The sequence below is a fragment of the Periplaneta americana genome, chromosome 7 (genome assembly GCF_040183065.1).
Source record: "Periplaneta americana isolate PAMFEO1 chromosome 7, P.americana_PAMFEO1_priV1, whole genome shotgun sequence".
NCBI classification, from domain to species: Eukaryota; Metazoa; Arthropoda; class Insecta; order Blattodea; family Blattidae; genus Periplaneta; species Periplaneta americana.
In genome coordinates, this window is record NC_091123.1 from 178299416 (window position 1) to 178371504 (window position 72089).

The 72089-nt window shown below is 35.2% G+C and overlaps 1 protein-coding gene across 1 annotated transcript; it reads right to left on the reverse strand.

Moving 5' to 3' along the window:
* Window positions 1–10102: 10102 nt before the first annotated feature.
* Window positions 10103–51353, reverse strand: LOC138703803 (beta-1,3-glucan-binding protein-like). The gene is made up of 9 exons (XM_069831992.1): window positions 51183–51353; window positions 36413–36640; window positions 34525–34757; window positions 30566–30702; window positions 27489–27655; window positions 21722–21973; window positions 17639–17781; window positions 15508–15624; window positions 10103–10444 (listed from the first exon to the last, which is right to left on the reverse strand). Exons 1-9 carry the CDS (start codon window positions 51304–51306, stop codon window positions 10343–10345), a joined length of 1503 nt encoding a protein of 500 aa, XP_069688093.1. The 5' UTR covers window positions 51307–51353; the 3' UTR covers window positions 10103–10342.
* Window positions 51354–72089: the final 20736 nt, after the last annotated feature.

The following is a 72089-nucleotide window of genomic DNA, read 5'->3' on the forward strand; positions in this document are numbered from 1 at the left end:
ATTAATTTCTAGCGCCTACGTCGACATTAACCAATGATTTGGTATGATGGTATGGGAGGTGGTAAAAGTCCAGGCTTTTCTTTATCTCAGGAGTTTTCTTATGTGGAATTCAGATCAGAAATACGTTCTATCTACAATTGGGCCAGATTTCACAATGTAACATAAACCATCTCACTGATAACCTTATTGTTGAGATAAAAAAACTTTTAGTTTTTCACAGAAAAGATAAGATATAACGTGAAATAACTTTTTATTTATGTGAAATTTAATATCGCTGTCAATTGTTTAAGGATATTTATTTCACTATATTATGCAAGTTTTTAATGAGTAGAACATAATTGGCGGTAGTAGCCTAAATATTAGCCTATAAGTCACAAAACAATTTGGAGAACCGACAAAACGAAATATGACCTTCAATGGGTGCGTGACACAAGATTTTAGCCACTGCGCTATGTATAAGCAGGGGAATCCCAGGATCAGACTGTTCGTGAGAATGTCTTTGCAAATTGACGTGTGCGTACCTGACTGGAAACTGGCTTAACGAGGACAAAAACATTTGAAACGCCAGTTCCAGTTTATATCGCATCTTTTCCTGTTATGCAACGTGATTCTATAAGGAAGCTTGAATTGCAGTGTGGAAAGCAGCCAGGGGAATTACTAGGAAGGTGAGTGTCAGCCTTCCGGCGAGTGCACGTTGCGTGTTTGCTATGTTCACTGTGTGAAGGAACTCTCACTGTGACTAACCACAGACAGCAACAACTTGCGTGATCCGTTCTATCAAGCCAGATGTGTCATTACATCAGAAGATGTTTATATTTATCTTGGGAGTTTACGTTAATTAAAATGTTAACCATTTACTTTCTCTATCCCAATCGGAAGGCGCTTACCAGTCGATTCAGAGTCGAACTCGGACGCGGGTTCGATTCCAGCTTGGACTGATTACTTTGTTGGGATTTTTTCCTTGGTTTTCTCCAACTGTAAGACGAATATTAGCTAATCTATGGCGAATCCTCGGCCTCATCTCGTCAAAATATCACCTCCCTATCACCAATCTCTAGTAGTTGATACAGGGTTGTCAAACAACCAAATAAAAAAAGTCTTCTCCTTTCTTGGTGTTAGAGACCTTGATGACTGATTGCATACATGAAGATACGTCATAAAAGTGAAGTTTGCTTTTAGTTGAGACTCTAAATGCTATCTAAATCTAAATACTGATGTTGCTCATAGACTACAGCGTGTTCACAATATCTGCGTTCGTTTCGTTTGTAACAATAGAAAATTCGATCATGTAACACCGTCACTAGAATTGTTGTCTTGGAGTCCACTTAAAGACAGAAGATTCTTCATCTCTATCTTATTACTATTTAAAATCATCCACACCTCCACACCCTCTTACCTAGCATCTCGTTTTGTTTACCTTTCACTACCTCGAACCCGGAACATGGACGTTCTATCTATTCCTCTGCACAGAACATCCTTCTACTCATCATATTTCAGCATATCTATTCCACGCCTCTGGAACTCTCTCCCTGACCATGTCAGAGACTGTCGGACAATATCAAAATTTAAATTTAAATTAAAAAATCACATTCTAGTTCATGGAATTGCTTGTTGAACACATGTCAGGTTGCGCAACTTCGGCTTAACCCATGACATATAGTAAATATTGTAACTAGTCTATACTGTTGTAAAATTGACAATTAATATTGTGATGGTATGTGAGGATTTATGCCCTCACAACTAGATGGCACTTTGTATATTGTTTTGTATGCTTCCCGCTCGTCTCAAAACAGAACTTAATGTAGTTAATCTCGGACCCGGTAGAGCAAGAACAAATATGCCAGCTGGCGGGTATGCACAGACAACAATATGGAAACCGCCATCTAGCGGGACGCATACAAAACAATATACAGAGTGTCATCTAGTTGTGAGGGCATAAATCCTCACATACCATCACAATATGTAATGCATTTATTATTATTATTATTATTATTATTATTATTATTATTATTATTATTATTATTATTATTATTATTACTACTATTATTATTAGTATCATCATTGCTATCTCTGTTTTTCTTTCTTTTTTTTCTTATATTAGCTCGATGAGAGCTCTATAGTGTCCTTTTGATTTAATTTGTATCATTTTCATCAGCGTCTGTATTTATTTTTTTGTATTTATATGTGCTATCTGGGAGGATGGGAGAGAAGGCCTTATGGCCTTATGGCCGTCATTAAATAAATAAATTATAACGGGCCATATTCACAGACATTCTTAGCGCGGGCTTCCGGTGGATGAAGGAACGTTTTTCGTATTCATAAACCAGTGTTAGCGATATGATATTATATGAATCCTGTACAAGTAATCAGTCGATAGCCGGGGCTAGTTTAGCACGCTCGTAGTGCGGGCTAGCCAAATGTCTATGAATAGCACCCTAAATTATTAATTATTAAATACATGAGAATCGAACAAATAAATTTTAAAGAATGTATTGTTGTTGTGTAGTTCATGAAAATAAGACACATTTTGAAAATTACTCTACTTCTAAAATCCTCCTGTTCAGAAGCCAATGTCTATTTCTGAGAAGATATTTGCATTGTTACGATTTTAACTAATTCCATTATCTAATCTTTTCTTTCCTACAACACATACGGGCATTTTTCTGTCGCTCACTTTCCTGTTTGTGCAAGCTCCTCCACATGGCGTTCTGCGATGCTTATCACTAGAATTTTCGTGCAACCGTGGAAGGTGACAAGCAGTGTACTGCTGATAGTGTCACTAGGAGCCGTGTGACGTCATTGCATCGTGCAACATTAAGCTATACCACATTTACGCTCGAATACAAGGCTGTACGAACAAAAAATTGTAAACAAAAGTCAATTCCCGGAAAGCTTCCCAACTGAGAAGTCTCATGTGCGTAATACACTGCACTGCAAGTCCGCTGAAATAATTTAGTAAGTCATATTTCCGCTACTGTTAAAATAGGTTTTGTTGGGTCAGTCAACTCATGTTTTGCTTTTTCCAGCATTCATGTAATGTTTTTCTACATCATTCTTTTGTAATTTATCCGAAACCCGAATAGACTCTCACAATAGATGAACAGCACTTGGGTTTCAACCTTAGATAAGTATCACTTGTTTAAGCGGGGTTCCAAATGACTAACATTCAGAAAAGAATTAACCAAATTTCTACATACTCATACCTTCTACACAATTGATGAATTGTTTATGCTTGTGAATTGAATTATTCTACTTAAATGACATGTACAATTTTATATAGCTCAACAAAAATATGTTTTTATATTGACTTAATCTGTTTACTATGTATTGTATTTTTTGTTTAGCATAACTGATGAATTGTATGTACTGTATACTGTATAGGTCAACTGATGAATTGTTTAAGCTTATAAATTGAATTGATCTACTTCATATGAATTGTATAGCTTAACGAAAATAAGTTTGTAAATGGAACTAATTTGATTGTATATGTTTGTATAGTTTGGCTGATGAATTGTATATGTTCTTAAAATGATTACTAGTCTGTGTAGCTCTACTGATGAATTGTATATAGACCTACTGTAAATTGAATGGTAATATGTATAGCTCAACTGATGAATTGTTTATGATTATAAATTGAATTAATCTACTTGATATTAATTGCACAAATTTGTATAGCTTAATGAAAGTATGCTACTTTGTATTGTATATATTTGTATAGTTTTGGCCGATGAATTGTATATGCTTTAAATTGAATAGTAATCTATATAGCTCTACTGATAAATTGTTTGTGTTTGTAATTTGAAGTAGTTTGCATGATATGTATTATCAATTTCTGTATATCACAACTGGTTGAATTGTTTATGCCTTAAATTTAATTAAATTGTTTTGTATTATAATATAGCTCAACTGATGAATGATCGCTTGCGTTTGTAAATTTAATAATCTGATTGGCTATGTATTGTATACTTTTAGTAGAGCCATCGATGTAGCTCAGTCGGCAGACTCGCTGGGCTGCTGATCCGGAGCTGCGTTCGGGCTTGGGTTGGATCCCCCTTTGGACTTTGGTTTCTTCCGAGGTTTTCCACAGCCGTGGGACTGAAGCCGGATGGTGTATGGCGAGTCCTTGGCATCAACACCTTTGATTTGATTACCCCCTTTGATTTGATTACCTGGTTGGGTTTTTCCGAGGTTTCCCCCACCGAAAAGGCAAATGCCGGGTAATATTTTGGCGAATCCTCGGACCTCATTTCATCTCACTACATCTCGCCAAAATGTAAAAAAAAAAAAAAAAAAAAAAAAAAAAAAAAAAAAAAAAAAAAAAAAAAAAAAAAAAAAAAAAATTGTACAACATTGTAAAAATTGTAGAAAATTACTAAATTGTAAAACTATAAAAATTTGTAAAAATTGTAATTGTAATATTGTAAAATGTTGACATGTTCCACATCTTAAAGCTTCATTGCTCATGTAAGATCTATGGAATAAAATAAATGAATGAATGAATGAACTTAATGCAGCTCAAAACGCCTGCGATTGTATATATTGTTGCGGAAATTTTTACTTGGAAACTCAAGGGAGAAGTTTCGATACTGAATTCGTACACCTTTAGATTAACTATAAGAGTGCTGATATTTGACCGTAATGATGGTTATCAGATTATCACTAATGATAGAAAATGACAATAATTTATCAAGATTGGTAACAAATAACAATTGATAATAATCGACATTGACGACGATTGATGGTTACAGAAAAATGGATTCGATATATTGTTTGACAAGCTTGTGAAAATTGAGGAATTTTCTTAAAGATGATTGATTTTTAAAATGTAACTAAAGCTGTTATAAGGACTTAGGTTGGCGGTGATGTTGGCAATGATGAGTACTAATTAATTCATAGTGTTCTGTCCAACGGCAGAGAAATTCGGTTTTTACTTTTTTTTTTCTTTATTTTAATTTGATCTTAATTTTTTTGGTTGACTCGTTTTTTTTTAATTGTTGATTATTTAAAGAGTTTTATTGTTACTTATGGTCTTTCACTACAAACCCGGCATTCTCCAATCTATTTTCATATTCCTCTTAGTCTCTGCACATGATCCATATATCTTAATGTCGTCCATCATCTGATATCTTAAAATTATAAATAATTCCATCTAGCGGTCATTACCAAAAATGTCTTTTCGACAGTGGAGGCTCTGGTGGTTGTTCTCTTTTCATGTTGTCATTTCATATCAATCTGATATACAGAGAATAACCAATCTGATACACAGAATGATTCCCGAGGATTTACCGTCCCTTGCGGAGCTTATTTCCGAAGACATTTTAAGTAAAAAATGTCATATAAACTTTTGTCCTAATCTGAATATTTTCAAAGTTACATTAAGTTGAAGTTGTTAGTAAAATACCTTTTTTTCTTTAGTTTTAAGGGTAAAAAAATTACAAATAGAGAATGAACTATTCAGAAGTATCAGGCTAGTCTTCTGAAGCTAAAAATGAGTTGTTAATTGTTTTGCACAGATTTTATTTTTCAATTTTTAACAAAAAAATGGCATCATTCTCACGCACGTATCAAAAAAATTGTTACAAATCATACGACTTTAGGAACTTCATTCTTTACAGTTTAATTATGCATCCTAATGTACAGTCTTGAAGAATTTACAAGAGTGGCATGATTTGTAACAATTGTTGTGATAAATGCGTAAGAAAATGTAATTTTGTAGTTAAAAATCGAAAAAAAAAATTCTGTACGAAACAACTATGGAATTCACAACACATTTTTAGCTTCAGAATACTAGCTAATTAAAGAAATGAAACTCCTGAATACTTCATTCTTTATCTGTAATATTCTTTTACCATTAAAACTCAAGAATAATGGTAGGTATTTTACATACAACTTCAAATTAATGTAATTCTGAAAATATTGAGATTAGGACAAATCTTTATATGACATTTTTTGCTCAGAATGTCTTCAGAAATAAGCTCCGTAAGGGACGATAAATCCTAGTGAATCACAGTGTATATGTGATCAGGGTAAATACTGTACTCGATTAATAATGTAGAACTTCCATGTTATCATAAGCTACATTCAACAGAGTAACATGTTCTAATATTATCGCTGTAAAATAGAATAATCATGTATCAATCTTTGGACTTATGTTTGAAGACGCAAGTCTGCCGAGTTAGCTCTGTGTTAGCGCGTCTGCCTCCAGACTAGCCGGCCCAGGTTCGATTCCTTGCGGGATCAGAAATTTTCGTGTAGCCTCGGGACTAGGAGTGATGGCAGTGCACATCTTCTAATTACTAGATTGTGCACCAATATGCCTGGGTTAAACCCCAAATCTCTCCGCAGTGCATATGAACAGAAGGCATATGTCACTGTCGATAGTGATTCGTCCGTCGGACGGGGACGTTAAGCCTGGCGGCCCCTTTGGTGCTATCGGACAGGAACAGGCTACGTGCCGGCACCGGGTTTCACCTTCTCCCTTCCTTACCTTCATCATCTTCCTCACCCATTCCCTACAGTTACACATACACCACGACGTAACTCTGTTGCTGTAATTATTGTATTATTGTATTTTATATATCACTGCCACCGGGTGTATACCAAATTGTAGTGTTAATACATACATACATACATACATACATACATACATACATACATACATAATACATACATACATACATAATACATACATACGTAACATGGGAATGACCGATCTGATTATATGTGATCTGGGTTTATACTGTACTCAATTAATAATGTAGAACGTCCACATTATCATAAATTTCCCCATAAAGCTACATTCAACAAAGAAAGGACATGTTCGAATATGTCGCTGTAAAATAGTATAAATATGTATCAATCTTTGGACTTATATTTGAAAACGAAGATCTGCCGAGTTAGTTCTGTGGTAACGCGTCTACCTCCAGACTAACCGGCCTAGGTTCGATTCCCAGCGGAATCAGAAATTGTCATGTAAAATTTCTACCTCGGGACTAGGAGAGATGGCGGTGTACAACTTCTAATCACTAGATTGTGCACCGATATGCCTGGGTTAAATCCCAAATATCTCCTCAGTGCATATGAAGGGAAGGCATATGTCACTGTTGATAGTGATTCGTCCATCGGATGAGGACGTTAAGTCTGGTGGCCCCCTTGGTGCTATTCGATAGGAGTAGGCTACGTGCCGGCACCGGATTTCATCTTCTCCCTTCCATACTTTCATCATCTTCCTCACCCATTCTCTACACTTACACGAACACTCCACGACGTAATTCTCCACAGATATACATCATGCATAGCGTGGCTCGTCGAAGTGGTGTGCAACTTTAAAATGGGCCACAGTCCTGCCATATAACCGCAATATGCGGAATCCAAATCACGCAAGTGAAGTGATTAGCCATTAGATACACACATACACATATTATAATAATAATAATGAGAAAAATGCGCTCGAGTTGAGCATTAATGTCCAAGTTTAGTCTTTGCCATAGTCTGTTATTGGTTTAACTCTCTTCGCACACGTTATGATGTGGTATTTCCTACATCTTTGCCCGCACAGCACACATTTGCAGTCTTCGGTCGGTTCATGGAACTTGTTGTTCACACATATTTTATGATGAAACCCGTGTATTGCGAGTCTTGTTGTCACGTGTCTCTGGCTCCTACACTCTCTGGTCCAGCTGTCGTCTAGCATGGCTGATGTGGTGTAGAACTCTAGGGGCCGATTGTATAAACCATTTAATCTTAGATCAGAGGTTAAATTGATCCTTGTTTCAGCTGAACTTGGAATTTTGTGTTGTATAAAGTCTAATCTGAGATTAATTTGTCTCAAACTAAAGTCAACTTTGACTGAAGAAATTTCTCCGATTAAATTAGATGATCCAAGTTCAGTTATTTCTTTTCTGTTTGAAATATACGAGTGACAGATTGTGCAAATAAAATATCCATTATTATTAATATTAATAGATATGTGAGGTACATTTATTTATATTTCTTTCAATTTCTTGCCTTAATACACAAACATTCTTATATTTTATAAGGCTCTATCGTGTTCAGCAGTATCAAATAACATAACCTATAATTATATTATGTTTATAACAACCATTAATTATTAATGGATATGATAGGTACATTCATAAATGTTCAATTAACTGTATTACTAAACGAAAATTGTCGTTTTATAAAGCTTTATTATGTTTAGCAGTATCAAACACCATAACATGACAACAACTTGAGTCAACCTTCTTCTTATTGTCCGCCATTATTTGCATTGTACAACAAAACCAGTGTCTCCAACAGAGTGTAATACGGAAAGTCGCCAAAAAGTAGTTGTAAAGTCGCTAGATTTCTCATTATCAACAAAGAGAGATTAAATTTTGTCACTATGGGGCGCTAAAAAGGTCACTAAGTCCCTATTTAAGCAATATAAAAGTTAAAAGAAATTGTTGTTGAAAAAGAGTTAAAGTCACTAGATTGGCAACACTGAACAAACCTGTATAACATGGTTCGCGCATCACGCATTTCACCTGTTTATGCGATGTTGCCAAATCCTTTTCACGTGAACTTAGATTGCATTTGAACCAAGGAAATTTGATCGCAGAAAAGTTTTATACAATAGAATAAGTGTCTGAACTCGGTTCACTTTTCGATCTTCGATCAAAGTTGATCTTTAGTCAGGGAGTTTTATACAATCGGGCCTAGGTCTATCTCCTTCTTCTTCCGGTCTCTTATGCTTACCAGTTCCTGGTAGGGTCCTGTGGATGTTAGCCAGTGCTGCGATCTGATATCATCTACGAAATATGTCTCTCTCATGAGCTCATATACAAGGCGGGATGGCGCTGCTTTTCCGACTCCTAGTATCCGTTTCATAAACATAGTCTTGACTTTTTCTATTCTAATCATGTCACCAATCTTGAGTTTTTCCCAAATGAACTCTATTCCGTACATTATAACTGGCGCCACTACCGTTTTGAATAGTGTCATCGCTGTGCTTGTCGACAGATCGGTTATGTTCGGAATGTTGTATGAGGCTTTGATGGCTGCTGCAGCTCTTTCCTGGACGTGCATACCGAAAACACATACACATATTTGAAGACGGAAAGGAATGTGAAAATCTGAAATTTGTATTATTATAGTAGGCCTAGCCATGATCGTATTTTAAAAACAAATGTAGACTACAATTTATGTGATTTATTAAAATAAAATGTTTTAAAATATGATAAAATATTGTATTTACATAACTTAATTTTAATCAGCAGCAATTTGCATGTGATGTTGTAGGCCTAACATATTGAACTATTTTGCGTTAAGATTAGAATATGGTTACTTAGTATTCACAAATCCATGAATTAAAAAATCATTATTTCTAGAATTAGAAAGGAGACTCAAAAAATGTATCCTCAAGTCGCAAATGAAAGGCATTGAAATCCAGTCACTCTACCTCAAATTCCTTTTCATGCCATTTTTTTTTTTCAGTTTTATTAAAAATACTTGAAAATTCTGTTTAAAATGCCATCAATTTTCGGTTTCCTTTCAGTGGCAGACAAGAATTTGAAAACAAAATTAAAATAACGTGTAACTGGATATTTTTTAGAACTGAATAATGGAAACTTCAATTCCCATAGTGTAGCTTCCAATAAATTGGTACTGCAAAATATTCCTGTAGAAATTTGTTATGGAATTCGCTCCATATGATTAAAGGTATTTACAAATTTATCTTTGGATTTTTTTAAATTTGTAGTAGAGACTGGATTAATCTTACTCAGGACAGGGACCGATGACAGGCTTATGTGAGGGCGGCAATAAAACTCCGGATTCCTTAAAAGTCATTTATAAGTAAGTAGTGGGAAATCTTAGTAGTTGATGAATTGCAGCTTGGATTACACCCAGTTTACTTTTAATCCAGATTTGTGCCTGCTGTTCGCTTTTGAGCACATTTCTTCTAAAGTCAAGTAGTTTAGAAATTTAGACTTAATAACTTATTTGTAGATTTTAACGAATTCAAATAATGGTGGTATCAACAATATTGTAACTTTTGAATCAGACAATGTTTAATAATACTGTGGGTATACTGTTACATGTATATGAGGGATATACACTTAAATTCATAATTTAAAATTTATTAAATGAGACAAAATAATTTTTCCCCTTTTTAGAATATCTTTAATAAACAAGTTGATAATTTGAGCAATTTGAATTCCGTACATTCACACGTTCAATTCACTGACACTTTTAAACCTTGGCACAATAATTAAGAAGGCAAGACATTTGGCATCAGGTTAACCTGAAGAACTTTTCTATCAGGACATTGGACTGATAAGATGAATTCGAACTCTTGTGCTGTTTACAGTGCCCATACTTTAACGTAATCCACTTGCAGGGCTGAGTTGTCCCCGGACCACGTGGGATACCAGTTGTCCTTGTCCCTCCAGAACTGGAGCATAGCCTGTGCAGAAAATAGACAACACAAAATTGAATCTTAATATTAGAGGAATAGAATTACAGACAGAACTGAGGAAGTAACATTATCTTCAATTTTGAACATTATTTCTTAGTTATAAAGTGTGCTAGTAACTTGGGATTGAGATGCTAAAAATAAGAAAATTGAGGCCCGATTGTATAAACCATTTAATCTTAGATCAGAGGTTAAATTGATCCTTGTTTCAGCTGAACTTGGAATTTTGTGTTGTATAAAGCCTAATCTGAGATTAATTTGTCTCAAACTAAAGTCAACTTTGACTGAAGAAATTTCTCCGATTAAGTTAGATGATCCAAGTTCAGTTATTTCTTTTCTGTTTGAAATATACGAGTGACAGATTGTGCAAATAAAATATCCATTATTATTAATATTAATAGATATGATAGGTACATTTATATATATTTCTTTCAATTTCTTGCCTTAATACACAAACATTCTTATATTTTATAAGGCTCTATCGTGTTCAGCAGTATCAAATAACATAACCTATAATTATATTATGTTTATAACAACCATTAATTATTAATGGATATGATAGCTACATTCATAAATTTTCAATTAACTGTATTACTAAACGAAAATTGTCGTTTTATAAAGCTTTATTATGTTTAGCAGTATCAAACACCATAACATGATAACAACTCGGAGAACAGTCAACCTTCTTCTTATTATCCGCCATTATTTACATTGCACAAAAAACCAGTGTCTCCAACAGAGTGTACGGAAAGTCACGAAAAAGTAGTTGTAAAGTTGCTAGATTTCTCATTATCAACAAAGAAAGATTAAATTTTGTCACTATGGGGTGCTAAAAAGGTCACTAAATCCCTATTTAAGCAATATAAAAGTTAAAAGAAATTGTTGTTGAAAAAGAATTAAAGTCGCTAGATTGGCAACACTGAACAAACCTGTCCGCGCATCACGTATTTCACCTGTTTATGCGATGTTGCCAAATCCTTTTCACGTGAACTTAGATTGCATTTGAACCAAGGTAATTTGATCGCAGAAAATTTTTATACAATAGAAGAAGTGTCTGAACTCGGTTTACTTTTCGATCTTTGGTCAAAGTTGATCTTTAGTCAGGGAGTTTTATACAATTGGGCCTAAGACTACAGAAAATTGAAAATGAGCTTTCAAATTTGAATGACTCTTACACAGAATAGCATGTACGAGTATTGCATAGTGAGCGAGAATCTCAATCTAGCTAGGAAAAAATATATTTTTTTTTCAAAATCACTGAAGTTGGTGTTTCTACTCTGTAAACACAAACCAGATGTCTCCACTTCAGAAATCCGCAACGCAGAAAGGGATTCGGAAAGACTAATTCAACAGTATAGGTCATTCGTTTTCTCGTGAAACCAAATGTAGCATATATAGTCCCGACGCTGTTATTTCCGGCGTGACTCCTCCTCTTCGCTTACATCATAGGAAGTCAAGGCTCTATAAAGGCTAGGTAGGTAATATCGTTCGCCATTTTTGTTCTTTCGTTGCCGAGCTACCAGACGAGGGATCTATTTGCCACACCGTTAAACATTATCATGTCGTAGCTCCTATGATAATAAATCAAACGCACTGTAATTCAGCAAATAATTGGGCGACAAATAACGTCCTCGTGTGCTTTCTGCGAACGCCAACGAAAGAGCCAAAATGGCGGGCGATTATATTAAGTATTTATCCAGCCCTTACCAAAAAATTGTTGTTATAATGAAAAAAAAAAGAAAACAATGGAGAAGAAAAAGAATAAGAAATAGCACAATTAGAAATAATTGGAAAAGACTAAACAAAACATCATTAATTCCAGAAGAAACATAGAATTTCCTCGTATCTGTTTGCTATTGGGTGATCACAGTCGTCTATTTAGCACTGGTTGCAAGACCCAGCTTAAGTGAGCAGATCGCCATAGCAAAGAGATCAATCTATATAACTGTAGAGATGGTTTCTTAGGATTTTTATAGATCCCTTCACTGCAGACAGACATACTTCAGTGACAAGAGTTTGTCCTAGACCAAACTGCTTGCAAAAATGCGCGAATCTTTTTGTGATGGTTCCTCTAGCCTCTATTTGTTTTAGGTGACGGCCAGCAAAAACGATCTTACGTGATTCGTAAACAGTTAATTAATGCTCGAGAAGAAAATCTCTGCTATACGTACATGTTTTGACTATAATATAAAGAAGAGAGTTTTCATAGAGCGTTTTTAAGGGAATTGGAAAATCTATTTATTTTATGAATTATTTAAAGAAATGATGGAAGTTGTGCGGGACGTAAAAAGATACAGGTTTCTGGATAAATATTCGGAATGGTTGAAGATTGAAGTGCAGTTCTTTCAATAAGAACCCAATGATGTAACATTACGAGATCCATTGCCATTAGTTTCAGGTGTTTGGTGGTCCAAAAATTCTTTCATGAGTCAGGACTCAAAACAAAATAAATTATAGTTCCTTTACTTACAAATGAATTTTCTGTAGTAATTGCACGAGTGGTGTATCAGGCTTGTGAAATTATGCTAATAAGATGAAACCATGAGTGAAATTTAATAAGATTATCAACGAATGAAATTAAATAACATTGAAAACCTATTTACTTACGTAAATGATAATAATTATTATAAAACATAGCAATAAAACATTATTATGTTTCCCTACAATGAAGTTAGAAAACAAGCTGCTGTCTAGGCTATCACGGCATACTGAATACTACTGCTAATTACTCAGAGCGGAAATGCTAAACAATACTTAACCTCAAACGTAAGATAAGCTGAATTGTTACATTAACAGAATAGAAACACGAAAGGTTTTTACAGACATTTATTTATTACTTGAAGTTACAGTTATTAATACAGTTTGAGAATAAGGTGCTTAGGAAAATATTTGGGGCTAAGCGGGATGAAGTTACAGGAGAATGGAGAAAGTTACACAACACAGAACTGCACGCATTGTATTCTTCACCTGACATAATTAGGAACTTAAAATCCAGACGTTTGAGATGGGCAGGGCATGTAGCACGTATGGGCGAATCCAGAAATGCATATAGAGTGTTAGTTGGGAGACCGGAGGGAAAAAGACCTTTAGGGAGGCCGAGACGTAGATGGGAGGATAATATTAAATTGGATTTGAGGGAGGTGGGGTATGATGATAGAGACTGGATTAATCTTGCACAGGATAGGGACCGATGGCGGGCTTATGTGAGGGCGGCAATGAACCTTCGGGTTCCTTAAAAGCCATTTGTAAGTAAGTAAGTAAGTAAGTTACAGTTATTAAAAACGCAATTTTCAGAGTTAAATTTTGTTGGCATTTTTTTTTTTTTTTTTTTGATTTTCTGTAATTGACACCGAAGTGAACAGGACTAAGCCAGAGGTACAAAGCATCTTACCAAGAAACACAACTGTAATTGGTTGATTTTAAGGAGGTTCTGAAACGTTATTGGGGAATATCACAAATTCATCCTATAAGTTGAATAGTCTGAAAAAGAACTTTCGGTCACGACTGAAGTATTTCTGTGTTACTCTGGTAAGCAAGATGTAAAGTTCTTCAGCTATACCATTGGCACTGTACCACAGTCTAGTATATACAGTCATGAAGCTTGAGTTGTGAGGGTACTAGGAACAATAGACTGTGCCGGTACTATTTCGCATTGTCTGTGATGAGGCGATAGTAGCGATCCTAGTGGTTAGCAACTGTTTATGGATGCATATTCCCTACGTATTGAGCTTCGTGACTGTATATACTAGACTGTGACTGTACCCCTTTTCATGAGACTAAGGGTCGAATTCATAGTCGTCACTTATAAAATGAGGAAACACTTAAGTAATGAGCATTTCCTTAGCACTTATTTCAGATCGTATTGCAGAGACGCTACTCATTCATATGCACTGAGCATTCCCTTGACATCGAAAGAAATATGGCAACATGGCTAGACGTGAGCGCTTTCCTACATTCAATTGGTTTCCAGCGCCTTCAAATTGTTAAATCAGCATTATTGTCATACAAAAATACAGAAGTAAATATTATAGAGCTAAAAATTATACAAGATGTCCAGAAAGCATTTTACAGAAAAGAAAGAAGTGAGCTAAGATAACTAGTTATGAAATATGGAGATATCGTCAAAGGAAAAAAAAAAACTGATAATTGTTCTCTCCAAAAGAAGAAATTGACATGGAATAAAATTGCAGTTGAGTTTAATGCAAACTCCGGAAATATTCCTGTCAGTAAATCATTTTCATTTATTTTTCAGTTATTTTTATGCTAAACAAAGTGGAAGTAGTATAATTACGCAAATTTTAACAGCTTATTCCTTGGGTAGAACACAAACAAGAATACAAATAACACTTTTTTTGGGACGTGAATACTTTTCGAAAAAAAAATGCCACTTAAATCTACCTGAAATGCTGCTGTATCATAAAATCTCAAAGCAAGCAGTACTTTCAGCAGTGGCGAAATCAGTAAGCCTGATGGTTGTATTGTGAATTGAAATGAGAGGCACCAGAATATCCACAACAGTGTTCTTGTCGAAACGGTATCTCCTCTTAAATTGTTGATCATTATACATCTCTAAAGGGTTTTCCATATCTCTGATATATCTTTTGCTTGCCGAAACTCATTTCCATTTTAATTACAGAACTCAATAAATTAAATTAAATCATAATCATCATCTATTGTATACCGAATCAGCTGATTACAATGCATATGAGGAAACACTTGAGTAAGCTGACAAGCTACCTTATTTGAATAAGTGTTCACTTCAGTGGGATTTATGAATTGGAAATTATTATAAGCAACTGCTTAAGTGTTTCCTTACGATAAGTATTGACTATGAATTCTGTCCTAAGTTCATAGAGGTCGCGGCCTTTTAGTCTCAAGAACAACACGAATCTTTCACGCTTCAACAACGTTGCCAAGTTGTATTGTTAAGACTCAGACGCTGTTAGAGGTGTCAATTTAAACATTACATGCGCCTAGACAAAATATTGTAGTGACGAAGAAGAAAAGACGTATGAAGAAAGTCCCGTGAAAAGCATTATAGTTGAGTAACTGACCTTAGGATCGGTGTTCTTCCATGGCTTGGGGTGAAGCCCTCCTTGTGGAAGGCCAGTAGTGCAGTTGTCAGGGAAGTCCTGAACGCCCCCAACGCCAAGTCCCAGACTCAAGTAAAACTGTGGAGGACAAATAATACAACACAATCACTCCATTCTTCTCACATCAAGTACAAAATACAGGGATATCATTTTATTTTTACTTCAATTTTTATTGTACCTGAGTTTTTTAATGTACTTCACTCCCACCCCTTCTACTAATGAATTTCAACCGTCCTCCACACAGATCCAAGACCACATATACAGTCATAGTAGCCTTACGGTCATAGTAAACAGTACGTTCCAAAAATATGTTCGCGTTTTCCAGTGATGAAAGAGCTTTCAATATTGAATCATTTTCGCACAGGTACTGTCGTCCATTTTCCTACGTCGTATCCCGGTTTCCCTACCAGCTTTTATTCGCTAGGAAGTGGCTGGGCTGTTTTAGCTCTTTTCTGAGAACATTAATTTCTGTTAGGAATTGGACGTCTACGTAATATTATACAACTGTTTAAAATAACTTAAATAAAACGGCCTCGTTAAGTAATTAACTGTCACGTGATTTCCTCCCTTTCTACGATCCTGCGACATAAACACTTGGACGGACAGTAGATATCATTTCTGAGTAATTTTATCTTTTCGGATCGGGCAGAAGTGAAGATTGAATTTACAGTACGTAAGATAGTCTACTGTATATAGAGTAGGTACAGAATTATTTCAACATGAGTTATAAGTACGAAGGACGAAACTGGTAATTGGAATTAGATGCAATAGTCTATAATGCGATAATATGCACAAAAGAACTGAAGCCTGTATCGAAATGAAAGGCCACCATTTTAAAAAATGTGTTTAAATTTCCATATTATGATTATTTTTCAGTTTCACTTCATTCTCCATATTGTACGCTGATGTGTTGTAGACAGTATAATATACACTGCATAATGAATACGTCCACATGGACAGCTCAGTTCGTGAGTAAAAACACTCATTGTTAATACTGTACTGTATTTTGATTAAACAAAAACCTAATGAAAATGATCAAACTCAAAGCGCGATATTTCCTAGTAACTACTTTCCTTCCCTCCTATACCTAGCAAAGTGATCTGTTTGTTTATTACGCCAGTATCGTCGAACTCCAGTCGTGCAAGGGGGTAGCAAACGGCGTTGATCCAGAGTTATAGGCAAGTTAATATTAAAAATGTTAGTAAAAATAAAATGATGTCCCTGTATATGTATAACGCATCGTTCTGTGAAGATCAGTTTATGCTCTTGCTGAAGTTAACAGTCATATCGAAGGCACGGCGGTCTATGCAACTTGAATGTAGTATCGCATCGAAATAACGGACAAATACACTCTGAAAACAATTGAAGGGCCCTCTGCAAAAAGGGGGTAGCTCCACTTTTACAAAGTTATGGAAAACAACAAAAACATTCTAAAAAATTCAAATTATAACTGAATTTCTTTCCTTTCTCAGAGTATGTCCTAGGTACCTAGGAGCTTCAGTTTATCACTCATTCATTTATTACAATCAGCAATTTAGGGGAGTAAAATATAAACAAATAATGGAGCTACTCCCTTTTTGCAATAAAATTCGATATAATTAGCCACAGTTTGCATTGGAGACACACATATTGTGCGAATATCATAAATTGTTATACAAAGTGAACCGTAAGTAATGTCATTAATTTCAGGAGGTTACTCTTTGAGATATTTCAAACAAAAAAACTTAATAAAATTTCGTTCGTTTTTGCTTCCTTTACGAGATAAAAATTATTTTATATGAAACACTACATAGCAGTGAATTGAAAAAGTAACAGACAGAATCAGGCCTATACGGACTCTGCTGTACGTTTCACTGAGACACATTTTAATTAATCGAACTAGTTCGACGGAGATGGAGGTAGTGTGTCAATTTATGATTAGAGTCTAATTTTGAAGCTTTTTTTATACCCGAAATTCGACTTTTTTTAGTCTATCCCAGAGCATGAAATGATGAAATTATAAGCTAATTGAAATCCATGAAATCGTGGCGTCTGTATTATGCCCCACATACATGATGAGACACTAAAGGTCTAACGCAACTAGATTACGTACCTCTTTGTCGAAAGGCGCCAATTTTGTACCTCTTCCCCATGGAATGTCAGAGCTTCCAGAAAATGCTGGTAGATTTCTATAACCTCCTGGAGGTGGACTTAAGACTCCAATAGTTTGCCCGTCGACTTTGAAGGTCATGTCATCTGCAAAAGGTGAATAACAGAATATGATCACGTCTATGAATAAGCTCTATTCGCAATCGAGAATGAAATATTCTTAACATTTCTGTCGTAAGAAGCAGTGAATTAAGAGAGGCTTGGCGTACGGTAGAAAAACATAGCAATACTGCTTTGTCAAAATCGCTTTTGCTTGAAGCAAGCAAGTTTGTATTTTTTTTTCTCAATATGTAGTATTTTAACATCGTTGTCTATATTACTGTAGTTGTGATTGGAGTTCGTTACGTGTTCTGCGTGGGCTGAATTGTTATATAATTTGGTTATGACTGTGATATGTTGCTTGTAACGTGTTTGAAATGATCGTCCAGTCTGTCCTATGTAGAAGTTATGGAACAGATGCATTATAGGGGCCATCGATCACACATTATACGGAAAAAAGGTCAGCGGAAGTAATGGTTCGATTATCGTTTTTAGTAGTCGATATTCGATAAGCATTAAATGCTACCAAATTAAAAAAAAATGAATAAAGATGACTTAAATAGTTCGTTACTAGACGTGATTTTACTCAGTTTGTATTATATTTTTGGTCCAGGGAAAATATATTTTACTCTTCCTCCGTTATTTCCATTTTGAAGTAGGTTACAAGTCAACAATATAAAACTGACTGTTAATTTAGAAGTTGGCAACGTATTTTATATCGATTATAACAACAATACATATCGATAGCAACATTCATACCATTCAACCAATAAGGAGATGTTGTTGTTATCTAATGGCGGGCTTTGGCAACGAAGCCATTAGCGTTCTTGCTCTCCAATATTTCTCTGTGGTGGATCCATCAGGTAGAACTTCACAGGTTTGTAGATGATCTCCAGTCATTTCTTCTTTGTTGCATAAAGGGCAATTTAGATTTGTGTAAATTCCTATTTTATTCAAGTGTTTGGCCAAAATAATCGTGTTCTGTTAGCAGTCTGAATTTTGCTACTGCAGATTTACGTAGTATTTCTGGAATAATTTCTGTTTTTTTTATTAAAATCCTCCATTTTTTATCTTTTACTTTGGTACATAGTGATTAGTTTTGCTTGATTTTATATTTATTTTTAATTAGTCTTTTGATGGATGTAAAAGGTAGGCTTGTATTTGTATTCTGAATTAAATTGGATCCTTTTTTGACAAGAAAGTCAGCAGTTTCATTTCCAGCAATTCCGCAATGTGCAGGTATCCATTGCAATTGAATTCTTTTCTGTAGTTTTTGAAGTTTTTGGATCATTTTGTGACATTCTTTAATTTGGATTGACATCATTTTATATGAATTTATTGCATATAATGCTGCTTTAGAATCAGAGAGAATGACAGCATTTTGAAATTTATCTATTCTGTACAGCAGGTGTTGGAGTGAGATATGAATAGCCATTATTTCCGCATCAAAATTTGTTGTATGATATCCTGCTGGTTGATAAAATGAGAATAACGCACATGTAATTCCTGATCCTGAGTTGTTATCGATAGTAGACCCAACTGTGTAGATATGTAACCATTCTTCTGGTGTGTATCTATTGTTCACAGCTTGTAACGCCAATAAGGAGATTGGCCCCTATAATGCATCTGTAACAAAGTTATTTCAACTGTTACATGATACAATTTAACAGGAATATACAAACTACCATGCAGTAGTTGCAACGACTTCTACATTAGACAGGCTAGAAGATCATTTCAAACACGATTAATTGTAAAGCTTGGGCACGCCAAGATGGAGTATATTACTGGCCACTGAACGAATATTGCAGACTGTTCTTCTTCCTGGCAGTACGATCTGCTTCCACTAGATGGCTCCCCGACACGAGTAGCTGGGTTGCCAATACATGCAAACGAAATGATACTAAACGTGAAGAATGTTACTACAGGTGGAAGGTTAGGTTAGGTTTTATTAGGTGTGTAGTATTATTACCAGGCTTCGAGACTTCGGACCCAATAGAGCAGTTCACTGGGAAATCCGCATAACGGTGTACTGAGTATAGTGGTAAAGCATACAGTGGGTGGGGGTACTGTAGAATGAATGCCAACAAATAGCCTACGCAAACAAAAACGTTCTGGAATTGAAGGTTCTGACGAATAATTTGGTTTCCATACAAACCTATTTTCAAACTGTGTCTGAAACTATCACACGGTTAGAAAAATAAGAGCAAGACATGCCGGAAGCCCTCAAATCAATTGAGGAAATGACACAGAGAATTAATGAGACACCAAGTACACCGGTTACTGAACGTGTAAATACAAGTGGAAATCAGTTTTATGTGAAAATGACGGATATGGAACATTGTGTAATATAAACAGCAAATTAGTGGACATAGAGTCACCCGAGAATGAAGGACTGTCGCTTAAGACTGCAATGTTAGGTTTTTTCGTTTTGCTCCTATCACGTCATGCGACGTAGAGCGCAGCTTTCTACAGTACAAACTATGTTTGACAGATAACCGAAAAAGATTTACGTTTGAGACACTGGAAATGTGTCTTGTAGTACATTGCAATTCGGTACTGTAACTGCACTTCCTAAAGACGACCAATAGGATAAATGAAATTAAAGTTGCTACATGTTTATTTCCATCATTAACACTGTGTATAAATAAATACAATTGCTTATAAAAACAGGAGAATAAATGCTTTTCACATTCTTTTGACATTGTCATTGTCTAATGTATATTTACTTTCAGAATGTACATATGTGTGTGTTTCCCCATACTACCGTACTCTACTCTAAGTAGCAACGTTGTTACCTAAACACATCTCTACCTTTCACTACCTGCAGCCAGTCAACAACCTAAAGTACATGCACAGTAAACTTATTGTATCGGGTCCCAAGTCTCGAAGCCTAATTATTACTATGTTGGCGACACTGAAACCCACTATGAAATTAACGAAAAAAATACAATTGCTTATAAAAACAGGAGAATAAATGCTTTTCACATTCTTTTGACATTGTCATTGTGTAATGTATATTTACTTTCAAAATGTACATATGTGTGTGTTTCCCCATACTACCGTACTCTACTCTAAGTAGCAACGTTGTTACCTAAACACATCTCTACCTACCTGCAGCCAGTCAACAACCTAAAGTACATGCACAGTAAACTTATTGTATCGGGTCCCAAGTCTCGAAGCCTAATTATTACTATGTTGGCGACACTGAAACCCACTATGAAATTAACGAAAAAAATACAATTGCTTATAAAAACAGGAGAATAAATGCTTTTCACATTCTTTTGACATTGTCATTGTGTAATGTATATTTACTTTCAAAATGTACATATGTGTGTGTTTCCCCATACTACCGTACTCTACTCTAAGTAGCAACGTTGTTACCTAAACACATCTCTACCTACCTGCAGCCAGTCAACAACCTAAAGTACATGCACAGTAAACTTATTGTATCGGGTCCCAAGTCTCGAAGCCTAATTATTACTATGTTGGCGACACTGAAACCCACTACGAAATTAACGAAATATGGCCGCATTCTTCATTCACAGAGGACGATTTTCGTATATAAGTACCTATTTAGGGCGAGTAGGGTGGGCCCACAGCTCTCCAAGTGATCACATCTATTTGTACTAATGAATACTTTCATTTTATAGTTTATTTCAGCGATTTTGAAAAAGGTAAGAAGTGGCGTTCCTGTAATTCACAATTACCCAAACACGTTACAAGGAACTTATCACAATTTCGGTTGTGTAGTACAGATTTTGCATCTATGACGACTTTTGTCTTTATGACTTATGTAACACACTCACTACTATTGTATTGAAAGTTACGAAACATGGAAGCTCTTCCAAACTCCTCCCACATATTCATGATACGTAATTGGGACACTTTAACCTTTAACACACTTTGATTCCAAATGCAGGCTGCTGATGATACATCGTTGGTGGTCGATTAGCCTGAGGTAAACCACGTTTACATAATGTCTCCTCACCTGGAGTCCACGTGAGGGTGTAGATGTGGAAGTTGTTGCACCATCCGAAGCCGCCCTCCCAACTCTTCATCTCTTTCTTGACTTTGTTGTCGACGCCCAGGAAGCAGCCCGCCTCGAGGCGGCGCTCCCCGATGTGGCTCTGACGCTGGTCAGCCATGAACAACTCCCTGTTGCCCCGCGCCATGGCCAGTTGGAATCTGCCTGACATGTACTCTCTGCCGTACCAGTTGTCTTTGGGCTCCAGCCACAACTCTGTTCAGAAACAAATTAACACAACATCTGCAATAATTGGATTTCAAACGTGAAACAATCATGTACTCCCTGCCGTACCAGCTGTCTTTGGGCTCCAGCCACAACTCTGTTCAGAAACAAATTAACACAACATCTGCAATAATTGGATTTCAAACGTGAAACAATCATGTACTCCCTGCCGTACCAGCTGTCTTTGGGCTCCAGCCACAACTCTGTTCAGAAACAAATTAACACAACATCTGCAATAATTAGATTTCAAACGTGAAACAATCATGTACTCCCTGCCGTACCAGCTGTCTTTGGGCTCCAGCCACAACTCTGTTCAGAAACAAATTAACATAACATCTGCAATAATTGGATTTCAAAAGTGAAACAACCATGTGGTCACTGCCGTACCAGCTGTCTTTGAGCTCCAGCCACAATTCTGTTCAGAAACATATAAACACAACATCTGTAATAATTGGATTTCAAACGTGAAACAATCATGTGCTCACTGCCGTACCAGCTGTCTTTGAGCTCCAGTCACAACTCTCTTCGAAACGAATTAAAATAACATCTGTAATAATTGGATTTCAAACGTGAAACAATCATGTGCTCACTGCCGTACCAGCTGTCTTTGAGCTCCAGTCACAACTCTCTTCGAAACGAATTAAAATAACATCTGTAATAATTGGATTTCAAACGTGAAACAATCATGTGCTCACTGCCGTACCAGCTGTCTTTGAGCTCCAGTCACAACTCTCTTCGAAACGAATTAAAATAACATCTGTAATAATTGGATTTCAAACGTGAAACAAGCATGTAGTCACTCAGTGCCAGATTTAATTTAAAATCAATTTATAACAAATTATCACTAATCGTTGCTTCTGTTATGACTATTCGAAGCACTGTTGCAGTATTCCATGTCAGATGACAGTCGTGTGTTATGCCCAAATACAACAAATTCTTCACAAATGTGCAGTATATAGAACGTGAACTTAAAATCTGGGGACGAACTTCAGGAGGTGATTTCTGACATAAGGAACAAAAAGGTCACATGAACTTTTGTCCCAAAACAAAAGATTTCCACGATAAATGTCAATATTTTTATTCATGTCTGTAGTTTCTCGTAACACCAATGATATTAGTTATAGTGTTGGGGTTTATTTTCAGTTGCAGACCAGCTCCTTCGTGTGCGACGTAACAGAGTACTGTTAGAATGGCCCAGTTCCTGATATTAATAAAGGGTCTTTCTAATAACACTATAGAGCCGATCTGCAACTAAAAATAAACGCACGCACATTGTAACTGATACCATTACTATTGCGAGGGAATGACATCATGAATAACAGTGTTGCCGTCTATCATGAAAAATGTTCGCTTTCGGACTTAAGTTCATCTGACCTATTTTGTTCCGTTTCCTCTGAGGAATTACCCCCTGAAGTTTTTCCCCACATTTTAAGTTCACTCTGTATAGCAGGGCCGGGCATGAGAGCGGCTCCATTTAGTCGGCCAGAGCTGCTCTCGCTCCGCAAGGCACTTAATTCCAAGCCAGAGCAGAATGCTCACGCAGTGGCGGACTCACATTACAGCTACCTTCCCTGCATTAATATAACAAGAGCCACGGTTGTTCTAGTCATTCAGTCTGTCAGTACATAATAGTTTATAAGGATATTACATCAATCCATTGTACAGTACAGAATTTATAACACTATTATTAATTTAATGAAATAAACTTCGCTCTATGCACACACACAAATCATTAGGCTTATTTACATAACCCATACGCACATACTGCAATATCCTCACCACGGTTCTACGAGACAGGCGTATGGCTTCCACTTCCCCTACTTCATCTGCCAATATAATTAAACATCGCTTGATGAATTCACCTTCGTTGAATGTTTTCAATTCCTTTGCAATTCCGTGGCAAATTTTAGTAGCTAATTCTCATAACCAATTCACTAAGTGCATTATTGTCATCCTGTTAATACATAATATAATATAATATAATATAATATAATATAATATAATATAATATAATATAATATAATATAATATAATATAATATAATATAATATAATATGGTATGGTATGATATATGATATGATATATAATATAATATATAATATATGACCATAAATTAATACAACTTAAAGAAAATGTTTCTCAGGTACACAATAGCCCTGCCAAGACTCTGGAATTCGTTACCTGCCAGCTTCAGGGACTGTCGAAATAAAATTCAATTCAAACGCAAACTTACTAGGCACTTGGTCAGTAATTGAGACTCGTTCAGACATGGTTTCTTGTAAATAGTTCTTTTAATCTACCACAAAATATCTCAATATCCGGTAATTTCATCACTATAGAATTTTGTTATTGTAGGTTTAATTTGTAATTTAGTAAATACAAAAATATTCTTTGTTCTTAACTTCTATGATAAAATGTCTAGCTTTCATTAATCAGGTATTCTTGTCGTACTTTAATTTTTATTGTAATTGTAATTGTAAATTTAATATTAATTGTAATCTTATTGTTCATGTTATAGTTGTAATCCCCTGGTAGAGGGGCAGAGAAGGCCTGACGGCCTTATCTCTACCAGGTTAAATAAATAAATCTAATCTAATCTAATCTAAATCTAATTATATTAGAGTATCTATTCGATATTTATATTGCATTATAAGTTATTATAGTACATTTAGTAATATATATATACATATATATATCGCATTATATATCATAAACTGTAATATGCTATACTATTTTATATCATAATATTTGTATAATTTAAAATTATATATTACTAAATGTATAATAACTTATAACGCAATGTAAATATCAAATAGCTACTCTAATATAATGTACCTGAGAAACATTTTCTTTAAGTTGTATTAATTTATGGCGTTCATTACCAACATATTTGTCATATTCAGTACCATGTTGTAAAGAATGTGGTTGGATATTGAACTTCTTAATCAGTTGGAGTGTTTTATGCCAAATTAAACACTTTGCTAATCCACTGCTCTCTACCAAAAAGAACCCCTCCTCCCATGATACATTAAAAGCATTGGGAGTAGCGGGCCGCTTTAGTGTATGAGCGGAAGCTCCGTCTTCAAAGTTCGCCAGAGTCACCACTGCACCGACACTGAATGACGTACAGTATGCATACGTCACACCGCTCGCGAGACCCGCTCTTTAAAGCACACAGCGCTCATTTCTCAGAATCACGTGATGTGCCCAGCCCTGCTGTATATGTATGTGTATACGTGCGCGTGTGTACGTTTGTGTGTGTATGTGTGTGTGTGTATGTAGAAAACGTAATTCATACATATTTTCCTGAGACTACTACTATACATAATCAGGAATAGAGCAACGACACCACGTATCTTTAACTCTTGTCGGTACATATGTAAATGATGCAATATGTAAATGGGAAGATAAGGCAAACACGGGAAATATGATAACATTTATATATACTGTTTTTCAGATTACCGAACAACAACATTACAATTACAAAATACAAATTAATTCGAAGAACGAAATAAGAATTTATAAAATTATACAACAGCATAAAATTTATTTTTATTCTTTATCGTTATCCGCATTTGTATTATGATTGTGAGGATGTATTTCGGGGTCCTCCCGTTTTCCTTTCGTTATTCCACAAAACATTATCCGCAATTCCCCTTTCATTACGAGCTTTGTCTCGAACAGTAGGGCACCACTTGTGTTTGCGTGACACCGAATGGATTGTCCGCCATGATGCGTGTTCCTCGCGGTTTGATTTGTAGACATTGGTCGTAGATTCTAGACGACTCATAGATTTGTATAAAAGACACCGGAGCCTTTCAGTTTATGCTTTGTCTGACGGGACGTGCCCGCTCTCATAGATCTGTGAGGTAAGCCAGAATGCTACTAGAGGTATGGTATACAGATTTGATGGCTGGAAGGGAATATGTGATGGATAGGGGGAGAGGATGGTATTTTTTGGTGAAAAATTAGTAAATTAAAAAAAAAAAATTCTTTAAAATACCCTGTGATGGAAATTAAACGCAGAATAAATATTGGAAATGCCTGTTACTATTCGGTTGAGAAGCTTTTGTCATCTAGTCTTCTGTCAAAAATCTGAAAGTTAGAATTTATAAAACAGTTATATTACCGGTTGTTCTGTATGTTTGTGAAACTTGGACTCTCACTCTGAGAGAGGAACATAGGTTCAGGGTATTTGAGAATAAGGTGCTTAGGAAAATATTTGGGGCTAAGCGGGATGAAGTTACAGGAGAATGGAGAAAGTTACACAACACAGAACTGCACGCATTGTATTCTTCACCTGACATAATTAGGAACATTAAATCCAGACGTTTGAGATGGGCAGGGCATGTAGCACGTATGGGCGAATCCAGAAATGCATATAGAGTGTTAGTTGGGAGGCCGGAGGGCAAAAGACCTTTGGGGAGACCGGAGGGCAAAAGATCTTTGGGGAGGCCGAGACGTAGATGGGAGGATAATATTAAAATGGATTTGAGGGAGGTAGGATATGATGGTAGAGACTGGATTAATCTTGCTCAGGATAGGGACCAATGGCGGGCTTATGTGAGGGCGGCAATGAACCTCCTGGTTCCTTAAAAGCCAGTAAGTAAGTAAGTACTCTGTGATAAGTGTGGAATGCATTGCATAACATTTTGTGGGTATTTGTGCCCTTATCGGATGTTGAGACGTCATTTTTAAACTTCCTGCGCTATGGATTTTTAAATCACACGCCCGCTTTTATCGGTTTCCAGTAACTTCATTTTTTTTGCTACATTGCCAGACAAAAGTGGATATAATTTCTGAACTATTAAAGATACATGCATGAAATTTAGAGCACACATTCTTTAGACTATTAGGAAACGTTTCTCTGTAACAGAATTTTGTTAATTGATTTCATTTTTAAAATACGTCCGTTTGTTTGTAAGAAAGGAAATCAGAAAATTGTTATTACATTTTTATTGTTTATTTTACAAACGTACAGACTAATATCAAAATTCTGTTACAGACAGTTTGTAGAACATGCTTTTGCAAATACATTGCAAAAAAAACTGTTTGAATCTATCTTTAAAAACGGTTTAGATATATCGGATTCAGTACACTCCTGCATTGGATTTATATTTTTTTTCAAATCTGGGTCCCCAAATAATTTTTTTTTTCAAAATATTTTTATTTGGTTGAGTTGCCAACAGCTATGAGCTCTCTACATACAAAAAATTAATATTTTACATGAAATAGGAAAAAAGTTTTAAAAATATCATCCTCTCCCCTTAGCTGGGTAGTGAACTCGGCACGAAACTCATTCTTCCACGGGTGCAGGAAAATCCTACTGGGAATGAAATGCTTAGGGATGTTCCATAGCTCACGTTTAAGCACCGCTGTTTTATTTCTGCGAGTGTGGTAAGGCAGACTAATGCTTAAATTTGTCATGTTTTAAGTAAAACTAAATATTATCATCATTGGCATGCATTATGCTTCTAAATTTGTTTATTTCGTTTGTTTGTGTAACCTGGGAATATCCAGTCGCCGGACGGCAGCTTGGCTCTAATTTCGACTTGGCCGTAGCAGAAGCTGAAATGTTGACGCGTGCGCAGTCTCGCAGAGAAGACAGGGGGAATAATATCCCAGCCAATCGCCTCCTTCGTACAATCCGTCGACCCTGCGATACCGGTACACCTGTACACAAAACACACTGTATAATACTGACGTGTTCACCGATTTCTTGCAACTAATAATATTACTGGAATAAATAGGAAATTTACTTACACTGAAATGGTACGTTTATGAATTAGTCATGGAATGTAGCTACCTGTTACTGAGTGTGCGTGTGTGTATCTACAATAAACAGCACCACTCAGTGGTAACTTTTTTATTATAGTCCCGTCGCTCTAATTTCCGGCAGCCAATCGCGTTTCAGGTCGGCTACATTTAAACGTGTGCGTCTTGTGATTCGCTTATGAAGACGTTATTCATTTCTTAAGGCTCGATAAATACTTAATATAATCGCCCGCCATTTTGGCTCTTTCGTTGGCGTTCGCAGAAAGCACACGAAGGCGTCATTTGCCGCTCAATTATTTACTGAATTACAGTGCGTTTGATTTATTATTATAGGAGCTACGACATGATAATGTTTAACGGTGTGGCAAATAGATTCCTCGTATGGTAGCTCGGCAACGAAAGAACAAAAATGGCGAACGATACTACCTACCTAGACTTTATAGAGCCTTCACTTCCTAAGACGTAAGCAAAGAGGAGGAGTCACGCCGGAAATAACAGCGTCGGGACTATAGTAGGTCCACCACAACCTCTTATTCAGAGTTTAACTGCTTTATACAGTAAATAGCTCGTGTATAAGTCGTGTGTAAATTCCTAACTAATAATCACTACATACGTCGTGTATAACAATACAACTGTTACACAGCTACGTCAAAGTTTCGTCCTTATTTTATCACCAAAGATAACAGAATAACTGATATTATTAAATGTATTGCATCCGATAGTATGGGATAGTATCGATAGTTCAACTGGGCCTGATTGATTACCACGCTAAGTTTTGATCAAAGAGTACAGCTACGGGCAATATTATTCTAATTATTCTGTTCTCTTTGATTTATTGTTGTGTGGTTACAGAACAACCATCATAAAATGACAATCGAAACGATCAGCTATTAGAGAGGCTGCTGTTTTTGTCTCTGTATACAAAGCTTAAACAATCGGTTTCGTGTGTAGGCCTATAACGGCAACAAAGCAATTCCGATGTATTGTTACACATTGCTTATGCATCCATCGCTTATGCATGGTTTATTAATAATGCTTTCTGCCTCAACTCTGCAAAAGTCCGTATAAAAATAATACACGGTTTATTAATAAATAATATTAATGAAGGTGTAAAACAAGGGTACTTGCTTAGTCTTCCTCTTTTTAATATACTGATAGACAATGCGATTAAAAATTAACAGAAAATTATATTTAATAATTTCAGATTAAATAATTAGCGCAACTACTTCATAGTTTGTCCATTTGTTTGTTTGTTTTGACTTCTCCCGTGCTTAAAACGTTCGCTTACACGATCATAAAATTGTAGGTCAGATATATTTTAACGCCAGTATGCTATCGATACTCAGAACGGCACACTAGCGCACACTATCGGATGAAATAAATAATTTAAGTTATTCTGTTACCTTTCGTAATAAAATAGTGTCGAAACTGTGACGTATTTCTATAATAGTTGTATTGTTATACACGACGTACGCAGTGATTATTGGTAAGGAATTTGTATGCGCCTTTTAAACGAGTTATTCACTGTAAAAGTGTAAGGCAGCTAAACCCTGTATAAGAGTTTTTATTAGTAAGATAGAAAAACAAGAAATAAAGGAGAAATGCGCTCTGAGCGCTGCTCTTTTCAATATTATAGATATTAATTAATATTATTCAAATAATTTCCATATAGAATTCAACTATGACGTGAATATGTTAGGAGAAAATCCACAAACAATTAGGGAAAACACGGAAATTTTACTGGAAGCAAGTAAAGAGATAGGTTTGGAAGTAAATCCCGAAATGACAAAGTATATGATTATGTCTCGTGACGAGAATATTGTACGAAATGGGAATATAAAAATTGGAAATTTATCTTTTGAAAAGGTGGAGAAGTTCAAATATCTTGGAGCAACAGTAACAAATATAAATGATACTCGGGAGGAAATTAAACGCAGAATAAATATGGGAAATGCGTGTTATTATTCGGTTGAGAAGCTTTTGTCATCCAGTCTGTTGTCAAAAAATCTGAAAGTTAGAATTTATAAAACAGTTATATTACCGGTTGTTCTTTATGGTTGTGAAACTTAGACTCTCACTCTGAGAGAGGAACATAGGTTAAGGGTGTTTGAGAATAAGATGCTTAGGAAAATATTTGGGGCTAAGAGGGATGAAGTTACAGGAGAATGGAGAAAGTTACACAACACAGAACTGCACGCATTGTATTCTTCACCTGACATAATTAGGAACATTAAATCCAGACGTTTGAGATGAGCAGGGCATGTAGCAAGTATGGGCGAATCCAGAAATGCATATAGAGTGTTAGTTGGGAGGCCGGAGGGAAAAAGACCTTTGGGGAGGCCGAGACGTAGATGGGAAGATAATATTAAAATGGATTTGAGGGAGGTGGGATATGATGATAGAGAATGGATTAATCTTGCTCAGAATAGAGACCGATGGCGGGCTTATGTGAGGGCGGCAATGAACCTCCAGGTTCCTTAAAAGACAGTAAGTAAGCATAGAATTCAACTAAAATAGTGAATTCGGCTTGCTGTTTATATTATAAGATATAGGAATGAATGACAAAATGCGTTTGTAAATTTATTTGCAGAGATAAATAAAGTAAACAAAATTAATCTGTATAAAATATAGCAAAGCATGTGAATATCACTTGAAGTATGAAAACTGCCACTACTAAATCCAAAATCAAATCCCTCTGCACACGCTCTTAAGAGCTGCTCGGAATGTAATGAATCCTGCCCGTCCCTTGCACTAGAGGGTGTAAAACCTGATGTATAATTAATCTTTAATAACCATCTAAAGTCTTACCCTTTCATATCAAGTTTCCCCTGAGTGACGAAATCTTCTCCTTGCGACTCCGAAACTAGCTTTGGCTTGACATGAAGAATTCCGTTGTTGACGAAACAGTTGTCACTGTCGGAAGTATATGCCACAAATTCATAGTCCTGGAGGAAAGAAATTATACATTAATTACGTACCGATATTTGTCAAACCAGAAATGTGGATAGAGTAATACAAAAGTCCTAAATTTTCAATTATTTCATCCTACAACTTTGATCAAATTTTCAATTCTTTGCTGTATACTCTAACGAAGGAATAAGCTGTTAAAATCTACACAGTTACATTACTACCACCCTGTATATAAAATAAAACTGATAAGGAATTATTTATCCCTTTGCAAAATTTCAATAAAACGCATGATTTTGTTGCAAATTAATAATATTAACACGTATCTTTATATTTCCTGCCATTAGGAATTGTGGCAACCCTACTGGAGTGACAAGGGAACGGAATTCAGCTGTTCAGAGTGTGTGAAAACGTTTAATAGGTTTTGATTTATTTTAATACTAGCCGTACCCGTGCGCTCCGCTGCACCCGTTAGAAATAAATATAAAGTAATTACATAATTAAAATAGGACATTTGATCCAGGGAACATTCGTGTTTGATAGAAGGATAAATCGTTTAATATGTTACTTAATTTAAATTGCATCCAAATAATTAAAATGCGATCATTTTGGTCCAGAGACACTCATTTGGTGCAATGACAATTCCTTTAACATGTTTCTTAATTTTTATTACATGCAACCACAGTTTAATGAAGATTGGCATCATTTAGATTTAATGCGTATATATTATTTTACTTGTTGTAGGTTTCCATTGACTTATGGTAATAACTTAATTTTAACCCTTGTTTTCTACGTATTCAGTAAATGGCGCTTGGCCCACTATGGTACTGAATCCTTCAAATAACTTAAATTATATTATATAATATTATATTATATTATATTATATTATATTATATTATATCAGAAGTTACTGTAATAACATTATCGCATTATGTCCGTCTAGAGAAACTACACTTTCCAGTGGTGAAATAATAATTAATTATACAAATCGGTAAATTTAGCTTCCGATATTACTTCATACAAACACAGAAACATTCTCTGTAGGCTATCTTTCATAGCTTTCGATTGTTGCTGTCCAAGGCCTTTTATAGACGAAGTCATTTGTTTTTTAATTCATTACACGGCCTTAGATGGCAGTTATTTCAATTTTAAAAATCATTTATCTCATTAAATATCAGTCCTATCAAAATTTTTCATGGAATAAAACTTATCGCAAATTATTTTTAAAGAAACTTTGTTATGTAATATTTTTCACAAAAATCAATAATAAGCGAGATATTTTGATTTATTTAATTCAGGCCCCCTTATAACCCCCCTTTTAAATAATGTATTTTGAATGCCATATAGCCTAAAATCTAAGTTATAACGAAATTAATTTATATTACAATTTTCATCGAAATTCGTTCATCCATTATCGCGTGAAAAGGTACCAAACATACAGACAGACAGACAGACATACAAACAAAACTTTCAAAAAAGCGATTTTCGGTTTCAGGTTGGTTAATTATATGTGTTAGGACCAATTATTTTTGGAAAATCGAAAATTACCAGAAAATTTCGGCTACAGATTTATTATTAGTATAGATATTCTATTGCTCCCTTCAATCTGCCCATTTATACCACTTCCACCCTGTGTAAGTTTATATACAGGGTGATTCACGGGGAGTTACCGCTACTTACGGTGCATATTTACAAAGGCATTTTCAGAAAAAAATGTCATATAAACATGGGTCTTATTCTCAATATTTTCAGAGATAAACTAATTTGAAATTGTTTGTAAAATACCATTAAAAGAATATTACAGCTAAAGAATGAACTATTCAGGAGTATAATTTCTTTAATTGGTTAGTATTACGAAGCTACAAATGTGTTGTGAATTCCATAGTGCTTCGTACAATTTTTTTTTTTTTTTCGATTTTTAACTAAAAACTTATAAATGATTGATTAAATGGCAAACTTACTCGTTTTAATTACATAAGCACAGTGGCTTACAGCTGTTTCGGTGTTATCTGTACACCATCATCAGAGCCTACTAGATCTCGGCGTCATCTCGACATCGCTGCCTGTTGTGTGAGAGGCTCTGATGATGGTGTACAGATAACACCGAAACAGCTGTAAGCCACTGTGCTTATACTGGGTGTTCAGTTCAAAGTGTGTCATGGCTCGCTGTATGCCGTCATGTGGCTAGCCGATCAGCCTAGAGAATTCAATCTTCCTACACTTCCGCAGAGGCGTATTACCTATGAGGTAGAGAAGTTGCCTAGCAAGTACGGCGTTCATTCTGAAGAGTACCTACCGATACGTACGGTAACGCCGGTAGTGGCAGGAATGTGAACTGTTTGGAAATACGTACTGTCGGGATATGGGGAGAGGGTTAAGACGATTACTTACGTATTTGTTGACATTAACTTCGACGGTCAACATGGACACGGAGCATTTGATTTGTGTTGTGGAATGTTACCGTACGCAACCGATGATAACAAATACCCTGCGTACGACTTGCCGGCGCAAAACACAGTTCGAAAGAGGTTATGTAGCACACAGACCGTACAGACTGACATCTGTTGCTACGACGTTCAAGTTATACCGTACACGTTCTCAAGTTCAGATTGAAGAACGCCTTAAATAATAGGCAACTTCTCTAACATATAAGCTGAAACTCGCTTCAAATCGGTGACCCAACAACAGTGACGTCATGACACACTTTGAAATGAACACCCAGTATAATTAACACGAGTAAGTTTGCCATTCAATCAATCATTTATATTTTAGTGTTAAAAGTAGTGTACGCAAGATTCAAGATGGATTAAAAATTATATTATTCTTACGCATTTATCACAACAATTGTTACAAATCACGCTACTCTTGTAAATTATTTAAAACTGTACATTAGGATGAAAAAATAAACTGTAAATAAATAAGTTCCTAAAGTCGTATGACTTGTAACAATTGTGATAAGTGTGTGAGAATGATGTCATTTTTAGTTAAACATTGAGAAACGGAATCTGTACAAAGCAATTAACAACACATTTTTAGCTTCAGAACACTAGCCAATTAAAGAAATGATACTTCTGAATATTTCATTCTCTAATTGTAATATTCTAAAGAAAAAATATATTTTACTAACAACTTCAAATTAGTGTAACTCTGAAAATATTGCAATTAGGACAAATGTTTATATGACACTTTTTTGCTCAGAATATCTTCGGAAATAAGCTCCCTAAGTGACGGTAAATCCTCGTGAATCACCCTTTATAAGAATCATATATTATTGCAGGAATTAATAAAATTTTGTTGCTACTTGTATGAATTGCAAAGCTGTCAATCTGGCACCACGGCGAAAGAGAATATTCTGTTCGAAAAAAATACGAAAGCACTTAACTATAATTGAATTGGAGTCCGGCTTCATAAAATATCAGTTTACTGCTTGCTCAGAACAATAATTATTATTTCTGAAGAGAGAATTCCGATAATCTTTTCATTTCCGGAAATACTCCGCTTTTGAAATGGTTTCAAAATTGTCTAGAGTTATATTTTGATGACTTCAGTGAATAATGATGGAGTATTGATTTCTAATACCAGTTGGAGAGCGTTACGATTTCGCCTATTACTTGAAATATTGGTTCGATAATTCATTTATGAACAAATAGACAAATAAATTTTGGTAAATTATGTTGATGAGAGATGATGATGATGATGATACGATGACGATAATAATAATGTTGATAATAATAATAATAATAATAATAATAATAATGGTGATAATGATAATGATAATGATGATGAGGATGAGGATGAGGATGAGGATAAGGACGACGATAATGGTGATTATTGTCGTGGTAACGAATGTCATCTGTTACCGGACTGCCCGCGATCCGGATGTCGTGTTCCCATTTAGTGTTGTCCAGGGAGTCGAAATTGTCCTCGAAGAGGAGCTGCCCCTGGCAGGCAGGCTTCCCGTTAACTAACGTACGCGTTCTTTCGCATGTCTGTTGTGGTGGTGGTGGTGGAGGAGGTGCTGGTGTTTGGATTGGGGTGCCGGGCGTCGCAGGAGTGTTGCTGGGTACTCCACCTTCATTTGGATCCACAAGCTCTGTAGTAGAAACATGTTATGTACACAATAAGTTAATAAGAATGAATCAGTATTTTATAAACTGCGCTTAAAAAAAATAAAATGAATAGCTGTTAGAAAATGACGTCATGTTTACTTCAGTCTCTGAACATTAATTAAATACGTACTTAAAAAAAAGCGAACTAAAATTTGAACGCCATATCAATTTTGTAAAAACATTATTTTTAGTGTTTGGATTTTCTCTAAATAAATCAAAACCTCTAGTAAGATTACTGTTGACTATTACACTCTTACTACGTCATACTACTTTTGACCAATAAAACGATACGAAAGGACGTATTTCAAACAATCTTGGCTGCTTATCGCACAATTTTATCGCGTCCCTAGCATTTGTTTCTTTGTTTGCCAACATTTGAAACTGCGCTGGTCTGGACGTCAAAAAAAAAAAATATATATAAAATTACAAACCACTCCAGTTGATGCACAGCACTTTCAAATATGACTCGCATTGGCATTCAAGAACAAGAATTAATAAAAATCACTGATCATACCTATGCTTCTTCTGAAATCCGATTTACAAATAAATGAAGAGCACCATTCGGAAATCCTGAATAAGCTGAATACACCATGCAGGCCTAAATCAACGAGTTCCACTTCTATTACGCACACGTCCAATATAACATCAATAGAACCACCAACCACATTCAAATTTGAAAATTGTACATTCAATAATTATTCCTTTTAAAATTATTCATTCGGAAATCCTGAATAAGTTGAATACACCATGTAGGCCTAAATCAACGAGTTCCACTTCTATTACGCACACGTCCAATATAACATCAATTGAACCACCAACCACATTCAAATTTGAAAATTGTACATTCAATAATTATTCCTTTTAAAATTATTCATGTTTATTTTTTATGTCATCGTCGTTAATTAAAACTTTTCTAACACTTGCGTATATTAGTTAGGTTATGTTATAGCTTCTGCTATATGATATTATGGATAGTCACGTATCAGAGATTATTTAATATTAAGATTTATTGAAAATCATCTGTCAAGTGACGTTGATTACTGGGATTCGGATAATTGAAGTGGAACGTTGCATTTTAATAAAAATGAAACTGAATCAACAAAGCCTTCTTGACTAGTAACATTGCCATCGTGTATAATAGATCGAGAATTTCTTGACGAGAAGGCATTGCTCACTACTGCCATCTGGCATGCATCTAGCGTAATATTTATAATGTTGAGATGGTACAATAATACATTTGAAGACAGTTGTATTTTCGTAAGTCAATTAATATTTTATTGTATTGGAGTACTTCGTTACTTCTAATCTTTATATACTTTCTTCTAATCGTGTAATAATCAATTAAATCCCACTCGAGTTTTGATTTTCTCTAGGTAAATTAAAACCTCTAGTGAGATTACTGTTGATAAAACGCGAAACGATGTTTCTAAGAACGTGTAACATGGCACTGGTGCTCCTCCGGTTATGGATTCATTGCAAAACTTCTTCTTTTTAATACCTCATGTTACATCAAAAAGTTGTAAAAAATTCTACCGAACACTCTGTATAAAACAACCCGAATATTATTATTGTCATAATTTTAGAGAAATCATAATCAAGCCCAAATAATAGCCTATTTAGAAATAATGACGATACTTACCTCTGACTGTCCATGTCTGATCAAGCTTCTGGTAGCCCAGACCTTCGTACTGCACGTACAGCCAATAGTAGATGACATCACCGGGCTTCAGTCTGATGCGATCATCTTGGAACACCCACCGACCATTCTTGGCTTTGATGATGTCTCTAGCCATCTGCCCAGCCTCCAAGCCATTCATTTCCTTGTTGACGTTTCCATGGAAAGCAAACAATTGAACGCCAGGCTCGTCTGGAATAAGGAGCGCAGAGAAATCTGTATCACTACCTCGGCACTAGATTTGCAAGTCAAACGATTCAACGAGGTGACTTAAGACTCATTCACAATTAAAATTAAACATAACGTAAACGTTAATTTAAGAATGTAAACGTTACGGTAAAATCACATCATTCATGATAGAGATATAAACATAACCGCAAAGATACTTGGTAACCATGGAAACATAACAACGACGCCATTTCCTCATATTCTGTCGTATACTTCAGCGCTTCACGATTGTGTTCTGTTTGCAAATCACGTAAGCATAAGCATGAAAGTTTGGAGTTCGCAAACTTTCATGTTAACGTCTAACGGCAATGTTAATGTCAGTGTTTATGTGAATCATTGTGAATGATCCCATTTGGTAACCTGGCCGCAAACTTCTGTGTTTATGTTACGTTTATGTTAAATTTTCATTGTAATGGGCCTTTATAGAGTTACAACATTTATGAGACCGAACAAGCATAAAAAATTACAAGAAATAGTACATTATGTAACGAGCCTATAATGGTAGTAATTAAGACGCGAATATGTTTGTTTATGAAACGAGTGCAAGCGAGTTTCATAATTTTCATACGAGCGTCTTAATTACAATTATAGTCAAGTTTCATACGACTTTTTATGCTCGACCATATTTCTAACTTGAAATTATTCATAAGTATTCTTGTTATTCTTATCTGACTGAGGAGCGGAACTGACCTTGTGCAATACCTCGTAAATTGTGAGATGTGCGCAGACGCGAAAGTATTGATTTTTTCCGAGAAACAAATGTATCGCGCTAGTTGTCTTTCGAGTGCATATCCGAGAATAATCGATATTTGCGCTTTCATATTACTACAATGGTATTTTCTGATTGGTGGAACACCTGAAATTTAGTGAATAGGTGTACTTTAATGAGGTCCATTAAAAGGCTGCTACCAGGTGTACAATTACTACATTTCGGCATGGTCGAGCATAAAGAATTTTATTGAACGTGTATTTTCTTGTAATTAAAAATAAAGCATATAAAATCAATCGGACCAAATTAGTAAGGAAGGTAAATATTGAACTTCTACCATTTGCTCTACTTTATATCGACCGAAAAGAAAGACTGGGAAAGGCGAAGGAAACTTGGCAAATTTATTATGCCGTAACTGGCTAAAGATTACTGGACCGTGAAGCTAGTATAAGAAGAAGAAGAAGAAGAAGAAGAAGAAGAAGCTGAAGAAAGAGAAAAGGTGATGGTAGCCATGGTAGATAGGGTTGGTATGTTCAGTTTCGAGCCACTACTTCTAAGGTTACGAAATGTTATAAATTATAGACTTTGAATACAGTATCGAAGTGAAAATGAAGGATGTCTCTTCTGTGATATCAGTGATATCCCCGGAGGCTACAAAAAACCCTATTGAATACAAATAAGGAGCATCGTTTCAAAACGCGTTTTCTCCAATCTTACAAAAATTGAACATGCAGCATTTTTTTTACAGAGAGTTTGGAATTGAACGGGTTACATCAGCTTCTTGTCTATGAGGATGACGAAAATATGTTAGCAGAAAATCCACAAACTATTAGGGAAAACACGGGAATTTTACTTGAAGCAAGTAAAGAGATAGGTTTGAAAGTAAATCCCGAAAAGACAAAGTATATGATTATGTCTCGTGATCACAACATTGTACGAAATGGAAATATAAAAATTTGAAATTTATTCTTTGAAGAGGTGGAAAAATTCAAATATTTTTTAGCAGCAGTAATAAATATAAATGACAATCGGGAGGAAATTAAACATGAGAAATGCCTGTTATTATTCGGTTGAGAAGCTTTTGTCATCCAGTCTGCTCTCAAAAAACCTGAAAGTTAGAATTTATAAAACAGTTACATTACCGGTCGCCTTATGAAGAATGCACTGGAAGGAATGGTGAACGGGAGAAGAGTTCGGGGCAGAAGAAGATATCAGATGATAAACGATATTAAGATGTGTGGATCGTATGAGGAGACAAAGAGGAAGGCAGAAAATAGGAAAGACTGGAGAATACTGGGTTTGCAGTGAAAGACCTGCCCTTGGGCAGAACACAAAATGAATGAATTACCGGTTGTTCTGTATTGTTGTGAAACTTAGACTCTCACTTTGAGAGAGGAACATAGGTTAAGGGTGTTTGAGAATAAGGTGCTTAGGAAAATATTTGGGGCTAAGAGGGCTGAAGTTACAGGAGAATGGAGAAAGTTACACAACACAGAACTGCATGCATTGCATTCTTCACATGACATAATTAGGAACATTAAATCCAGACATTTGAGATGGGCAGGGTATGTAGCATGTATGGGTGAATCCAGAAATGCATATATTGTGTTAGTTGGGAAGTCGAAGGGAAAAAGACTTTTAGGGAGGCCGAGATATAGATGGGAGGATAATATTAAAATTGATTTGAAGGAGGTGGGATATGATGATAGGGACTGGATTAATCTTGCTCAGGATAGGGACCGATGGCGGGCTTATGTGAGGGCGGCAATGAACCTCTGGGTTCCTTAAAAACCACAAGTAAGTAAGTAAGCGTTTTTTACAATCTGTGAACGCTTAATTCAATAATCTGTAACGATAAGAAACAAGATGAGTTTTCTCCAATCTTAATATGATATTATAAAGAAAATGTTCGTCGGAGCAGATCTGAAATTTTGAGTTAACGAAAAAAAAAAAAATACTAGGAAGATGGAAAAAAAACTCATGTGATAAATTATTAACACTTTATTGTCTGCTGCGTGGAAATGTACTCCAAACGTATTAACAATAAAAAGATGGGGAAAAAAAACTTTATTTAGTTATGAGATTGAATTTCTACCTATTGTTTTTACCGACAATAGGCTAACTTCCACTGTCAGTGGATCAAATTATCACTAGCATAACCCCTCATCATTGAGTGGGGTTGCTTATCACTGCAAATGAGATTGTCACTGACAGTGGGGGATAATTTTCACACGTAGTGGGTCAATTTACAAGTGGAAACCTATCAAACCTTGTCACAAACAGCTGATATTGAGGCCATATTTTCATGGTTAACTTTATTTGCTTAGCATACACCTATCTCCATTTGCAGCTTTTCCTGACGTCACAAACGACAAGTCTCATCGTCTGCCGACGAATTGTTTCAGACCGATGTTTGTAAAATTGAGAATTTCATAGGGACTTCCCCTCTCTTCCGGCAACCAGGTTAAGTCGAGCTGTTGACCTTGGAGTTCCAGTTAATAGACGTCAGAACGTTTCAAGAACCTAACATTGCTACAATTAAGGAATGAACTCGCTGGATCATTAAACGCAATTAACTAAGAATTGATTTCTTGTTTCGTAAAATTCTGAAGAGAGTTGGAATATTTGTCGCTTGTAGCTTATTGAATCTATAATTATTAGGGAAAGATTGCTGGCTGGAATTCGTCATCAGGTAATCGTAGCAGTTACATAATAGCTTCAAGGTGTTTGTGTTCAGCTGTTCTTGGTAACTGATTTCAATGACAAGGAAATTCCTTAGTTTTATTAGTCATAAGGTGTTATTCACTGTTCATTATTAACAGTGATCTTTGCTGTGCCTGTTAATTCTGATGTGAGATTTTGTAAACGTTAGCAGGTTAACTTACTTACTTACTTACAAATGGCTTTTAAGGAACCCGAAGGTTCATTGCCGCCCTCACATAAGCCCCGCCAGCGGTCCCTATCCTGTGCAAGATTAATCCAGTCTCTATCATCATACCCCACCTCCCTCAAATCCATTTTAATATTATCCTCCCATCTACGTCTCGGCCTCCCCAAAGGTCTTTTTCCCTCCGGTCTCCCAACTAACACTCTATATGCATTTCTGGATTCGCCCATACGTGCTACATGCCCTGCCCATCTCAAACGCCTGGATTTAATGTTCCTAATTATGTCAGGTGAAGAATACAATGCGTGCAGTTCTGTGTTGTGTAACTTTCTCCATTCTCCTGTAACTTCATCCCGCTTGGCCCCAAATATTTTCCTAAGCACTTTATTCTCAAACACCCTTAACCTATGTTCCTCTCTCAGAGTGAGAGTCCAAGTTTCACTATCGTATGAAAACTAATAAGTGAATTAAAGATTAATTGATTAAATGGCGATCTTACTCGTGTTAATTTTGTAAGCATGTGCGGCTTACAGCTGTTTCGGTGTTTCTTCACACCATCCTCAGAGCCTACTAGATCGCGGCGTCATCTCGAACTTCGCTGCCTGTTGTGTGGGTGCGTTCTATTGTTGAAAAGTGTTGAAATGTGGTGTCAAATAGTGTGTGTGTTCTGAAATTGATCTGTGTGTTGAGAATTTGATCAGGATGTGTTTTGGTGTGTCTGTATATTTCATATTGTTCTGTTGTGTTGATTTTTTGGTTTTTGGGTTGTATGTGTAGGATTTCCATGTCTGTATTTATGTTATTGTATGTGTGGTTGGCATTAGTTATGTGTTCGGCATATGTAGATGTATTGTGTCCTCTGGTTATTGCTTTAATGTGTTCTTTGTATCGAGTTTGTAATGATCTGGCTGTCTGTCCAATGTAGAAACTGTCGCAACTATTGCATGTGAGTTTGTATATGCCTGTATGGCTGTATTTATTTGTTTGTGTTGTTTGTGTGTTGAGATGTCTTTATAGTGTGTTTTCTGTTCTGTATGCTATGTTGCATTTCTGTTTTCTGAATGAGGATGCGATCTTGTGTGTGTGTTTTTGTTTTCGTATGTTAGTGAGATATGATTATTTGGAAGTGTACGTCAGATTTACGTATCAATAGTATTAATAGAAAATTGTCTGTTAGTGCAGTTTATTTATTCCCTTAAGTGTGTTTTATCTAACAAAGTAACACTGGATGAAAACTTACGTGATGATCGACACTACTCTGCAGATCATAGATGAAAGTTCAGATGATGACGGTGATGATGATGACGCTGAAGGCAATGTAGAGATTGAATATGAAACTTGTGACAATGATAAGGATCTGAGATACAGTAGATACGTAGAAAGCAAGCGAATGGAGAAAGAAGGCAAAAAACAAGAAAACATGAAGAGAAGAGAAGAGAAGAGAAGAGAAGAGAAGAGAAGAGAAGAGAAGAGAAGAGAAGAGAAGAGAAGAGAAGAGAAGAGAAGAGAAGAGAAGAGGGGAGAGGGCGGAGGGCCAGAGCGCCAGAGGGCACGAGGGCACGAGGGCACGAGGGCACGAGGGCACGAGGGCACGAGGGCACGAGGGCACGAGGGCACGAGGGCACGAGGGCACGAGGGCACGAGGGCACGAGGGCACGGGGGCACGGGGGCACGGGGGCACGGGGGCGAGGATATTTTCATAACTCTAACCTACAATCCACAATAACCTGAAATAGTATTGCTTCACTCCCACATGTAAAACCGACTGATCGTTCTGACATTGTTACTTGCGTTTTCGCATTGGAACTCAAGAACTGAAGATGTCTAGGTTAAATAAAAAGTATTTAGCATGAAGAAAACCATTCAAAGGTTTAGGCCTATGTTTCATTATTATGGCAGCAAATAACTTCCAAAATGTTCGGTATTCATTGGAAATAAATTTGAAAAAAATTAATTTGAACTTCTAATAAACTTAGTTAGCAGCATTTGCTGCACAAGCCACTAGTATGCTATAATTTTAATAGAACAATAGAAAAAAATTGGTAGGAAAACTAAATTTAACCTAAATTTCACAATACTATACCCATAATATTGTACAACATATAAAATATGGACATTGCGATAGCTGTTTTCTTTACGGTCCGACACGATTCAATAAACTACAGTGTGAGAAATGAAGCTTTTCAATTCAAGGGTTAACATCTCGTCCCACGAAAGGCCTTTTTGGGTCTGTAATGAAAGTTTTGCTTTGCGTTTGATGTGTGAGGAGGAGGAGGAGGAGGAGGGGGGGGACGATGATGTGTTGTGATGTAATGAATGGGCCTAAATGAGCTTATGAAAGAAAGCTTCTCGCAATGACGCAATAAGGGATGCTAAACTGCGGGAAAGTTTATCTCGGCATACCTGTGTCAATTTGTGACAACTATTCTGAATCGCTTTGTGTAAGTTATTGAATGCTAATTGGACGTACAAGCACAAGAAAGTGTGTAAATCCAACATACTAGTGCAGTACGGTATGAGGAAGGATGTGGTCCGAGCAGGATGTGAAGCGTATGAACTTCCGAATATCTTAGTGCAATTTGTTATAAACGTATATTGAGGTATACATCCTGATCACACAACGTTTAATACTATATCACTTACTTACTTACTGGCTTTTAAGGAACCCGGAGGTTCATTGCCGCCCTCACATTAGCCCGCCATTGGTCCCTATCCTATACAAAATGAATCCACTCTCTTATCATATCCCACCTCCCTCAAATCCATTTTAATATTATCCTCCCATCTACGTCTCGGCCTCCCCAAAGGTCGTTTTCCCTCCGGTCTACCAACTAACACTCCATATGCATATCTGGATTCGCCCTTACGTGCTACATGCCCTGCCCATCTCAAACGTCTGGATTTAATGTTTCTAATTATTTCAGGTGAAGAATACAATGCGTGCAGTTCTGCATTGTATAACTTTCTCCATTCTCCTGTAACTTCATCCCTCTTAGCCCCAAATATTCTCCTAAGAACCTTATTCTCAAACACCCTTAACCTATGTCCCTCTCTAAAAGTGAGAGTCCAAGTTTCACAACCATAAAGAACAACCGGTAATATAACTGTTTTATAAATTCTAACTTTCAGATTTTTTGACAGCAGACTGCATGGCGAAAGCTTCTCAACCGAATAATAACACGCATTTCCCATATTTATTCTGCGTTTAATTTCCTCCCGAGTATCATTTATATTTGTTACAGTTGCTCCCAGGTATTTGAATTTTTCTACCTCTTCGGAGTATAAATCTCCAATTTTTATATTTCCATTTCGTACAATATTCTGGTCACGAGATATAATCATATACTTTGTCTTTTCGGGATTTACTTCCAAACCTATCTCTTTACTTGCTTCAAGTAATATTCCCGTATTTTTCCCAATAGTTTATGGATTTTCTCCTAAGATATTCACGTCATCCGCACAAACAAGCAGCTGATGTAACCCGTTCAATTCCAAACCCTCTCTGTTATCCTGGACTTCCTAATGGCATACTCTAGAGCAAAGTTAAAAAGTAAAGGTGATAGTGCTCTCCTTGCTTTAGCCCGCAGTGAATTGGAAACGCACCTGACAGAAATTATTAGTATTATTATTTATTATTAGTATTATCATTAATTTATTATTAATTGTGTTTATTATTAATTGTCAGTATTGAGTGCAATTAGTTACCACTGCCACAGGGTATTTACCCATTTGCAGTGTGAATAAATACATACACACATATTTATATCTATGTCATTAAAAGCTTTCAAAACGTCGTATCGTCTGCGTATAAAATAATTCTATCACTTATGGCAGCTGTTAGGTCGTTCACAAAAATTATAAATAGAAAAGGGCCCAATATGGATCCTTGTGGGACCCCTACATTTATAGGCTAAATAGAATTTCTTTTACCATTTATATCTACAATTTGCTGTCTGCTTGTGAGATATGACTTAATTTAGATATTTCTTTCCTTTTATACCATAGAAAGAGAGCTTATTTCACGTAATATCATAAGGAAAACAGTCTGAAGCTTTGCTGAGGTCGCTCATCAAATAGCAGAATAATGTAAGGTGCATCTACATCTTTGGAACAGGTCATAAAACGAAATAAATGACGTCATAAGGAAATAACTTTAAGGCTGCTGTATAATCAAGGAAAATACTACAAAAAATTAAATACCCTGCTCTAACGGGAGAGCGACCGAGAATGCTGAACTTCCCATGAGCCCAGAGTGAAAGAGAAACGAATGACTAGTTTTCTGTGGGGCAGTTCTGTAGGCCTGATGGAGCTGAAACTCTGAAAAAAGTTCTTATAATTAAAGTAAATGGAGAATAAAGATATTCTTTTAGACGTTGTGAAACTGGAGGTAAAGCCCAACAATATTTTCATGACTTCGACACTAGAATGAAGCGGTGTGGTTAGCACTACTCTCCGATCTACTTATTACCCTAGAAAAGACTCCGTATTCAATTCTACAGGAGAATGAACGGACTACGGGCCTATCTGAAAGTTTTGAAAACAAAAAATATTAGGCTAACACACGGAATTGAGCCCAGGACCTTCCAGTCCGTATGTAGTTACTCTGCCAGCGGAACTGTCCGACCGCATATAATTAAGGTTTGGTCTTTCATTCATTCACACTTTTCTGCTCAATGGGAGGTCCTTCACTGCAAACCCAGCATTCCGCAATCTTCCCTATTTTCCGACTTCATTTTACTGTACGACTACCATTCATATCTTAATATCGACATTATTGTTATTATTATTATTATTATATTACTTTTTATTATTATTATTATTATTATTACTGTATTATTTATTATTTAAGCTATAGACCTACAGTCTTACTAATAAACCGTGTATAGTTTTTATACGAGACTTATGCAGAGTTGAGACAGAAAACGTTACTAATAAACCATGAATAAGCTATGGACGTATAAAAAGTTTGTAACTATACAATGGGAATTGCTTTGTAGTAGTTATATACACGAAACCCCTTGTTTAAGCGTTGTATATAGCGAAAAAATGGCCGCCTCTCTAACAGCTGTTCGTATCGACTGTCATTTTATAATGATGGTTACCTTATAACCGCAGAAGAACAAAGCAAAGATCATAGAATTATTAGAATAATATTGCTGTAGCTTGTACTCTTTCACCAAAATGTAGTGTGGTAATCGATTAGAGCCAGTTGTACTATCGATATTTAACGCGCCACACAAGGGCGCTCTACTAGATGCAATAGAGAACCTCAGATATTCTATTACCTTTCGTAACGAAGTAATGACGAAACTATGACGTAGCTGTGTAACAGTTGTACTGTTATACACGACGTATGTAGTGATTATTAGTAAGGAATTTACACACGACTTATAAACGAGCTACTCATTGTATAAGTATAAGACAGTTAAACGTCTGTATATAGAGTTTTTATTAGTAAGACCGCTAAAGTATTTTCTTGCCAAATATAGGTGTATTTTCCTATATTGTTATTTAACACTAGAGATTTATTAAGTACCAGCAAGATTTCTTAGTCGCGTGTTCTCTCTTTAAAGGAATTTACAACGTAAGTATAGAGTTCTCTTCTTCTTTTTCGTTTCATTATTATTATTATTATTATTATTATTATTATTATTATTAGTTTTCTTCGCAAGGGCAAGTGTTTCACTGCAAACCCAGAATTCTCCAATCTTTCCTATTTACTGCCTTCCTCTTCGTCTCCACATATGATCCATTTATCTTAACGGGTTAGGTATAGCTTACAGCAGTAAAATTTTTGGAAATATTCAACATTTTTTCCTCCATTACTGTATCTTGTACAATAATGAAAATTGGTATGTGTAAAACACTGTCCTTCTGCTATATGAAAAAAATATTTCTACGATTAAAAAAAAGTTATTTATATATATTTTTTTCAAAATTCAAAATGGTGCCAGTTCACTGTGCAGTGATGAAGCCTTTCCCTCATAACTCATAAATTTGTTAACTTTTTCACGTTCTCTCTCTTTTATTTTATTGCTGAAACTAATGTTTACAATATCATGCTTTTTAAACTACATTCCTTAACAAATAATATATTTTTTTTTATTTTGTGTTAGAAGAAAATACTGATGTTTGACCATTTTTAAAAATGAATTTATTTTTTATCAGACAATCTATCAAAGGTAGAGAAGTGATCTTGCATCATATTGCAGATATGACATGCATAAATACACATAAAAATGTCATCACAGAATGTTGGATAGTTTTTTAGTTATGTGGGAGACGCTTCATCACTGCACAGTGAACTGAATTAAAAAAAAAAGTAAATAATTTTTTAAATCTTAAAAATATTTTTTTCACACAGCAGAAGGACAGTGTTTTACACATACTAATTTTCATTAGTAATGGAGGGACAAAATGTTGAACATTTCCAAAATATTACTGCTGTAAGCTGTACCTAACCCCTTAATATTATCTATCATCTCATATATTCTTTTGTAATTAACTCTTCGCCTGTTCACCATTCTTTCCAGTACATCCTTCAGTAGGCAGTTTCTTCTCAGGCAGTGACCCAACCAATTCATTTTCCTCTTCCTAATTAGTTTCAGCATCATTCTTTCTTCACCCACTCTTTCCAACACAGCTTCATTTCTTATTCTGTCTGTCCATTTCACACTCTTCATGCTTCTCCATATCCACATTTCTAGTCGCTTCTCTTCACTTCATCGGAATGTCCATGTTTCCACCGCATACAATTCCACACTCCACACAAAGCACTTCGCTAGTCTCTTACTTAGTTCTTTATCCAGAGGTCCGCAGAAGATGTTGCTTTTCCATTAAAAGCTTCCTTTGCCATTGCTATCCTCCTTTTGACTTCCTGGCTGCAGCTCATGTTACTGCTTATAGTACATCCCAAGTATTTGAAGGAATATTAATCTATAATAGCTCCTAATTATTGATTACTATCAATTTACGAATTTATGAAGAGAGCTAATTTAAGCACACTGTTTTTCCTGTATTAACTTTCAAATAAATTTAACGTCCGTCACCTGGAATAAAAACGAGAAATATATACAGCAAGTTCGCAACACGTAACTTGCGCACGACGTGATGTGGCAGTTTAACGAGCATACAGCACCGTTTCGAATTCACAAGCGATGTCAAGAGGCAGTGACCTCAGTGACTGAAGGAATTCGTCAGAGAGAATAGGGATCACTGCTATAAGGAAAGATTTCAAGGAGATGTATGCAAACTTGTCATTACACAAAAACGTCAAATTATGTAATATTTATAGCGGACATTTGAATGTTTTATGTAAAATTTGTTCTGTGACTTAATTTTTCGTAACCAAGAAATGGTACTGCATAATGTTTTTAGTGCATAATTAGCAATACCACAGAGAAGACGAATTTAAATCTCTTTTATATCAAGTTAAATTTGCGGTGAACAAAGATGATTTTGGAATGGGTTTTATTCGGGTACCGCGAGTTCAATTTTACATAAATATCGTCATGTCATTCGTTTCTAAATCGAGCAGAAGCAATATGACTTCTCCCCCCCTTCTCTCTCTCTCTCTCTCTCTCTCTCTCTCTCTCTCTCTCATGTATATACAGGATGATTCAAAAGGCGATGCGCAACTGAAAATATTAGAATATTGACCAATTTTATCATTTTTTTTTTATTTTCACGCCAGAAAGTGTGGTGGTTTAATGAGGAGTATTTTCGTGAAAATTATATCTCAATATCTCAATTATAGTATGCTTTTATATAATTTGGTAGAAGTTGGGTTAATGTACGAGTTATGAATAACCAAAACTTTAAATTCAATAACCTCACAAAATAAGTTTTCTACGTTTTCGACAAATATTCGTTATATTTCTCAGTGGTTAAAGCTAGATTGATGGAAATGTTAAATGTTATGTTTTATTTAACGACGCTCGCAAGTGCAGAGGTTATATCAGCGTCGCCGGATGTGCCGGAATTTAGTCTCGCAGGAGTCCTTTTACATGCCAGTAAATCTACTGACATGAGCCTGTCGCATTTAAGCACACTTAAATGCCATCGACCTGGCCCGGGATCGAACCCGCAACCTTAGGCATAGAAGGCCAGCGCTATACCAACTCGCCAACCAGGTCGACCAGAGTGATGGAACTCGGCATACTTATTCATTAATATCTCTGTTGTGAAATGTAGCATTTGATTGGCTGTATTCAGCATAGTTTTATTGCTAGAGAATTATACGTAAAGCACTATTATTTTTATTAATGTTTGAACATTGAAGAAATTACAGTATATTGTTTTTACATTAGAACAAAATTAGAGTAGGAATTACCAATGCTCCATTGCACAATATGCAAGTAAAAAAATAGATTGAAAATATTATATTCTGTTTTATAAATGTGATTTTCATTAAGAAAAATATATATTTTTTTATTTAAGTGTTTATGAGAGGAGACTGAAATTTACAATGTGTCATTATGATATTGATATGCATATTCAGTAAAAATTTCGAGTCTTATAGCTAAAAAATTGTGGATTTTATAAATTTCAGTAGCTCATCGCCTTAGTGCAGTCATAGGCAGATTTGTACTCATAATGACATCAAGCAATGCAACCAGCAATACACATGACGTCGCATGGTTGTGGTTAAGGGTTGAGGGCCCGCTCAGACATCACTGGCGTGCAGCCATCACAAACTTAATATTTACTGTACCGTAACTTTCAAGGTGCCACAGAATTCTACGTTTACGTCACAAGTAGCCAATCTGAAGATAGCGAATAAACTTTCATCTTTCAGCCGCGATCTTTGCTATGATTTCGCAAGTTTCAATTTTGAAAAAAAAAAAAATGTTCGCAACTGTAAGTGGAACCAAACATGGCCGCTATATTGGCGAAAAATAACCGAAGGGAAGTATATTTTTCTGTAGACAGAATTTAAAGAAAAATTAAACCACACATGTCTTTGCACCGCGTCTGTAAATATGTAAATCAGCCACTACTTGCTGTATTTCTGGCTTAATCTTGTTTATGTCTATGGTCAAAGGATTCGCAAAAAGTAAGAAATCATTTGCAATATTTTTAAAATCACCGAATCTCCGTTGTTGAAATTCTGTTTTTAGATTTAGATAAGCATAATTATTTAAATTTGATTCAGAAATATCAGAAAGAGATTGTAAGCATGAGAAATGATGGAACTGTTTTTCTCTCACATTTGATTTCCAGATATCTATCATTGTAATGAATGATCGCGCCATATCGTACATATCTACTACGTTTTGCTATTGCCCTTCGTACTGTAATTTGGATTTTAAATGTTCATAAATACTGTGATCTCTGATGCTCTTCATGACATAGGCTACATTATAATGACGTTTAATATTGTGTTGATAAATGCTCTTTAAAACTTTCGAACACAATAACCATAAACTATTGTTTCCATAAGCACTAGAAAAATACGTCTCCTCTCATTCTTCTTTAAATAGACTTTTCCTACCTTTGGACAGCCATGCTTAACTAGCTATATGTTACGCCACTGGTAGCTGCTTGTACAGTGTGACCGCAAAGGGTTGGTTGAGAGGGGGGATGTGTATTCCTTGCCTGCCCTTGTAACGTCACTTACAATGGAAGGGTTTCGGCTCGAACAGGAATTTCGTATCCAAAATTTGTATACAGGCCCATCTTTACATCTCTGTAAAGCTCCCAAAAGCATTCGTTTGTGTAATGTGTGATTTGTCTGTTAGAGCACTGTACAAGTTGAGGGGTTGGGAGAGGACTGCACAAGTTAAGGGGATGGGACATCTTACCCGTAAGCCTAGCCTAGCCTAGAAGCTAGTGCGAGTGGTAAAATGTCTAGAGCCCATTTAAGAACATTTTTCTCCAACGTTCTGTCTGAAAGTATTCCAGCTAATCAAAAGTGTACACTGTTGTGTGAGTCATTGAATGCGCACAAGGACTTAACCTTAATAAATGAATCATTCCAAGGCTAGGACATGGAATATATGTTCATTCCACCTAAAAAAACTAAATATATCCAGCCTCTGGATATCTATTTCCTTAGACAATACAAAATATATGCTCGGAGGATAACAGATTGCATAAGGACTCTTGCTGAGAATCCAGAACTTAACTTGGGAAATCGAGTGTTTATAATGAAAATGCACTCTGTTATTCATAACCAGTTGTCTGCTCCAGTGTACCGCCCTATGCTTCAGTATTCCTGGCAGTCAGCTGGTTACGTGAATCCTGAACAAGTCTCGGACTTCAAAAACGTAATTCAGTAGCATTTGATTTTTCAGCACTGGAGTGTGGTTCAGAAGATTGTTCAGGTGTTGCTTCTGCGTGTTGTGCTTATTGCTCTGCTCCATGCTGTTTCATGCATTTTATAGAGAATCCTCATGTAGGCTACATTTTTAAAGAAGTGTATTGACCAATACCAACCAAACGGAGAGTTACACAAATGAATGCTTTTACGGTCTTCATCACCATTGTGAGGTAAGCGTCTGTACGAATTTTTAACCAAAAATTCCTGTTCGAGCCGAAACCCTTCCCTTGTTAGTAACAGGCATCGCGATGACATTTCTGCCGACGGCTGCCATAGTGTAATATCAAAGTTTCTTCTCTATTGTATAAATTTACATTAATTTAAAAGTGTGAAGGAAGCAACGGTGTATCCACTGCCACTTCAGTCAGTAAATATGGTTAACAATGCGTGAAGTTCTCAACGAATAGGAATCCTTTTCTCCCTTCTCATTCCACAGAATACGAAAGCTACCTGAACACTAAACGTAGTCTTAACAATTCTTATTATTTCTCAACAGCGAAGAAGTCATTCTCCTCGTCTCCTCACGGCACAAATAACTGAAAGCTAATTCACACCTTAAGAGAGTAGCCTACAGCTTTGTCGGTCGTACCTGGAATTGAGACGCGGAGACCTCTGGGCTTGAGCGCCTGGAACGTGGCGTCGGGCACGATGTAGTCCTGCGCGGAAGAAGCGGCGATAGCGGCGACGAAGCAGAGGATCGCGGGAAACAGCATCTTCCGCTCCTGAGCGATACTTGGCACTCAATGCTGCGGGCTCGATCGGCGGTGAACATCCTGGGCGCCCGCTCCCCGCGTCCCGACCGCCATCAAACGAGTTTGGCTCGGATTTCCTCGGAGGCGATGAAATCACGAGGAAACCTTGAGTTCACGGGAATTACTACTCACGTAGTTCTCCGTTTCTGAGGGTCGCTTACAGATGGAAAAGTCGGACGTTCGATGTTTGTAGTACGGCTTGTTCATGTGTGTTCTAGACCATCAGCTTGTTACGCAGGCGGCCCGTTTTCGAGTCCCGGTGAAGCTTCGAATTCTTCATTGAAAAATCCATAGTGATAGTAGTAGTATTTATTTATTTAACCTGGTAGAGATAAGGCCGTCAGGCCTTCTCTGCCCCTCTACCAGGAGATTCCAACTACAATATCAACAATAAAATTACAATTAGTATTAAATTTACAATTACAATTACAAATAATATTACAATTAGTATTAAATTTACAATTACAATAAAATCAAAGTACGAAAAGATTACCTGAATAATTAAAGCTAGATAATTTATCATAGAGAAACAAAGAATATTTTATATTTACTGAATTACAAATTAAATCTAGAATAACAAAATTGTATAGTGATGAAATTACTGAATATTGAAATATTTTGTGATAGATTAAAGAAACTATTTACAAGTAATCAATTACTGACCAAGTTCCTAGTAAGTTTTCGTTTGAATTCAATTTTATTTCGACAGTCCCTGATGCTAGCAGGTAGCAAATTCCAGAGTCTTGGCAGGGCTATTGTGAAAGAAGATGAGTATGAGGAGGTGCGATGGGATGGTATTGTTAGTATTGTTTCATGACGAGAGCGTGTGTTCAGATTATGGTGGGAAGAAAGGTAAGTGAAGCGAGACGACAGGTACGAAGGAATAGAAGAGTTCAAGATTTCGAAGAGAAAGAGAAGTGAATGTAAATTTCTTTTCTTATCTAGTTTAAGCCAACCTATTGCTTCCAGGGATGGGGTAATATGATCATATTTACGAACATTGCTTACAAAACGTACACACAAATTATGAGCACGTTGAAGTTTCATTTTGTTGTCGCTGGAGAGGTCAGTCAGTAAAATGTCCGCATAGTCGAAATAGGGAAATGCAAGTGTCTGTACAAGGGACTTTTTTAAGCAAGAGGGGAGATGAACATTTATCCTTTTTAGCACATGGATAATAGAATATACTTTTCTGCAGGTTTCTGTGATTTGCATGTCTCAGTTGAGATTATTATCCATGTGAATGCCAAGATTTTTTACTGAAGAACTGAAAGGGATATGCACTGTACTTACTTTAACAGGGGAAATGTCGAGGTGTTTTACAGCGTCTGTTTTACTTGTCTGACAAGGTATCAGTTGGAGTTTTTTTCGACGTTCTCCCGTTTCCTCCTGATAGGCATAACATCATACTGGGAGACCTCTATTCAAAGGGTGACCAAAACTCGAACGGCAGTGATTACACGCAAAAGAGAGTCTAAGACAGGCATGTCAGAAATCAGACTCTGAATGTGCAGTTATGTGCGCGGATCGCCGGTCTGTGCAGGTTGCATCATTCAAGCGTTGCTCTTACCCGTTCTTAGTTGTAGGGGTGTACAATAATCTATTCTGTGCTTCTATGGCTGGATTTAATAGGCATTTGGGCCTTATAAACACACTTATCAGAAGGAAAAGAAAACACAGTTATTGTCAGTGTCTATATTTGACAATTGCAATACAAGAAACTTTAGGCTTACTCAGTTATACTTGACAAAACAGTGGTTTGTAAAGCATAATTTGTTAACATATTTTTATATAGTATTTGAAGAAAAACATATTGCAGTAATTTCGAAACGACAAAAAACCAACACATATTTCATTTTACGTAGTAGATACTAATTATTTTAAAGTAATAGACCCTACTCTTTCATTGTTCGTCGAACATTATTATTTACTGGGGCCATTGGTACACAAATGTTGAAGAAAATATTATACTCCCAATTAATTACATGCAGTATGTGGGTGGCGTCGTTATTGAGGCCCCACGCTGGGCGCCATTTGTGGGTGGATGTCGTTATTGAGGTCCCACGTTGGACGCCATTTGAGGGTGAGTGGTTATTGTGACCACACGTTGGGCGCCATTTGAGGGTGGGTGCGTCTCGATGTTGCGTGAGATTCACTCAGGGTAGCCGAGGTACGGTTGTGGTGTAGGTTGATGTCGGGAATAATCCCAAGCCGGCTACTTATATAAAAGGCAGTGTAAATTCCAAAACTATAAGTTTATTGTCGTATTCACTTGGTAAACCCTAGAGTATGTATTTCCGGCTGACTGATAATTCAATCGTTGGTCGCAATTCTGTATCGACTCTGTTGCAGCTCTGAATAAGCTCTATCCAATACTATAAATTCAATACTCTGTCCCGTACACTACGGTCGAAGCTCCTAAACGTTGGTGAGTAGTCTCGCCGATGACAAAGTTCAATCTATCGAGTCTTCGCCGGAAGAAAGACTATTAAGTTGGGCCGCCGACACAAAAAGAAGATGTCGCGCCGTCTACACGAAGAAAAGTAGTTATCCTGTCGACACGAAACGAAGTAGTTATTCTGCCCTGTATGTAGGGCCGTCGACACGAAAAGGAGTAGTGATTGTGCCCTGTATGTAGGGCCGCCGACACGATGAGATGTTGTGATTGTGTCGACACGAAGAGAAATAGTAGTCCTTATCTCCGCTCCCCGTCACCCTTATTTATAAAAACCTATCCTACGCTAAAACTAACTATTCTATTGGTTAAAAACTACGTCACTTAACCGGCCTAAAATCTATTCCCTATTGATCCAAAGTGACCTCATAAGCTGGACCAAGATCTCTTCTTATTGGGCGCGAAATATGTCATCTCTAAATTTAGACTTTGGATTTCCCATAACCTCAAATTAGTTTGTATATCTCACAAGAATACCCGTTCTTTGGAAAACCCAAGCTTGGCAGTATCTTTCCCACGGGTCCAGTCCGACTTTAGGATTTTATGCTTCATCGAGTCTCTATGCAAAACCCTGCCCAAGGTGGCCCTAAATCTGTCCGATACTGACAAGTGACGAGAGGAATACCTGCGTGGGAAGCTAATTCTAACGAAGTCGCCAGAACATCCCCGCGAATACATGTAATAAAAATATGGAGATATCACTTCGCTAATAAATCGGTCTCTCGCTCTCCTAATTACTGCTTCAAGTAGGACATTGTGAAGTTTTTACACTGAAATCATTTCCTTGCTGTTTGTCAATTTAAATTAACATTATTATTAATAAATAATATAAATTAAGCTTAGAATTTAAATTCAAATATTATAGTTAATTTGGAAAACGTTGAGAGCAAATATCGACAAGTTGGAAGCATTACTGAAAGAAATTAAAATCGTAGTTCACAAACTGTGAAGCGACGGTATTCTCTTTATGTCAGGTTTAAAGATTTATTAATGTAAGTATATTAACATAATATAGTGACATGAGATGGAAAATTTGCCATTATATATTTTTCCAGAACATTTTTCCGCCTTGCAAATAGTTGCTTTCTTCGCTCCTTACAACCTCAGGAGCCTCACATGTATTCCTCACTATATTCTCATCACTTACCAGCTTATGAAATGAAAGGCGTAAGTCGTCTAACCTTTGATGGCTGTGTTAGTACAGACTCCAAAACAACGCCATTGTCAAGTTCATTTTGCCGTGAGAGTAGTGATTAAGAAATAAGCCCTGGCAATTAATAACTTTACTAATCTGATCTAAACTGTCACAACATTATTACTCAACATGGGCTGATGAAAGCCTTTCATTTTAAAATAATTATTGTTGGCTGAGGAAAACATTATAACAATTATATTATAAGATTCGTAATTTCCCTTCTTCGTTATCTGTGAACTCCTCACTTTATTTATCACTAGCCGTACCCGTGCGCTCCGCTGCACCTGTTACAAATAAATATAAAGTAATTACATAATTAAAATAGGACGGTTGATCCAGGGAACAACTTTTACAACAGCGCAAGATAATCTGCTTCGCTCATTACCCAATTTTTTTTTTGCATTGCATTTATTGCATATATATTTTATGCATTTTAACACGATTCAATTGAGCATAGTTAAAATTTGAATTATAAAATAATGGATTGCTAAGCTAACGTACTATTACTGCATACTAAATCAATACACTCTCGTTGTTCGTTAATTCTATGAGATTAAAATGAGTGTAGATAAATATTATTTTAAGAAATACAGAAAACGAATGTACAAAATAGCCTATCAAATTTTCTGTGCATAAGAAGCTATTTTAATCTTACCTGTCCTCGATTTACTCAGACGTTACTGTAATAACATTATAGCATTATGTCCATCTAGAGAAACTACACTTTCGAATGGTGAAATAATAAATTAATTATACAAATCGGTTAATTTAGCTTCTGATATTACTTCATACAAACACAGAAACATTCTCTGTAGGCTATGTTTAATAGCTTTCGATTGTTGATGTCCAAGGCCCCTGTTTCGATTGTTGTTGTCCAAGGCCCCTGATAGACGAAGTCATTTGTTCTTAATTCATTGCACTGTCTTAGATGGCGTTATTTTAATTGTTAAAACTAATTTATCTCATTAAATATCAGTCCTATCAAAATTTTGTAAAGAATAAAACTTATCGGACATCATTTTTAAAGAAACTTTTGTTATGTAACATTTTTCACAAAAATCAATAATAAGCGAGATATTTCGATTTATTTAATTCAGGCCCCCTTATAACCCCCCTTTTAAATGAAGTATTTTGAATGCCATATAGCCTAAAATCTAAGTTACAACGAACTTAATTTATATTCCAATTTTCATATAAATCGGTTCAGCCATTATCGCGTGAAAAGGTAAACATCCAGACAGACAGACAGAGAAACAGACAGACATACAAACAAAAACTTCAAAAAAGCGATTTTCGGTTTCAGGATGGTTAATTATACATGTTAACACCAATTATTTTTGGAAAATCGAAAATTACCAGAAAATTTTTGGCTACAGATTTATTATTAGTATAGATAACTCAGTGACAGACACAGCCAAATCAACACCCGTACTGAAACTGTGTTACTTCAACAAAAGCTGATAAGTTGTTGCAGGTATATTGTACAGCCCTGTCGCGCTCCCCTCCATGGAGATTCACTCCCTCCAGGTAGGGGAATAGAAAGTGCACATCGCACAGAGACAACTGCACACGAGAGTCTAAGAAGTAAGGAGACGAGAGAGAGGCACTTAGCATGAAAACTACACCCAGTGGTTGTTCGTGCACTAACATCGATTTCTTCATCAATCCCTCGAATAAAAATCGCAAGCTTTGCTGCGTCAATAATGTCACTACTGTCATCAAGAACCAATTAAAAATATATACAAATTTTCTTGCTTTTCTTTAAATATTCCTCATGAACAAAATCAGAAATTTCCTAAATTCTCTTCTGGATATTTAGTCGAGAAAGCGCAGTTTTTCAAAATTAATTAACAACTTTCATTGGACAAATTATTTCAGCCACCTTGATCATTACGCTTTTATAAAACTCTCCTTCGTTGGAAGGCTTAAGAGAACGAGCTATTTCATTCGCCACTAGATAGCTGGCTTCCTTACATTTATTTATGTCATCTTTCTCTTCATGACGATGATTGAAGGCTGAAGATATCTGTTATATAATTACTTGATTAATAACTATTTTACATCGCCTATGGTTAAGCCCGCTGAAAGCCATTGTTTTAGTTTTGTTATTAGAAATTTTTAGATTATATCCTTCTGTTATTAGCTGGAGCTGGTAAGTTGCCATTTGTAGATCATCCTCAGATTCTGCGATCAATATTTGATCATCGGCAAAAAGCATTGTATTTAATACAGTTGTTCCTAAATTTATACCAAATGATATTTTATTCTGCCATTCTTCTATGGCTTTATTGAGGTATATATTAAATAATGTAGGGGATTGCGGGCAACCTTGCTTCACACCTTGGTCTACTATTACTAACTTTCTTATCTGATTACCTACTCTTATCAATATTTTTGTCTCATATGAGCTTTTTATGATATATATATATATATATATATATATATATATATATATATATATATTTAGAACTAATATTTTCTTGACGAAGTGAAGAGAAATGTCTGGAAGCATTTAAAATATGGACATGAAAAATACTGAAGTGTATGAAATGGACAGAGAAGTAAGAAATGAAGCTATATTGGAAGAAGAAAGAATAGCACAGAAACTTATCAGGAAAAAAAAAAACAAAATTGGCTGAGAAGAAACTACCTACCGAAGGATGCACTGGAAGGAATGGTGAACGGGAGGAAAGTTCGAGGTAGAAGACGATATCAGATGGCAGACACCATTAAAATATATGGATCATATGCGGAGACAAAGAGGAAGGCAGGAAACAGGGAAAATTGGAGAATGCTGGGTTTGCAGTGAAAAATCTGCCCTTGGGCAGAAAACTGTGAATGAATACTTAATGACTGGTAATTCATTATATGGAAAGATGATGGTGAAAGTATCTATGCTAATAATAAATCTGTAGCCGAAATTTTTCTGGTAATTTTCGATTTTCCAAAAATAATTGATCCTAACATATATAATTAATAACCCTGAAACCGAAAATCGCTTTTTTGACATTTTTGTTTGTATGTCTGTCTGTCTGTCTGTCTGTATGTTTGTTACCTTTTCACGCGATAGTGGCTGAACGGATTTGTATGAAAATTGGAATATAAATTAAGTTCGTTGTAACTTAGATTTTAGGCTATATGGCATTCAAAATACATTATTTAAAAGGGGTGTTATAAGGGGGCTTGAATTAAATAAATCGAAATATCTCGCTTATTATTGATTTTTGTGAAAAATGTTACATAACAAACGTTTCTTCAAAAATATTTTCCGATAAGTTTTATTCCATAAAAATTTTTATAGGACTGATATTTAATGAGATAAATGAGTTTTAAAATTAAAATAACTGCCACCTAAGGCAGTGTAATGAATTAAAAACCAAATGACTTCGTCTATAAGGGGCCTTGGACAGCAACAATCGGAAGCTATGAAAGATAGCCTACAGATAATGTTTCTCTGTTTGTATGAAGTAATATCGGATAATTAATTATTAATTCACCATTGGAAAGTGTAGTTTCTCCAGATGGACATAATGCTATAATGTTATTACAGTAACTTCTGAGTGAATCGAGGACAGGTAAGATTAAAATAGCTTCTTATGCACAGAAAACTTGATAGGCATCCGTTTCCTGTATTTCCTACAATAATTTTTATGACCAAATGAATGGTCTCTGGATCAAAATGAATGCATTTTAATTATGCAAATACAATTTAAATTAAGTAACATAATAAACGATTTATCCTTATATCAAACACGAATGTTCCCTGGATCAAATGTCCTATTTTAATTATGTAATTACTTTATATTTATTTCTAAAGGGTGCAGCGGAGCGCACGGGTACGGCTAGTTAATAATATAGCAATATCCTTCGAGTTTTTAATTTCAGATATAAAATGTGAAACTTATTCAGTGACTTTTGATAACATTTTATAGAATGATATGCTCTATTTGGCTGAAGAAATAGGTATCGCAAGTTTGTAAAAATTACGTAGGTGAAGAAGTTAAGGTTCATTCACAATGAAAATTAAACATAACGTAAGCGTTAACTTAAGAATATAAACGTTACGGTAAAATCAATATCATTCACGATGGGAACATAAACATAAAAGCAAACATACTTGGTAACCATGGAAACATAACAACGACGCCATTTCCTCATATTCTGTCGTATACTTCAGCGCTCCACGATTGTGTACTGTTTGCAAATCACGTAAGCATAAGCATGAAAGTTTGGAGTTTGCAAACTTTCATGTTAAGTCTTACGGTAATGTTAATGTCAATGCTTATGTGAATCATTGTGAATGATCCCATTTGGTAACCTGGCCGCAAACTTCTGTGTTTATGTTACGGTTATGTTTAATTTTCGTTGTGAATGGGCCTTAAGTTATGCTTCATGATTATTTTGAAGTATTTTGGGTTTTGTTTATTTTGAAAATAATATTACTGTAACAAAACACTGCAGTATGTGGGCTTTGAAAACTAAACAATGGTGCTGATCGAAAGAGGTTGGGATCCATTACCGTGGATAGGCCTACCTTCTTACAGAATAATGTTTGGGACTGGACCATTTAAAGCTGGTTATAAGGAGAGAAGGGGATTAGGAGTAACATTAAGCGGTAATGTACTGTAGAACCCGCCTATCACTGAACAACAACTTTTTACTTTTTGTCTTGCTCCGAAATAAAAATAGGTGAATATTACTAATATGTGTGCCTGAATTTAAAATCCAAATTGCCCCATCACGTACTATTTTCCGGACGAAGTGAATTGAATTTTTTATGAAAAACAACTTTTTTTATTTTTCACTGCTACTGATAAAATTACAATGTAATAGGAATTCGAAATACCTCATAATACTTGAAAAATGTGTACTTGATACGAAAATGATACATAGATTAAACACAAAAAAAAAACATCGACAATAAAAATATTTCGTGTATATAATGAGAAAAATCTCGGAATTTGAATTTATCATTTAAAAGGATTTTCTGCGTAACTTCCGTTTATAACTAGACCCAGAACTGTGTTTTACAAGGAACCAACTATAGTCTGCAAGCATGCTGGATGATGATCTTCCTATATATCGCCTTTCCATTTCAGATATTTCTTGATGAAATCTTTTCCCATGCTCGTCGCTTACCGCTCCACGGTTAGGAGGAAAGAAATCCAAATGAGAAAGTAAAAAGGGTATTTTGAGACACATATTACACCCCATTTTCTCATATGCACTTAACATAGTTACCACAAGTTCGATGTAGTTGTCCGCCCTAGAATATCCAAGGAAATTTCAGCAAACATCTTTTCTGTAACGGAAAGTTTTTCCTCAAACAAAGGGTCAGCCATAACTTTGCGAATTTGTGGACCGATGAAAATGCCCTCTTTTAATTTGTCTTCACTCAAACTGGTAAAGTTTTCTTTTAAATACTGAAAACCACACCCTTGTTTGTTCATTGCTTAGCTTCACTTTGAACTGTTATGAAATTTACTGAATAGAAGGGACCAATATCTGTTTATTTATTAGAGATACAAAAGAACATACCAACAACCATAAGAAATCGGAAATAAGTCATAAACTCATAAAGTGCATTAGCTTTGTTTTGGTTTACAACATCCAACCCGCGCCAGATGTTTTGTGGGAGAACGCTTATCGGAAAGTGAAATCATAGTATATCTTAAAAACCTTATGTGATACGAAGAAAAGAGATGCATTTTCGGATTCAGCGCACACCAAACCATAAGGGACGCATTGTTTTAAGTCGGAGCAAAATTCTTGTTGTTCAGTGAGGTGACGTTGGACATGCTTGTAACAGACATGTTAAAAACTGGTCTTAATTCTAATAGGTAGTCAATAGACTGAGCTACGTGTAGACCAGACGATACACTGGACAAAATTATCCTTAAAATGTGTGGCAAAACAATTCGTGGAACTTCTGAGAGATCTTAGGTGTAGTGATGTCGCAATGTCCAGGTATTACGGAGATCGCAAACAAGAACCACTTCTTTACTCTGCTATTGTCAGCGATTGCTTTCTATAAACATCGCTCTGTAACTCTGAAAGGCGAGTGTTTGACTGGCTTTATCTCTGTCATATGTCAAAGCACGCTTGTACACTACCTACTAATATGTCTTTGTGTCACACACTTGTAACTTAAATATTATGTCACAGACACAGGGAACAGAAACAACATTTAAAAAGAGCAAGCATTTGTAACTGTCAACTTATAAACAAGGAAGATATTTAACCTGAACTCTAGTATTTCAACATATAGGGATAGATGTTGCATGTTAGCTGATTGGAGTTTCATGCCGGAAACTTGCAATGAGATGTAGGCTATTTAATGAGTAAGAAAAATTTATGGAAAATCGTAATGTCGCGTAAAATATTTCTGAAAACATCTAACATCAAACCTTCGTATTTTTTCGACAAAATTTTATTTCTACATCTTGATTACACAACTTTTAACACTATATCACTTCGGAAAACGTATTATGTCTTTCACGTGTTAAATTTTATTACCTTCTTAACATGTTTTGGCCTGCTATTGGCCATCTTCAGAACTAGTTGTTGCTGGACTTGGCGCTTTTTGTTTGTTTTCTGAGGGGGTGTGTTTGTGTAGTGTAATGTGGACTCAAAGAGTGTGTGTTCTGAAATTGAGTTGTGTGTTGAGAATTTCATTTGGATGTGTTTTTGTGTGTTTGTATGTTTTGTATTGTTCTAGTGTGTTTAGTGTCTGGATTTTTAGTTGGATGTGTAGACTTTTCATGTCTGTGTTGATGTCTCTCTAGGTGTGGTTAGCATTTGTGATGTGTTCTTCATATGAAGAGTCCACTGCAAGAATGTTATGTTTTATTTAACGACGCTCGCAACTGCAGAGGTTATATCAGCGTCGCCGGATGTGCCGGAATTTTGTCCCGCAGGAGTTCTTTTACATGCCAGTAAATCTACTGACATGAGCCTGTCGCATTTAAGCACACTTAAATGCCATCGACCTGGCCCGGGATCGAACCCGCAACCTTGGGCATAGAAGGCCAGCGCTATACCAACTCGCCAACAAGGTCGACCCACTGCAAGAATGATGTATGTCATTTGGAATACATTTTGCAGGAGAAGCAATTGAAAGTTTGAAGTGCTTAGCGCTCAAAGCTTAACTATGATTTTCCGATCATTACTGGACAATGACTATCAGTGTTAATGCCATATAACTCTGTATGTACATTCTATATGTCTTAAGCTATGCATTGACAGTCTTGGTTCATTTTCGACAAGAAAGTGACATCCATCATTCTTGCAGTGGACTCTTCATATGTTTCCACATATGCAGAACACATGTTTTGTAATTTTGTTATGGCTGTGATGTGTTCTTCGTAACGTGTTTGGAATGATCTGCCTGTTTGTCCTATGTAGAAGTTGTTGCAGGTGTTACATTTGAGTTTGTTTACGCCTGTTTGTTTGTGTTGTTTGTGTGTTGAGATGTTTTTGTAGAGTATTATTTGTTCTGTATGCGATGTTGTAATTTAATTTCTTCAATGAGGTTGCAATCTTGTGTGTGTTTTTGTTTTCGTATGTTAGTGTGATGTATTTTTTGTGTTCTTGTGTTTGTGTTGTATTCTTATGTTTTTTGTGATTATGTTTTGTCTTTCGTATTATGTTGTCTATTATGTTGGGGTTGTATCCGTTTTCCTTTGCTATGAATTTCATTGTGTTTAGCTCTTCTTTGTAATCATGTTGGTTCATTGATATGTTGAGTAGTCTGTGTACAATTGTTTGTGTTGTGTTGGGTGATTGGATGTGTTGTGTATTTGTTGTAGACATAACAATAAGAAAAGTCGACAAGAAACACACATTCAAAGTCTAAGAAAACCCACAACAACAACATACATACACAACACATCCAACCACCCAACACAACACAAACAAGCTGCATTCCGAACAATGGTACACAGACTACTCAACATACCAATGAACCAACATGATTACAAAGAAGAGCTAAACACAATCAAATACATAGCACAAGAAAACGGATTCAACTTCAACATAATAGACAACATAATACGAAAGACAAAACATAATCACAAAAAACATAAGAATACAACACAAACACAAGAACACAAAAAATACATCACACTAACATACGAAAACAAAAACACACACAAGATTGCAACCTCATTAAATTACAACATCGCATACAGAAGAAATGATACTCTACAAAAAACATCTCAACACATAAACAACACAAACAAACAAATACAACCACACAGGCGTATACAAACTCAAATGTAACACCTGCAACAACTTCTACATAGGATAGACAGACAGATCATTTCAAACACGTTACAAAGAACACATCACAGCCATAACCAAATTACAAAACACTTCCACATATGCGGAACACATCACAAATGCTAACCACACCTACAGAAACATCAACACAGACATGGAAATTCTACACATCCAACCAAAAAGCCAGAAACTAAACACACTGGAACAATACGAAATATACAGACACACATAAACACATACACACTCTTTGACTCCACATTACACTACACAAACACACCCCCACAGGAAAAAAAACAGGTAATAAAATTTAACACTTTCAATTTGCGGTAAACCAAACTCAATAGGTTTATGTTAACCAGGTAGCGAAACTTAGTGCCCGATGGGAGAGGCAAGTGGTTTCAGGTTAACTGTGTTCTAGGTAGAATCCTCTACTGCGTAGAATAGAAGGCGGCGTGGGTCGTGTCCCATTGAACTACTGAGCATTAGTTGTTCGCTGTTTACATAATCAGTTTTGTGTATCTTTTAGCCGAATGACAACGGTTTTCCACTCTGGACTCACAGGTTGGAATTTCAGCGAGTCCAAATACAGTTTATTATGGACAGTGGCAACGTTTAGGGCGGTTTTCAGGAAATAATCCTATTTTTCACATCGGAATTCCACCAATTGCTTCATTGACAATAACAATAATAGTAATTATTACTTACTTACTTACTTACTTACTGGCTTTTAAGAAACCCGGAGGTTCATTGCCGCCCTCGCATAAACCCGCCTTGATCCCTATCCTGAGCAAGATTAATCCAGTTTCTATCATCATATCCCACCTCCCTCAAATCCATTTTAATATTATCCTTCCATCTACGTCTCGGCCTCCCCAAAGGTCTTTTTCCCTCCGGCCTCCCAACTAACACTCTATATGCATTTCTGGATTCGATCATCTCAAACGTCTGGATTTAGTGTTCTTAATTATGTCAGGTGAAGAATACAGTGGGTGCATTCTATGTTGTGTTACTTTCTCCATTCTCCTGTAACTTCATCCCTCTTAGCCCCCAAATATTTTCCTAAGCACCTTATTCTCAAACACCCTTAACCTATGTTCCTCTCTCAAAGTGAGAGTCCAAGTTTCATAACCATAAAGAACAACCGGTAATATAACTGTTTTATAAATTCTAACTTTCAAATTTTTTGACAGCAGACTAGATGATAAAAGCTTCTCAACCGAATAATAACAGGCATTTCCCATATTTATTCTGTGTTTAATTTCCTCCCGAGTATCATTTATATTTGTTACTGTTGCTCCCAGATATTTGAATTTTTCCACCTCTTCAAAAGATAAATTTACAATTTTTATATTTCTATTTCGTACAATATTCTGGTCAGGAGACATAGTCATATACCTTGTCTTTTCGGGATTTACTTCCAAACCTATCTCTTTGCTTGCTTCCAGTAAAATTCCCTTGTTTTCCCTAATCGTTTGTGGATTTTCTCCTAACATATTCACGTCATCCGCATAGACAAGCAGCTGATGTAACCCGTTCAATTCCAAACCCTCTGTGTTATCCTGAACTTTCCTAATGGCATACTCTAGATCAAAGTTAAAAAGTAAAGGTGATAGTGCATCTCCTTGCTTTAGCCGACAGTGAATTGTAAACTCTAACAATAATAGTAACAATAAATAATATCATCAAACTGTTGAGATAGAAATCTATTTCTTTGGGTAACGTCTTCCAATATATACACTGAATATATGCTAATTCTTATTTTTGTACTTATTAACACAAACTTAGTCAATGAAGAAAAAGTGTGTCTGTAAGATGTGACTTTCTCCGGCTAAGACAATGCTAGCGTGACGACCATCACAGAGGTTTCTGTGTTTCTCTCTGTTGATAGCATGTGACTACATTTGATTAACATACGTGCATGTAATCTACAATGCATTTCTAATTGTGCTGCAGTCACGAAATGATATGCGCTACATAATTGAAACGTGCATAGAAGTTCCTCGGAAAACAGACACATTAACCTATTGTGACAGAATGTAATTCGGACGCCTCAGGCATTTCTTATTGCCTCTACATCTCTTAATAACGTGATTTTTATGACTCGGAATTATGACGTGAGCAAAAACACTTATTGTTAATGCAGTATTGTATTTTGATGAAAGGAAAACCTAACGTAAATTATCAAACTCAAAATCGCGATATTTCCTAGTTTACGTAAATGGATGAACTACTTTTCTTCCCTCCTATACCTAGTAAAGTGATTTGTTTGTACAGGGACATTATTTTATTTTTACTAACATTTTTAATATTAACTTGACTATACCTCTGGATCAACGCCGTTTGCTATCCCCTTCCACGAGTGGAGTTCGAGGATACTGGCGTAATATACAAACAAATCACTTCACTAGGTATAGGAGGGAAGAAAAGTAGTTCATCCATTTACGTAAACTAGGAAATATTGCGCTTTTGAGTTTGATCATTTTCATTAGGTTTTTGTGTAATAAAAATACAGTACAGTATTAACAATGAGTGTTTTTACTCACGAACTGAGTTATCCATGCAGACGTATTCATTATGCAGTATATATTATACTGTCTACAGCACATTAGCGTGCAATATAGAGAATGAAGTTAAATTGAAAAATAATCATAATATGCATATTTAAACACATTTTTTAAAATGGTGGCCGTTCATTTTGATACAGGCTTCAGTCCTAATTTGCATATTATCGCACTATAGACTATTGCATCTAATCCCAATTACCAGTTTCGTTCTTCGTACTAGTAACTCATGTTGAAATAATTCTGTACCTACTCTATAAAAGAGTACCTTACGTACTGTAAATTCAATCTTCAATTCTGTCCGATCCGAAAAGATAAAATTACTCAGACATGCTATCTACTGTCCGTCCAAGTGGTTATGTCGTAGGGTCGTAGAAAGGGAGGAAATCACGTGACATTTAATTATTTAACGAGGCCCCTTTATTTAAGTTATTTTAAACAGTTTTATAATATTACGTAGACGTCCAATTCCTAAGAGAAATTAATGTTCTCAGAAAAGAGCTAATACAGCCCAGCCACTAGCTGGCTATTAGAAGCTGGTGGGGGAAACCGGGATACGACGTAGGCAAATGGACGACAGTACCTGTGCGAAAATGATTCAATATTGAAAGCTCTTTCGTCACTGGAAAACGCGAACATATTTTTGGAAGGTAGACCTACTGTTTACTATGACCGTAAGGCTACTATGTATATGCAGTCTTGGATCTGTGTGGAGGACGGTTGAACTTCATTAGTAGAAGGGGTGGGAGTGAAGTACACTCAAAAACTCAGGTACAATAAAATTTGAAGTAAAAATAAAATTATGTCCCTGTATATTACGCCAGTATCATGGAACTCCAGTCGTGGAAGGGGGTAGCGAACAGTGTTTCCGGTTCTCAACCGTTAGTCGAAGGGTATAGCCAGGTTAATATTAAGAAATGTTAGTAAAAATAAAATGATGTCCCTGTATAAAAATAACGTCTGCAGGCTATTCCCAGTAGCATTTCTGTGGAGTTAAAATGTTACAAACTTCTAGGATGTGTAATATGACTTTCAATAACATACAATCGTATACTTCGCTTAGTGTACAAAACATGTTGACGGAATAACGGTCTATGTTGCCCGTCCGATAGTAAATTTATGAGCGAAATTACGATGTAACATTTCTGTTCCTCCTGCACAATTATTAGATCGTAACATAGACCGTCATTCGGTCCAACGTTTCAAATGTAAAATTTTACAATAATTATGTATGGAATTATGGGATGGGTAGCTTATTTAAATTCAATTTTGATCCACTTTATTACAGAAGAAAATAATTAAAATATGTCTTCATAAATATATTGATTTTCCATCTCAAAAATTGATTTAGACTTTAATGTTCTTAAACAAAGACAAATTTATTATATTGTATTAATGAAATTATACATAGAAATCGAAATAATTTTAATTGTATTCTCATAGTTATGAAACAAAAGGTATGAATTCTGTAAGATTGTTTGAACCAAAATGCACCACTGCTACAGTATTTAATCATGGTAGTAATTTAGGCCCAAGAATGTATAACAAATTTATATTTAAATATCCTAATCTTGTCATTTCTAATAGTTTTAGTATTAAATTTAAAAAGTTATATATAGATTTTATGAAAATTGAAAAATTGTAAATTTCAATTTATATATTCTTATTGCGTAGTAGACATAAGACAAATTGTATTGTATAATTATTAATTTCAATTCAGGAATCCGCCCCTGAGCACGAGTTCTACTCTTTCCGGGGCGAGCTAAAGTTTTTTTCTGTTTATATTATATTTTATGTTACAATTATTAGCAAAATAAATAAATAAATAAATAAATAAATAAATAAATAAATAAATAAATAAATAAATAAATAAATAAATAAGTAGGTAAGTAGGTAAATAAAGAAATAAATTAATAAATAAAGAAATAAGTAAATAAGTAAATAAAGCAATAAATAAGTAAATAAGTAAATAAAGCAATAAATAAGTAAATAAGTAAATATTAAATAAGTAAATAAGTAGATAAATAAGTAAATACATAAATAAGTAAATACATAAATAAATAAATAAATAAGTAAATAAGTAAATAAATTAGTAAATAAGTAAATAAATAAGTAAATAAATAAGTAAAGAAATAAGTAAATAAATAAGTAAATAAGTAAAGAAATAAGTAAATAAATAAGTAAATAAGTAATTAAATATGTAAATAAATAAGTAACTAAATAAATAAGTAAATAAGTAAATAAATAAGTAAATAAATAAATAAATAAGGTAATAATAAATAAATAAGTAAATGAATAAATAAGTAAATGAATAAATAAGTAAATAAGTAAATAAACAAGTAAATAAATAAATAAGTAAATAAATAAGTAAATAAACAATTAAATAAATAAATAGGTAAGTAAGTAAGTAAATAAGTAAATACGTAAATAAGAAAATAAGTAAATAAATATGTAAGTAAGTAAATAAGTAAATAAAGAAATAAGTAAATAAGTAATTAAATGAGTAAATAATAAATAAGTAAATAAATAATTAAATAAGTAAATAAATAAATAATTAAGTAAGTAAATAATGAGTAAATACGTAAATAAAGAAGTAAGTAAGTAAATAAAGAAGTAAATAAATAAGTAAACAAATAAATAACTAAGTAAGTAAATAAGTAAATAAATAAATAGGTAAGTAAGTAAATTATAAGTAAATAAGTAAATAAATAAATAGGTAAGTTAGAAAGTAAATAAGTAAATAAATAAGTAACTAAATAAGTAAGTAAATAAATAAGTAAATAAATAAATAAGTAAAATAAGTAAATAAGTGAATAAATAAGTAAATAAATGAGTAAATAAATAAGTAAATAAGTGAATAAATAAGTAAATAAATGAGTAAATAAATAAATAAGTAAGTAAATAAATAAGTAAATAAATAAGTAAATAAACAATTAAATAAATAAATAGGTAAGTAAGTAAGTAAATACGTAAATACGGAAATAAGAAAATAAGTAAATAAATATGTAAGTAAGTAAATAAGTAAATAAAGAAATAAGTATATAAGTAATTAAATGAGTAAATAATAAATAAGTAAATAAATAATTAAATAAGTAAATAAATAAGTAAATAAATAAATAATTAAGTAAGTAAATAATGAGTAAATACGTAAATAAAGAAGTAAGTAAGTAAATAAAGAAGTAAATAAATAAGTAAACAAATAAATAACTAAGTAAGTAAATAAGTAAATAAATAAATAGGTAAGTAAGTAAATTATAAGTAAATAAGTAAATAAATAAATAGGTAAGTTAGAAAGTAAATAAGTAAATAAATAAGTAACTAAATAAGTAAGTAAATAAATAAGTAAATAAATAAATAAGTAAAATAAGTAAATAAGTGAATAAATAAGTAAATAAATGAGTAAATAAATAAATAAGTAAATAAGTGAATAAATAAGTAAATAAATGAGTAAATAAATAAATAAGTAAGTAAGTAAATAAATAAGTAAATAAATAAATAAATTGCCAAGGCACAGAATCTTCCACTGTGAAAAAATCTAACGCAGCCAGGTGGTCTGCATGCGTGTGGTAGGTGCAGTCCCGGACAATGCAGCGTGGCTTACATCAGCCACTTAACACCGCTGTGCCCGTGTTATAAAAACATCGTCGTTTGTTTGCAGAAGTGAAAACAGCGTTCTAATAAAAAGCCTCACCCACCACGATGTAAGGATTCCGTGACAGGGAACAAACAGTAATGGACATTTGAAGCACGTATAAATTGCACCAAGTTCAATTCTTAAAAAATGTCGCTGTTAAATTATCTTCAACGACGCAACAGGTACGGTAACCTTATCCCTGCACATTAATATAATAAATAGTCTTCATTGTACGGGTACATGAATGTGTACAATTTTTCGTCATTCTTTTATTTGTTCTGGAGACCTGGCTCGGGATTTTTCAGAGTGAGAGTGAATTTGAATTGTTGGTGGAATGATAGTGATTTATAATGATAATGGTATACGAGAGTATCCCGAGAAAAATTTCATCGTGATCCAGACAGGGATCGAACTCGACTCGCCATGGTGAAAGACAGATAAATCAACCACTTGGCCACGGGCTACAGTAATTCCTATTCAATAAAATTTACAATTGTTGCCAGAGTTGTCTATCGGTACGCATATTTCTGTACAGAAATATTCAGGGCTTTCATTTCAATACTTCCCAGTCTAAATGTGTATGTATGTTTATTAACACTACAAATGGGTAACTAAAATTACACTCAATAATGACAATTAATAATAAATTAACAATACTATAGTCCCGACGCTGTTATTTCCGGCGTGACTCCGCCTCTTTGCTTACGTCTTAGAAAGTGAAGGCTCTATAAAGTCTAGGTAGGTAGTATCGTTCGCCATTTTTGTTCTTACGTTGCCGAGCTACCATACGAGGAATCTATTTGCAACACCGTTAAACATTATCATGTCGTAACTCCTATGATAATAAATCAAACGCAATGTAATTCAGCAAATAATTGAGCGGCAAATAACGTCCTCGTGTGTTTTCTTCGAACGCCAACTAAAGAGCTAAAATGGCGGGCGATTATATTAAGTATTTATCGAGCCTTAAGAAATGAATCAACGAATCACAAGACGCACACGTTTAAATGTAGCCGACCTGCAACGCGATTGGCTGCCGGAAATTAGAGCGACTGGACTATATTAATAATAATTAACACTAACAATAATTAACAATAATAACAATAATAATAATAATAATAATAATAATAATAATAATAATAATAACAATAACAGGAATCATCCTAAATTAAATGAAGCACGATCAGTTAAAATAACATTTAAAGTAAATCTAATTTTTATCTTAACCCTAAGTTCGAACTAAAACCCATGAGTAGGCCTATTTGTTCATATCTGCACAAGTACCTTTCAGCACTACACTTATTTCGCCGACAACTCATTCACTGCACTGGAACTACGACACATTTCACTGATTCTATCCTGATTTCACTAACATTTCAAAAACATTTCACTGTTGAAATACTTTGCACTGCCAGTATAAACTATAAAGCTTCACTGACAGAAACACACTTCACTTACACAACACACTTCACTGACACAACACACTTCTTCACTGATACAACACTTCAATAACAAAATATCAATTACACCCTTTAAATAGTGTCTATAATATACTACCGTCTATTAGTAAAGTCCTTAAGCCTATTTTTAAATACATTTTTGGTTATTGGTAAAGCCTTTAGTAAGTCTGCAGGTAAAGCATTCCAGTCCCTGATAGTACGATTGAGAAAAGAAAACTTTCCAATTAATAATAATTCATCATCATCATATCCGTCACGTATTAGACCCTACAGGATCTGCTACGGTCTCATGCCAGATTTAAACTGAACTCAATTTAAACAAAAAACACGTCAATTTAGATATTGAGAGGGAAGTCTGAAACCAGACTTAATTGCAATTTAGATTTCACTCCCCACACCCAAGCCACCCCCACTTTGAAATTTCAAATGGCACCCCTATATTTTTATACTTAAATATGAAAGAGTATTCAATTGTTTATATACCTCATTCGTTTTCGTATCTTTGTTTTCTATCCTCGCCTGGTAACCTGGACTGTTGTAGTATAAACAATAATTGAATGCTGTTTCATATTTAAGTATAAAAATATAGGGGTGCTATTTGAAATTTTATAAAGTGCGCGTGGCTGGAGGGTGGAGGTAAAATCTAATATGCAATTAAGCCTGGTGTTAGACTTCCCCCTCAATGTCTAAATTGTCGTGATTTTTGTTTAAATTGAATTATATTTAAATAATTAATTATTTAGACTAGAAAGTTTCGAAATGAAAGCCTTTTTTTCATTCCATTTATTGTATTCCTTAGATCTTACATTAGCAATGAAGCTTTAATATGTGGAAGAAGTCAAATTTTTACAAGATTACAATTACAATTTTTACAATATTTTACAATTTTTACAATTTTACAATTTTGCAATTTTCTACAATTTTAATTAAAGGTTGGAATTAACAAATTAAAGAACGTAAATGTAACAAAAATTTAAAGTGAAACAAATTAAGAGAGCGTACTTTACGAGTCTCTATACTTTACAATCAATGACTGTAAACATTTTAGCGTTTCAAGTGAAAAAATTCTCCTTCTTTCTGATTTTCTTCTTTCCTAATAAAGTGCTCACTATCAAATACTTCTACTAGAAGATTAATGTCCAAGAAACCAGCTTTGTTT

Bases quoted from the DNA above. Each gene is read 5' to 3' on its own strand.
- LOC138703803 (XM_069831992.1), bottom strand. From the start codon at position 51,306: ATGCTGTTTCCCGCGATCCTCTGCTTCGTCGCCGCTATCGCCGCTTCT. The intron at 34,758-36,412 runs GTAAGTATCGTC...TTTCTACTACAG, and splicing joins TCAGACATGGACAGTCAGAG to AGCTTGTGGATCCAAATGAA. The intron at 15,625-17,638 runs GTACGTAATCTA...TGTCCTCCACAG, and splicing joins TGGCGCCTTTCGACAAAGAG to TTTTACTTGAGTCTGGGACT.